At 41.6% G+C, this 72,089-nt stretch overlaps 2 protein-coding genes and 1 non-coding gene across 4 annotated transcripts; 2 read left to right on the top strand and 1 right to left on the bottom strand.

Moving 5' to 3' along the window:
* Positions 1-21,258: 21,258 nt before the first annotated feature.
* On the top strand, positions 21,259-31,060 carry LOC144593606 (transcription factor Sox-7-like). Its single transcript, XM_078399439.1, has 2 exons — positions 21,259-21,552; positions 28,758-31,060. The coding sequence occupies exons 1-2, from the start codon at positions 21,324-21,326 to the stop codon at positions 29,612-29,614; spliced, it is 1,086 nt and encodes a 361-aa protein (XP_078255565.1). The 5' UTR covers positions 21,259-21,323; the 3' UTR covers positions 29,615-31,060.
* A 4,033-nt stretch (positions 31,061-35,093) lies between these two features.
* LOC144593607 (uncharacterized protein C8orf74-like) lies at positions 35,094-57,266 on the bottom strand. Of its 2 annotated transcripts, XM_078399440.1 has the most exons (5): positions 55,853-55,960; positions 52,820-53,012; positions 47,631-48,034; positions 39,741-39,987; positions 35,160-35,320 (listed from the first exon to the last, which is right to left on the bottom strand). In XM_078399440.1, the coding sequence occupies exons 1-5, from the start codon at positions 55,943-55,945 to the stop codon at positions 35,301-35,303; spliced, it is 957 nt and encodes a 318-aa protein (XP_078255566.1). In that variant the 5' UTR covers positions 55,946-55,960; the 3' UTR covers positions 35,160-35,300. The 2 variants fall into 2 exon arrangements, with proteins under 2 accessions (XP_078255567.1, XP_078255566.1); XM_078399441.1 differs by lacking the exons at positions 39,741-39,987; positions 55,853-55,960 and adding an exon at positions 57,187-57,266 and having other exon boundaries at positions 35,094-35,320.
* Positions 57,267-60,158: 2,892 nt separating this feature from the next.
* trnal-cag (transfer RNA leucine (anticodon CAG)) lies at positions 60,159-60,241 on the top strand. Its single transcript has one exon. It is a non-coding gene; the product is annotated as a tRNA-Leu (tRNA).
* The last annotated feature ends 11,848 nt before the right edge of the window (positions 60,242-72,089 follow it).

Genomic DNA, 72,089 nt, shown 5'->3' with positions numbered 1-72,089 from the left:
TTCACCTGTCAGGTGGTTGTAGTTCTACTGGAACAGTTTGGCTGGAAGCAAAGCTGGTTCCAGAGAGCAAGATGCCGGAGTAACTCAGCAGGACAGAGTTTCTCTGGAAAGAAGAATGGGTGACGTTTCGGGTTGAGACCCTTCTTCAGACTGTCTCAGTTGGGATATTGGCTGGGGCACACTTTGGTTCAGCTAGCCCTTTATATCATGTTAACTGATTCAAAGTGGCTGCTTGATGTGATCAGGATTTTAGGAGGAAGCCAAAATACATCAACTATTTCTGGCTGAACAAATTTGCAAATGCTTCATCCTTAATCTGTGATGCACAAACTCTGCCATTGACGGGGAGAGGCATGTTCTTGGAGCCTCTTCTGCTTGTCGACTGTTTCATTGGATACAACTATTCATGATGATATTTGCCAGTCTGTAGATTTTTGATCTGATTTATTTGTGAGATTGCCTATCTCTATGCAAGGCATGCGTTGCAGAATGAGGGCTGATCTTAGTGAAAGATGTACGATTCTTAGGTTCAATAATCATAACTCGTTGACCTGTCTGCATGCACTGCAAAAGTACCCCCATGATATTAGATAGCTGATAGCTAATTACATTCTGTTCTCAGGCTGATACAGGGCAAGCTCTGATGGTGGAGTGAATGGGTAAGAGGTCGGAGTCAACCAAATGATGGTGGGGAGATGGGGAAATAGGAATGTGCATTGTAGGACTGGAAAAAAATTACTGGAGGGTGGGAGCGAAGTCATATGAAGCACCTATTCACCAGACCATTAAGACGAAGGAAGTTATCTCATGCTTTCTGATAGTGCCTTGGAGAGACTGAATTCCCCTAGATGTGACTGAAAAAAAGTGCTGATGCCTTCAGCCCAGTGTAGTACTTAACTCAGGCGGAGAATGGAAATCAGCCAGACCTCAATTCCTTTTCATTATCCAATGACTACGACTAGAAAGTGCATATGCACAGGTGCCAGATTAACCAAAGATATCTTTGAATGTAATACATCAAAAATTATGTCAGCTCCCCATAGAAAAAGTACGACAAGTAGAACCAAAATACTTCATGAATGCTGGTACCAGTGGCTTAATGTACACAAGATGGTGCTTTAATTTAAGATTTTATTAAATAAAAACTTAATATAAGACGTACTATGTCAGTTTAGCTGTTATGAAACTGCTAATCATCACTTGTGGAAAAGATATATTGTTTTTATTGATTTTTTAAAAACTTTAGCAGCTGTTGCCTGTTAACATTAAATGTTCCATAGTCATCTGCCAGTTTTTTTGTTTAACAAGAGGGAGTCATTCAGCTACCTGTCTCCATGCCCTGCTGGTTGTGTGTTCAATGGAGCGCAATTTCCAGTATTCCCATAAATTCAGGTGTATGCTACTGGAGTTAAGGTTTCAAGGATCAAAACAACTACTGTTGCGTAACTAATGCCAGAAGCTCTCTTGCAGAAAGCTTTTTTGGCTTTCTTTCTATTCCTGCATTATGCCAAATATCATAACATGTGGTATAGAAACTGATAATGGAGTTGAATTTCCCTTAGATCTTCAGGTTTTTTTTAAGATACCAGTTATTTTGAAGATATCAATGTCAATGAGGCACAGAAAACTTAAAACAAATAAAGTAACTGTTGTGAAAAATAGTGATACAAGATAAATTGCAGAACAAAGCACAACCTTTTTTAATTCATGGCAATATACTGTAGCACCTCTCCACTCTAATCTTTTTTCCCCATTATGAAAACAGACTTGTCACCTCCCAAGGCCAAAACTGAGCATGGGGCAAAAACTTGGCCTTGCGAGGCCTGTGTGATGGATGAGTTCCTAAGGTCATTTTGTTGTTCATAAAGCAAATTAAAAAGCTTGAAAGCTAATGCCCTCACCTTATAAGAAGTAGAAGGGTTTTTTTTAAAGGTGCATGTTTGACACTGCACAAATTGGCCATTTAATCCAAAATTAAGATAAATTATAACCTATATCAGAGAAAGCATTTTTAATTCTTCACTGGTTCATACACCTTTACACCTTTACCCTTCAAGTTCTGATGGTTTTATACTAAGGTAAAGATTATGTCAGAGAAGATTGAACAATTAATTGTTACTATTAATCTCTTTTACCTAAAAGCCAACAAGAAATCTATTTTTGAAAGATGACTGCGATACTCTGCGGATGCATACTAAAAATGCACAGAAATGGCAGGAAAATCTTGCAGTCAGGGATGAATACAACTGAGCATAAATGTTGAGAAAATTGGTGGTTTGCAAAATGCTATGGACGTTTAGATTTTATGATACATAGTTGTAGAAAAAACTTGACAAGAACAGGAGATTAGTACAAATAACTAGAAAATTCAACACAACTAGTGTGTCAAGAGATTAGTCACATATTTGCAGTTAAATTGTGGAGCATCTGGCCTTCACATTGTGCATCTATCTGGCCTTCACATTGGGCAATGAAAACGCAGCTGCCCCAGGAATGACCAATGCTGGCTTCTTCTAGGACAAAATGAAGTAATTTCCCCTCAATGTGTCAAAAACATTACACAGAGAACAACATCACTTGCTCAGTATGAAGAAAGTTCCCGATCTGAAACATCACCATGTTCTCCAGAGATGCTGCCTGAAAGGGTGAGTTACTCTGCATCATTTTTTGTAAATCAACATTTGCAATTCCTTGTTTCTACACCCTATCACTTGATACCCATCTGATGTTGAATTTGCATCAGATCAGACTGAAACAAAACCATCTAGAAATGGAGACACAAGAGACTGAAGGCCTGTAATCTGGAGCAACAAATTGCTGAGGAACTCATTGGGTCAGGCTACATCTGTGGAGGCAATGGGATAATCAACATTTCAGGTTGAGATCTGCATCAGGACTGTAAGGGTTAGAGAGCCAGTAAAAAGAGCTGTAGGGCCCCGAGACAGGAACTGGCAAGTGATAGGTGGATCCAGGTAAGGAGAGGTTGATGGTCAAGATGGAGCCAGGTGTGAGGAGGGAAAGGTGGAGACAGTGACATAGATTGGTAGGTAATCAATGGAGAAAACAAAGATTATGCAATCTGATAAGAAAGGGTAATGTGAAACCAGATAAGGGAGGGATGGTGGGCAGATTGGAACAGTAGTGGTGGGGAATGGGGCATCAGGTGGGTTGAGTGTGTGGGTAATAGTCAAATGGAGCTACACGGAGGAGGGGAAAGAAACTGGGTAACAGGGGTTTGAGTGGTGAGATGATGAAAAGAGGGGTTTTCATCCTCACAAAAGGTTGAAAAAGGGTTGTGCGAGAGGACCTAGGTGGATCAAAAAGAGAGAGAAAGGGACAGATGGGGTGCAGGTTACCTGCAATAGAGAATGCAATGTTCATGCCATTGTGTTGTAGCCTACCACAGGTCGAAAAAGAGGCACTGTTTCTAAAATATTTTATATCTCTCATCTAATTTTCAACCATGTGACTTTGTTTATTTCAGCACTACACCATCTGGACATATCATTCCTTTAAAAAAAATTAAATTTCTTGGGCAAAGCCTTGTATCTTAATTTATACTGATCCATCATAACTGCATCATGGCCTGGTTTGGAAATTCGAACACTCAAGAATAAAGGAAGCTACAGAAAGCAGTGAACATTGTCCAGTCCGTCACAGATATGGACCTTACCACCATCGAAAGGATCTACAGGCAGTGCCTGAAGAAGATAGCTAATATCATCAAAAGAACCACACCACCCTGGCCAGGGTCTCTTTTTGTCATCAGGAATAAGGCCCGAGTTCCATTACCTCCAGATTAGTTGAAAATTTAGAGATATAGTGTGGAAACGGGGCCTTTGGCCCACCAGGTCCCCACCAACAGAACGATCACCCACACATTAGTTCTAGTGTACACTAGTCCACCACACTAGGGACAATTTACCGAAGCCAATTAACCTACAAACCTGCACGTCTTTGGAATTTGGGGAGAAACCAGAGCACGTGGAGAAAACCCACAGTCACAGCAAGAACATACAAACTCCATACAGACTGCATCTGTAGTCAGGATTGAAATCAGGGCTCAGGCGCTGTAAGGCAGCAACTCTATCGCTGCACCAATAGCTTCTTCCTATCAACCATTAGGTTCTTGAACCATCCTACACAACCCTAATCACAATTCTATACCACCACATTTCTTTGGTTTTTGTATTTTCATGGTCTAGTTTAGTATAGAATAACCGATAATTTATTGTGCATATTTATTATTGTTGTTGTGTCTAATGTGCTTGTAAATCTGCAGCTAGTAAGGGTTTAAGTGTTCCTGTTCATATCTGGTGCCAATGACAACCAAACACCCTTGATTAAACTGGAAACAAGGATTAGGCTTTAATATATTCTGAGATCCTAATAGATATGCTGCTGCCTTACTCACAGGGAGAGTGGAAACCGAAGCATACTTCTCATGCTTCAAGCTGAACTGGCCCGTTTTATTAACATTACCACTGGTAACTCCCTGTTGCAAGGTGCTTTAATTAAAAAAAGGCAGGTAATTACAGATGTCACTGCTTTTAAATTTCTAGCACATGACAAAAGGATTCGTCACATAATGATCAACATTTTTTTCAGAAAGATAATTTTGCAGCTGCAATAAAGTGTGTCAGGTGTGACATATGAGAACTAGAGTACTTAGGACACATTAATTTTTCACAATATCATGGATTTTAAACACAGGAAGAGAGTTTTGCTTAAAACTGTAATTTCTCTCGTTTTAAATGATGCCTGATCAAGCATTTAAAAAAAAAAATTTTTTAGGTTTCCAACATTACAGGTATTTCTCATTATGTAGTTAACTGGGGAAACTGCAGAAAAAAAAGGTTTGGCATCAACTTAGAAGATACATCTTCAATTAGTAACAAATTATTTAGCAAAAATATGGGAGGATGCCAAACCTTTGCATAATTAACAAACTGGTGAAGAAACTAAATTGTACATTTCCTGGATATTACATGTTTGTGAAATATAGAAATTATGGCCAGATAAAGTCCTACTGCTCTATTCATCCTGTCTCACTGATTCAGGTGCCCTATGCATCAAAATGCATGCACACCTGGATCCATGTAATCTCCTGGGAGCAATGAGTTAGTTGTCCTACTTGAGCTGGCAATTCACTAACCTCTGTGAAAAGGATCTGCCTAATATTCAACCCAGTTCTGCATTTATATTATGTATTCTTGTTCTTCCAAAACCCATTTAATTGGCCACAAACATAACATGGTCTCATCATTATTTTATAAACTTCAATTAAACAGTATATTTTTCTCTGATGTATGCAGGACCAAGGGTTGAGCCTATCACCACAACAAAGGTGTTTTGAAATGGAAATGAATCTGTAGACTTCCTCCACAACCTTTACAAAGTCTCCATTTAAATAACAAGATCAAAATGGAGCCTAACCAAAATTTCATGCAAGGACTGAAAAATGCATGTTAATTAAAGTTACAGTTAATCAAATAAAGTGAACTAATTTTTTCATTGTCTTATTTTCAATTTATTTTTCCGGTCCTTCTTTGTTACTGAAACCCAACCATTTAACCTGTCTTGCGGGGATTCCCTTGCATTAACGCATGTTGATTTAAACGGGGATTGTCCACCAAAAAAAATGACTACATCTTAAATTATTTTCTTTCAAATTAATTAATTTAATTAGTTATACCTTTTAAGGGATTATATGTCTTTTCATTTTTTAAGTTTTACTTAAAATGTTTCATTTAATTTTAAATGTTTTTTGAGTGCAGAGATATTAAAAGATATAACCCAGACCCCAGCTTTGAGGCTGTTAAAGCTTTCCAGGGTTATTTTGGGGAGAGGTGAATGGGGGGGGGGGGGGGGGGGGAGGGAAGAAGGGGAAGGGCCTCTTCATTGTGTTACTCACACCACACCTGGGAACACTGGGGTTCAATGGGCTGAGCAAGACTGACCCTCAACAGATTCAGATTAGCTTATTTTCATACCCTCCCAGGCGCAATGACATTCCTAGTTCACAAGGCTCAAGAGTAAACAGTATAATACAGTAACGAAAAATACAATAAATAAAATGACAAATAAAATAGCTTCCTGAGTGGCAACACAAATCAATAGGTAATGAAGGCATTTGGCCTGCTTGCCTTCATCGATCAGGGCACTGAGTATCAGAATCAGAAAGTAACGTTGCAAATTTATAAGACTTTGCTTAAGCTGCATTTGGAGTATTGTGTGCAGTTCTGGTCACCCCAATACATGAAGGATGTGGAGGCTTTGGGGGAGGGTGCAGGGGATTTCTTTTAACCAGAATGCTGCCTGGATTAGAATCTTATTTGCTATAAGAGGTTGGACAAACTGGAATTTTTTTCTCTTTAACATCAGAGGGCAATTTTTTTTACAGCAATTGGTGGGTGTCTGGAATCCACTGCCAGGGACGGTGATGGAAGCAGATGCGATAGCGGCATTTACAAGGCTTTAACATAGGCATGTTGATATGCAATGGAGAGAGGTATATGGATCACATGCTGACAGAGATTAGTTAGTTGGGGGTGGCGGTAGAGATACTGCCTTACAACACCAGAGACCCGGGTTCGATCCTAACTATGGGTGCTTGTCTGTACAGACTTTGTACGTTCTCCCCTTGACCTGCGTGGGGTTTCTACAAGATCTTTGATTTCTTCCCACAGTCCAAAGATGTACAGGTTTCTAGGTTAATTGGTTTGGTATAAATGTTAAATTGTCCCCAGTGTGTGTAGGGTAGTGTTAATGTGCGAGGATTGCCGGGCGGTGCGGACTCGGTGGGCCAAAGGGCCTATTTCCGCATTGTACTTCTGAACTACACTTGACGTTATGTTTGACATGGACATTGTGGGCCAAAAAGCCTGTTCCTGTGTCATATGTTATATGTTCTACGAGTACAAAACAGCAGGATGGTGCAAGACTGTCGTGCAGATCTGAATAGTGAAAGAAAAATAAGTACAATAATGGAATTACTGAATGAGATAGAGCACATTTGAGAATGGGGTGTGAAAGAGCTGACTGATTCAGGAATTGGTTAGAAGTTGTGAAGAAGCTGTTCTTAAGTCTGGATGTCTGAACTATCAAATTTGTGAATCTTTTCTCAGAAGGTAGAATCCAGGAGAGGAATGGGCAGGTTGGCAGGTATCCTTGATGATACTTGCAGCCTTCCTGATGCAACGTATGGTAAAGATGGACTGGATGGAAAGTAGTGACAAGTCTATGATGGACTGCTGTGTTCCCTGCAAGTTCAAATGGGTAAGATATGACCTGAATTGCCATATCAGGCTGTAATGCTTCCTATCAGAAGACTTTCTATAGCACATCTATGAAAGATCAAGAGTTTATTCATGGACATGCTGAATTTTCTCACACACCTAAGAAAGTAAATATGTTAATGCACTTTTTTAATCAGTGCAAAGGGACCAGGTTAGAATGCTGGTAATATTAATGCCTCGGAACTTGAAGCTGGCAGCAATCTATACAGCAGCAATGTGCAGTATCATAAAAGTGCCATTCCAGATCAGAAGAGAGCGGGCAGGCTGTAGGGATTGGGGAAGGTAAAAAAATAAAATAGGCCAAAAAGGTTTGGCACAATAATTGGGCTCAATGATTTCACATACTTCAACTATCCTTGTTTTTGTCCCCAAACTCTGTGTGTGTGTGTGCGTGCGTGCGTGCGTTTTCGTTCTTTCGTTCTCTCGTTCTCTCTCTCTCTCTCTCTCCTTTCCTGGGTTTTTTCCCCTGCATTTAAAATCTTGCCATTGAAATGAAATACTATCCTTTCCATGGATGCTTCCTAATTTCCTGTATTTTATGATTTGCAATAAAAATCTCCCAGTTTGTTACTCCCAGTTTAACATGGCCTAATCCAAAATGATTTGTGGGATGATTTGCTTTTACCGTCAAATGTGCCAAAATCACAGTTTAAAGGCAGAGGGAAGCATGTTTCCTCGCAATTAATCAGAATTACCACAAGGTTCTCTCCTTTAAAATATATAAAGGCATACATTTTAAAAAAAATACAGGGCAGAGTTTAAAAAGTGGAAAGTACAATTTGAAGATGATCACAACTTTGAAGCATTACAACAGAGCAAACATTCTGAAACATCCTCCTATGACAAATGGGCTCATTAACCAATATTCTGCGCTGACTCAGGGTGTTGCTGCACTTTACAAATGTTTGCTTTCTTTATTCTTGGCACAGCTTCTCCATCTGTCCTACATTACTTTCCTGTCGAATTTTACACTTAAATATTTAGATGAATCACATATCAGTGCCTGTGACTACCACTCTACGGAGACCCTATCACTCTTTCTGAACGGGGAGACAGGATACATTTGATGGATGAGCTTCTTTTGCCTCAAATGGCAGTCTTTATTTAGTAATACCATTATAGCAATGTTTCCATGACTTTTCCTCTCTGGTCTGTCCCATATTTCAAATGTAGTGCTCCACACATTTTTTCCACCTTTTCATCTCTCAATAGCTTCGGAAATAATGACAGTCCATTACCTCAAAGCTACAACTCTGTTTCCTCTGCTTCATCTACAGATGATAAAATTATCATTACTTCTTAATTTATTTCACCTTCTCTACTTTTTTCTTCTTATAGTCTTTTAAGATCAAAATCTTTGTTTCAGTTAAATTGTACTTAATCCATTTTTGATGTTAATCAAAATAAGTTCTACTTTCAATATTTCATGTGTAGATTATCTTTGAAAATTAAGACATGGGTAAAGAAAATATAAAAGTATGAATTTAAACAGAAACAAACACTTCTCATCAATTCAAATCTATCAATTGCTACGGTACTAATTATTACAAAACAAACTTTTCAAGCAATTCATTGAACTTTTCAAATTGTAAGATTGTTTTCTAACTGTACCACAATTTCATGATTATCTAGAAATTTGTGGAAAAAAAATCCGAAATTGTTTTCCATCTTTATTGGCATGTACATTCACACAATATATACATATAAAAGGATGTAATCAAGCACTTAGAATTCAGAAAGATTTTAATATTTTCTTGTAAAAGTGGCTCTGGTTCAACAAAAGATAATAAGCTCATATGTCAATGTGTGATGCCATCTATTGGTTACTTCTGTTACATTTATGAAAAAACAGTATGAATGTGCATTAGGTCACTTTTGCAGGTGCCAAGAGTGACCTTGAATCTCCAAGATGGAGTCAGCTGCATGCTTATATTTGTGGGATGGTTCGTGCTAGAAGCCATATTTCTACCCATCCTAAGTATATGGAACGGGCAGATCATGACAATTGATGTGTGAAGATGACTTGATGCCAGTGCTGCTGTTTTGGAATACAATGTTTTCTTCAAATGGCCTTTAAACTTTGACAGCTGAGCTAGCATTCAACAGGAAAGGCAACCCCCAACACAACTACTCACTGCTTGGGTGCTGACTGATTCCTTCGGGCTGTTGGTATGAGTTTGCAAGTGTTTGACGCATTCTGCCATTGTTTTAAGTTGCAAAAGTCTACTGGGATTAATGTGGTATGTGAAGAACATTTTTATGACTTCAATAAAATGAATCGTCATTTGCAGTCATGGGTGTAGTAAGAGGCATTCACCAGGAAAAATAGCACAAGGGTAAAAAGTGAACAGAAGCCACATGAAGCAGGAGGGGTGAAGGGGTCCACAGCCAAAGCCAGAATGCTCAGAAAGCAGTTCACCTACATCACCTTCAGCAAGGAACAATGGATGCTGCAATTTAAAAAATCCTCAATGAAAAATACTAGCTGTTGCTTCCATAACTTCCACCTCAGACAAGGGCAAGGTCCTCACTAACTGTGGAAATTAATATTTGTGTCAGGCTCTTTCTGGGCTGAGGCTGGTGATGTCACCCTTCAGCCTCTTCTTCACTCCAGGATAACAGACCTACCCTATGCAGTCTCCCATTATAACAAGTCTTCCAATCTCAGCAACATCATGGAGGAGCTTTTCTGCATATTCTCCAGCTTAATCACATCTTTCCTGCCATATGTCAACCAGGACTGCCCACAATACTCCAAGTGCAACCAAAACAATATTTTGTCCAACTATAACAGAACGGTGTGTGATTTGGGCGACAACCTCCAGATGATGGTATTCCCAGGTTTGTGTTGCCTTTGTCAAACTTATAAAGGTCATGGGTTTGGAAGATGTTGTCTGAGGAGTGTTGGTGAATTGCTGCAGTGCATCCTGTAGATGGTACAAACCTGCTGCTGTGCATCTATTCACTCACTGCACCACAGATCATAAGACTTATGATCTGTGGAGGAGTGAGTGAATGGTAGTGGATGGGGTGCCCATCAAGTGGACTGCTATGCCTTGTATGGTGTCAAGTTTCTTGAGTGGTATTGAAGCTGCACTTATCTGGAAAATGGAGAGTATTCCATGACACTCCCGACTTGAGCCTTGCAGATAGTGGGCAAGCTTTGTGAAGTGAGGAGATGAGTTGTTCGCCACAGCAATCTTTGTCTGCAACCTGCTCTTGCAGTTACACCACGTCTTTAGCTACTCCAGTTCAGTTAATGGTCAATGGTAACCTCTAGGATATGGCTAGTGGGAGAATTCAGTGATGGTAATACATTTGAATGTCAGGACATGATGGCTGGATTTTTTCTTGTTGTAAATTGTCATTACCTGACACTTGTGTGGCACCAATGCTACTTGACATCTCTCAGCCAAGGTCTGATCTAACTGCGTTTGGTTGTGCACTGCTTCAGTATCTGAGGATCGCAAATGGTGCTGAACATTGTGCAATCATCAACAAACCCCCACTTCTGACCTTTGACAAAGCAACTTAAGATGGTTGGCCTACGACACTATCCTGCTTCGGTTGCAAGCACATTGCCTTGCACGTCAACCAAAAGGCATTCCACTCCTTTCATATCAGGCTGGGGTGTGCCCATGGTTAGCAAACCATACAGGTCAATATCTGGTATCATAGCAACAATCAAGATGCCTTCGGTCTGCAACAGTCCATGATCTCAGCTGCTTTTGAGTTATTTCACATTTTAGAAGTGCAGACTAGCTTTAACTGGAACTACCCTCATTTACTATTGGGTCCCATTAGTGTAAGCAATAAATCAACACTAATATCATTATTATTAACCAATCTACAAGAGTTATTTGATTCAGCCCCCACAGAGCATGGAGATTGCAGTGTCCATAGAAGAACAGCTACAAACAAGGCAGGTATTTCATTGTGATTTAACAAAAACCCTGCCATTTGTTCTCGAATGCATTTATAAAACAGTTTTGCCAAATGTTTAGTGTGCATCTGCTACATTGGCGTTAATCACTGACATGCATCTTATGAGTTTGTCAAATTTCCTACAGAATTACTAATTCATCCTATTTACCTAGAAATTAATTTTCACTTTCTTTTGGCACATTAAACCTGTGCTGCTTATAGTGCTAATGCTCAGATCCCCTGCAAAGGTTTGTGAATCTGGGAATAATATGTCGTCTGTTCGCACACAGAGCTAAGCACTAAAACAGGATTTCCATTGGGATCTCCATGAAGAGTTTGCAACCATTATACTACTGTTGCCCTCTTGTCACCCTGACTGCTGGGAGTAGCATCAAATCTTAAAAGAATACTCTCCATGGCAGCTATATATCAGCTGCATAAAAGTTTCCTTAGGAATTAAAGGGAAACATGAAGGGAGGGGGTTACACAGGGATTTTGTGCTTGTGTGCCACACCCATTTGAGTCCCATGTTGCAGGTGACATGCCCCTGTGAGGTGCAGGCTGATCAGGGGCTAGTGATAGCGGAGTACAGCTCAGAAAAGGTTTATAAAGGGACAATCACTAATGCACACTCTGTAATCCTGTTCACTGAAAACATAGGTTAGTAGATGCAAGGTATCTATATCATAGTGAAGGCACTTCAATTGATGTCCAATTGCCATTCCCACAAAGTTAGTAGATTCCACCCAAAATCTCAAAGTTTTGCAAGACGTGTACAAGGTATCAGCAGTGCATATTCTATAACATCTTTAGATTAGCAAGTGGCGTCAGGAAAATGTCAGCCATGCCTAGGTCAATTTTCAATTCAGTGGGATTTCACCTGGAAATGATTGTGACTGATCTGCCCTGGATAACATAGCTTTTTATGCACAAGTTATGCTGGAGAATCGTGCACACGTGGATCCAATTTTTAGTCACTTAAATGTCTTTAAACAATCAGCATCTTTCCTCAGAAATTTCCAGATGGAAGCAGTCTAAACTGATCTGCAGAAAAATCAAACAATATTTAACCAATATTTGTGTTGGGCAAATCTGAAGAAGGGTTCCGACTCAAAATATTGCCTATCCATGTTCTCCAGAGATGATGCCTGACTGCTGAGTTACTCCACCAGCTCATGGCATTTCCTCACGCTGTAATAATAATGTGCACAAACAAGTCAGCTTGGCAAATGGCACTAGACCACGTAGAAACAGAGTTTTGTATCAGTAATGACTAATGAAGACTACGAGGAGGACAATGACTGGTTTCAAATATTGGCATTGGTGAACTTGAAGCATGAATAGCCGGAGGGAAACATGATGTGGCATATTTGGTATTAATCTAGAAAATAAAAGACATGATAGGATACTTAATACAGATAAAGAAAGAGAAAAAAAGCAAGAGACACTATTGACTGAGGAAAGAAAATAGCATGTCATTGGGGAGTCAAATTGAATACATTTACAGTTAAAATGCTAAAAGAACATCATCACACTGTTGGGGCTCACGATACCATCCTGATGTTTCTTCTCCACTTCAAGCAGTCATAGGTCAAATATTTCATGGAGTCAATGAGGAAATTGCATTTTTTCAAAGCTTTGGGCATATCCTTGAATTTATTCCTCTGTCCACTTGATAATCACTTCCCTAGAGAGCTCAGAAAAGTATTTTTTTGCGAGTGACATGTCATGCTTGATGTGACTTACCTAATGTAACTCACTGAGTGTAACCAGTGCCTCATGCAGGGGTCTTTGATTTGCTTATTCTCACAGGGAATTTGGAGGTTTTGTAAGAGATGGCTGGTTGCTATTTTTCCTGTTCCCTCACATGCCTGCTATACAAGTTCAGATTTCAGTAACACATGTGGGCAGGTATCAGTGCTTCTCAGTAAATGGTAGACTTTATGCTAGTCTGAATTCTTAATATTTCAAAATACACTATTTCTCAATTGACCAAAGACTGCTGGTGCTCTGAAGGCATTGGTGACCTCCACTGTACAACCCACCATATTGCTACATGTTAATTGGATCGCCCTGCATTTCTGACCATCTGTGTTTAATCCTGTAACCTCTGCTTTGTCCTTTTCAGGTTTGGCCGCGGGATCGTGAACTTAATCACGCGCCCGTGTGCGCGCGCGCGAGCGCTTGCCAATGCTATTTTTAAAGTCTAATTACTCATGGACTATGTTTGCTTCAATATTCAACAGAATGCCCCGTAGTGATTGCTTCAAAATTTTACCTCATTGCCTTTTAGAGGGTGATGCCGGTATTGTCTGTTTCAACTTTAGTAACTCTAAATGCCTTTGCAAACTTGTGCTCCGTGCTCCACTTTGTTACAAGTGGACTGGTCCGAATGGACGCATCTGAGCAGAATGGTTGCCCTGACAACGATAACAGGGCTTCTCACATTTATGCGGCCCTGGCCTAATGAAGAAAGCATCCATCAGCTTAAACATAACATGCAGCAACTGCATCCTGGCGTTTTTGACGCCATTTCCCCACCACGAGAGAATGCAAGTTCAAGTGTATTAAAATTTAGCCTGAATGTGTTGAAATACAATGTAAGGTACCAACAATTTTTGCTTGGATGTCTACCAAAAGAATAGGTTTTTTACAATACAATACAATATATCTTTATTGTCATTGTACAGGGGTACAACGAGGTACAGGGGTACAACAAAACTAATGACTTTTGTTCTGTTCACTATCATTACCCACCCCCCATTTCTAGAATATAAATGGCACATGTATATTTTCATTTGTTCCAATATGCAAGCACTAAATGCTCGTGCAGCTCGAGTCTGGTCTGCCTTTTGCGTTCACAATTTCCCACTCATAGGCTTCTTTCTTCACTTAGTATCAGTTTTATGTTTTAAGCCTCTGCAACCTCACATCCTTATCACCAGTAGTTTATTGGTTTACTTGACAAGAGTGCGAAATACTGAACGAACTCACCAAGATTCAGGAGGTCTAACAGTCATACCCGTTGATTGCAACGGCCCAGACTGATTCGTGGCTTCTACAAATGTTGCGCCGCAGATTAGTTAACCACCTGCCATTGCACTTAAAGAAGTAACGATAGTTGCATTTTTACAATGAAAACCAGGTGTGCCACAGTCAAAGGCCTGTTAAAAGGGCATGGGATATGCATTTGAAGGGAAATAATTTGCACAGGGGCGAGGGGCAAATTTTAAAGGATTTGTGCAGGACAGGCACTTTTTTATGGCAGAGGGTGATGGGTGCCTGGAACACACGAGGTTGCGATGGAGGCAGATACGATAGTGGCGTTTAAGTGGCGATGAGATAGATACATGGATGTGCAGGCAGAGTTAACTTCGCATCATATTCGACACGGACATTATGTTCACGTGCTGCACTAGTCCATGTTCTGAATGTTTAGTTGAGAGACACAGCACAGAAACAGACCTTTCGGCCCACGAGTCCACACCGACATTAGGCCAGAATAAATCATTCCTCAACGAGTCAATAGACAATAGGTGCAGGAGTAGGCCATTCGGCCCCTGAGTCGCCGTGGACTCAGTGGGCTGAATGTCCTCCTGTGCTGTGATTATTTTCCGCCCTCGCTATTCAAAATGAATTTACCCTTCCCGTCTCAGCTCCCCAAAGTAAAAAGGTTCAGCCTCAAACGCCAGCTATTATGTAGAATGTCATTGCAGCAGCAGTAATAAAGCAGCAGCCGAAACGGCGTAGTTTCGGACGCCAGCAGTTCCACCCGGAGTCGAAGCAGGAAAGGCGTTCTCTGTAAAACAAGGCGACCCAGAAGTCCTGACCTCTCCTCCCTGGGGCACACAGCTCCTCTCTCTCATCCTCCTTCAGATACCCAGCTCCCTCGGGATCTCCCCTCTCCCTCCCTGGGATCTCCTCTCCCCACATTACACCCCCCCCCCTCCCACACACCACACCACCACCACCAATCACCCACCCATCCCGCGGTCCCATCCCCCGCCGCCCTGTAGCGGGTTCACCAGCCAGGTGCACTCGCCCACCTGAGGCCACGCACTCGGATCACCCCCAGATCCACGCCAACACCATCGTCCACAGTGACAGAGCATCCTCCCGCTTGGATATCTTCCCCATGCACGGCAACCCCGACAATCCAATCCACCCTACGGGCACACAATTGTACTGTCCAGGAACATTGTTAGAAAGAATTGCCTGTTGTGGCAGAAATGTATTGTTTTTAAAATGCTGGAGTTGTACGTACGTTTCTGGCATGTAATGTTGCCCGCCACAATACATTATAACCTCAGAACCCCAATGCCAGTTGGAGAACCGCGATAAAATATAAGAGAATCAACTACTAAATAGTGCTTTTTAGAGCGGGAAACTGTGTTGTTCCCGGACGTAATGTACAACAAGGAATTAAATCCGAAACCATCAACCTTGCAACCTGGGTAGCATTTTATATACGCATGTAGGTTATTCCTACATATCTAAATAGTAGTCGTGTAAAAGCCGGAAATTCCAGGCCATTTTCTCCATTTATCTGGCGGAAGCTTGAGACCAGCGAACGCCGGCAGCTCCAGTGAGTTGTCACTGACGGGACACCTGCACTTTGCATGGATTCCTTGTACCCGGGAAACCTGCCCGCTAAACCTGTGCCAAAGGGACTAACAGCTGTAGAGAGGAACCAATGACAAGTTAACTTTCTTTCTATCCGATTTAATGTAGTTGATCTAAATATAATTAATTACACTAAACCTGTGCACTTTTTGTGTTTTATTGTAAATGATTTTACATTTTTAATGGTATTTTTATTTTTAACAATGCTTGATTCCGCAAACATTCAATCATTAGGTCAAAAACATTCGCATCCATCTCCGTGTAGGCATAGCTAAAGCTTCTAATTGGGTTGTATGACATTTAGTTCCACCAGTTCGCCTGATAAAACGTAATTATCTATCTATTTTAGAAAATCATCGCAAATGTGTACACTTTGGGATTATTTAGCAGCTGAATTCTGGTGCTCGGTGAAAATTGCATGCTGTTGACATCCCTTAAAGTTTCCTTTCTTTATCCATAATGATAACTTTATGGATAGATACTTGAACCAGTTGACTGAAATATGATATCCCTTGTGCTTTCAAGCGTGAAACTAGGAGATGTTTAGTTTATAATTATTGTCACGTGTACCGAGCGAGATACAGTAAAACGCTCTTGTTTGCGTGCCATCTAGTAAAAAAAAAGACCATACATGAATACAATCAAAGCTGTCCACAGTGTACAGATAAAGGATAACTGGCACAACATTTAGTGCAATATATAACATTGAAGTCCGATTAGAGATGGTTCAAAGGTCTCCGGTGAGGTAGATGGGACGTCAGGACCACATTCCAGCTGATGGGAGGACTGTTCAGTTGCCCGATGACAGCTGGGAAGAAACTGTCCCTGAGTCTGGAGGTATACTTTTTCAAACTTCTGTCCCTCTTGCCTGAGAAGGGAGAACAAAGAGTGAGACTAGTCCTTGATTATGCCGGCAGCCTTGCTGAGGCAGCGTGGTGTAGATGGAGTCAATGGAAGGGAGGCTGGTTTGTGTGATGGTCTGGGCTATGTTCACAACTCTCCTCAGTTTTAATAAGCAAATTACAAAAGCATATCTCAGATTATTTATAATCATAGGTTATTTCACTTCTAAGGTTGATCTAAATTTTACTCCATATCTTTTCAAAACCACATTGGCTTACTGTTCCTTTTCTGCACAATTTAAAGTTCTAAATTGTACATTTTAAGTGGCAAACAATTGACACGAGATTGTTTACCAGTTTTATCCATATCAGAAGATTGCTCCCAGAATTACTGATAGTGATAAAGTATAACAAAAATTGAGTCGCCATTAAAACAAATAGGCATAACCGGAGAGTAATTAGCAGTAAAAAAACTCAGTGAGCCAGGCAGCATCTGTGTAGGGAAATGGACAATGAACATTTCAGATAGACATATTTCAGAAAGTCTGAAGAAGTGTTCCGTCCCGAAACGTTGTCTGAAGCAGGGTTCCGACCTGAAATGTGACCTATTCCTTTTCTCCAGAGATGCTGCCTGACCCACTGAGTTACTCCAGCATTTTGTGTCTATTTTCAGTATAAACCATTATCTGCAGTTCCTTCCTACAGTTTCACCACTAAGTGGAAAAGTTAAAACTCACGATGATAAGACTAATACAGTGACACAGCATATTTTGAAGGTTGCACACAGCAACCGTCTGCTATCTTCAAAACCTGTCATGCTGTATTACTTTCAGATCTTATATTATTGTCCCTTTAAGTCTTTACATTTTCTTTTCATTAATGAGGGTGGTAGGGATCTCCTCGAAACCTACCAGATAATGAAAGGCCGTGGAAAGAATGGCTCCAGTAACACGGGAGTCTAGAACCATAAGGCATAGTCTCAGACTAAAAGAACGCACCTTTAGAATGGAGATGAGGAGAAATTTCTTTAGTGTGATGGGTAATCTGTGTGTGGATAATCTGTGGAATTCATTGCCACAGATGCCTGTGGAGCCCAACACATTTGGTATTTTAAAAGCGGGGATTGATAGGTTCTTGATTAGTAAGAACATCAAAGGTTACGAGGAGAATGCAGCAGAATGGGATTGAAGAGGGAAAACTAGCTCAGCCATGATTGAATGGTGGAGTGGACTCTATGTTCTGAATGGCCTAATTCTGTTCCTATGACTTCTGGTAATATTTTACAGGGGAAGGCAAATTTGCCTGGTGGTGATTTGCTGTTTCTTTCATTAAGAAAGTATCTGTTTCACACTTTATTATCTTCATGTGAATCACCCTCATCTATTATTCTGTCCTCATTGCTTCTCCTGTGCTATTCAAGAAGGAATAAAGAAATGTGATCGGAGATTAACTCCATGGTTTCCTTCTGCAAGTGGTGTTCAACAAATCAAGAATGTTATTGCTTCTTCTACTCCATTGTAATTACACACAGTCGCATGCATAGTGAATTCCCATCAGTACTTCTGCCACAAGAGGGGAGTTCAGTGAAGGCCAATCACAAAATCTATGTGCAGCTGAAACAAGATAATTCATGTAACATCCAAAGCAGCAAGACAGTTGAAGCAAGATGTCATGAAACTCATGAAGGTGCAGCCTTGTAGGAAGAGGCATAGAACTCATATTTAAGTCATTGAAATGATTGGGGGGGAAGATATTATAAGGCAGCTTCTTCTATGGTGCAATGGTGAGCAATGCTCAGTTATCAGCACTTCTTTCCAGTTAATGTTATAGATGGAGCATCATGGCCATGGCAATAACACGAACAGCAAGAGGAAATCCACCAGGAACCTGGGTTTTCACCTGTGAGGTGAAGAAGGTGGAAATATTATGTATTTCAGGAAATGCTGTTGGGGAGAGCATTTCGAATAGAAAGTGAAATAATGATTGACCTGTCTGCTCAAATTTTTGTTCATATTCAGCCACTTCCCTGCCTAATTGGTGCCACATAGGGAAATCCAATAGTATGCATACATAAAAACTTTTTATAGCTTGGTAGAACAGTTTTAGATGAATGGGGATCACCTCCATTATTAGGTTAGTTCACTCATGTCATTGCAACGTAAGAGAAACATTGAGAAGACCCAAATGGGAAAGATCAGGGAACTGGGCATATAGAAGCATCAGTCTTTGTAACAAATCCTAACATTAAAACATATGCCATTGGCTCAATCGCATTGGTAATTGTATGTCATGCCATTTTAAGGCAGCCATTATGATCAAGACATACAAAGAGGCATTTTTGATCCTTAGCCTACGATGAGAGACAGGATTCCTTTGAGGCATGATGTATTGTTGAGCTGGAGGCCAGTTGGTACTACTGTGTCAAAGAAATAGGGAGAATATTGAGAGAGTCCCTTCTCATTACACTTAACTCCCAGTGGAAGTTAGAATTTCTGGTTGGTAACCAGGCGTCCATGGAGAAGTAGGACTGGAAATTAAATAAATGATTCATCCCAGGTTATCCTCAATTGTGTTGTCCATGTAGAATTTTATTACCCAGATACCAAAAATACAGAAACTATTGCAGATGTAGAATAAGCTCATGTACCTTGGTTTCTTGCTCATCCACAATAAATCAACCTGGGCTTTTGCTGGTGCTGGATTTCCTAATGTTCTCTGGGCTTCTATCCTGCTAACTGTTGAAGAGAATCTCGACTTATTTCACCATCAAAGTCCAGAATCTTCAGTTTTGATGTCAATTGAGGTCATATGAAGCTCAGAAAAGTAATGACATGAGTTTCCACCAATACAAAGATCAAGAAAATGATATAATGATATTTGAACATGATATTTGAAGTAATGATATTTCTACGTTACAGGAATAAAAGGGCATCATGGCTATTAAATTGCCTGCATTCTCCATCGTATACCAACTCTCCTGCAACATATTAAAGTCAAAGTGCAGAAGTTGCAAATCTGAAATAAGAATTTGCAAATTTGAAATAAGAATTAAAATGTTGCAAATATATAACATAACTTTTATGGATGGAAAAAAAATCATTTATCTGGGTCTTTAGCTGTTCTTCCCTCTCTCCAAATACTGCTTGACCTGAGAAGTATTTCCACCATTTTCTGTTTATATTTTGGATATTTACACTTATTTTTAGCTTGATATGGACTCACATAAGAAAGGATCTAAGAAAAGTTGGCTCAAGTGACTGATAAGGAAATATAGCAATAGATCCTTATAAGGGCTGCAGTTATTGCAACAAAAGTTCTGAATTTCTATTTTATTAGTAAGAATAACTGATACTGAACAGCAAATCACTGTTCTTTACATGGAACAAAACAGAAAGCAGAAATCAGTAAAATTACAGGAAATAATAACTCTTCCAGAAGGGAACTCAAGCTACTTGCCTAAATTTTACTTTTTTACCTCTTTTATTTCATTTTATAATTAAGTATACATTTTCTACAAGAATCAGACAGTTTTCAATATCATCTTGTTCTAACATAATCACCCTATTTATAATATTATTTAAACAATCATTATTTATCTTTACTCTTACTGCAACGCAGTGTGAGTACTGGCCTCCAACTTACTTGCAATGGTCACTCCTATTGAGGGGCTTGTGATGTTGGAACTCCAAGCACTGTGATTGAAGGGGTGGAATTAATTTAATAGAATGGGGCAGAAACTGAACTAATACTGAATGTAATGTCATCTGCACCCTAAACAAATTGTTTCCTTGCAACCAATGTCGCAAATATGTTCTTGGCTCTGCTGTACAAAAATGTTCTTATACATTTGCACATATCTAGGTAACTACTAAAATAAACAGGACAACACAAAGTAAATCAAACAACTACAATGGGAATATTAAAATAGAGAGGGAATTATTCATTTTCACAAAGAGCATACTGGTAGGTTAATTGGCTAGTGTAAACTGCCTCTTTTATAGAGGGGTGGCAGCAAAATTGGTGGGAGTTGATGCGGTATAATTTACAAGGTAATAAATGTGGGAATGAGACTGATGGGAATGTTCTGACAATCCATGTAAACTCAATGGGCCAAATGGACTCTGCTTATGTTATAAAGAAACATGTGCCAATTTTGAATCAGTTAGAAATTATGAGTGGATAATTTTTCATCACAAAAATTCACAACATTTCAGAAATAAATCAGGAATAGAATGACAGAAAAATACTACGACAATATTCAGCAGTGTTTTAATTAGTTGAATTCTGCCAAATTCATTTCAGTTCAACATGTATTGCTGGAAAATAACCTGAATGACTCCAAAGGAAATATGTTTCTTTGCTCTGTTGTTTTAAGTTGCTACAAATCTGAGCTGTTTGGTTGCAGAACCAGTTAAAGGGAGGAGCTTCTATTAAAAACAGGCTTGTGGCCATTGGTTAAAGTTGCCATCAACTGACACAGGGATAAATGAATCTGGGAGACTCTCTTCCTGATTTGGGACTTGGTCTCACCAAGCTTTAGGTATCAGCACTACTGTGATTTAGTCCTACATGCTTTTGTATATATTTCAAAAAGTTGTAGAGATTATTTTTGATTAAAGCAACCCAATCCATTGTGATGGCTACAATAATGAGCCCATACTCATGGACAGAGGGATTGGAATCTCCTGCTGGGGAAGGAAAGCCCAGGGCTGGACTCACAGCTCACGAATCTCCAGCCAGAAGTAAAACTGAGCCACGAATCCGGAGACCCATGAATGCCTTCATGGTCTGGGCAAAGGACGAGAGGAAAAAACTAGCCATCCAAAATCCTGATTTACACAACGCAGAACTTAGCAAAATGCTGGGTAAGTGTGCAGATAAACCTTTTAAAGGTAAACGTTACTTACAATGTTAAAATGTGTCCCTTACATTAAATACAATATGGAAGAATTTGTAAACTATAACATCTCTAGTATGTGTTATTTTAATCCTGAATTGTAAGGGTGACTAAATAAACACTGGAAAACTATCACAATTATTTGAAGTTCCATTAAATAGTAACTGCGATAAGGGACAATTTTTTATAGATTTAACTGACTTGTTTATGCTTGGTTAGCACAGTCAGAAAGTATTTATTCCACTGATACAAACAAAAATAGTTATACACCATCTAAACGTGACGAAACAAAACGCATAACATTTTCTCTAAATTTTCAACACAATTATTTGTAACAAACATGGGATCCAATTATTTCCGTTTTAAAATTCCTTGAAACTTAACTCAACTATTTGTGAAAAGTATTTTCTTTTAAACATTACATTTTATATTAAGGGAAGGTCATATTTATGCATATATTTTACAGCAAAATGTAACATTATTTTGTAAATCAAATATTAAAACAGTTACCAAAGGCTAAATTGCACATTTTCAGGATGGTTATTGACCAGAAAATCCCACCAGATTTTAATTTACTTAGCAGAATTTTAACAGACATGGTCATATAGATTATATGAAAAATCAAAGATTTAAATTAAGGACATGCTGCTTTTTATTCAATAAAGCTATATCATTACATGAAGGTACGTAGGCAGCAGTTTTAACATGTGATAAATCTATGCAATTTGAAAATACCAACGATTAGTCCTTCTGTAATTGAATGAGAGTCACCATCATCCTTTAGGAATTATATTCAGTTTTTCCCCAATCCTAACCCATGAAATAATGCAGCTCATGAACTATATTTGAGTTAAATTCAGTGGATGCACTCAAACTAAAACACAAAACTTTTGTTTTTGTATCATTTTCAAAAATCAATGGCTGATGTGTTATTTACAGAGCAGTCATTATTGACTTCACTTTTAAGTTCCAATGGTTAGTTCGCTTTTAAAACATAATCAATTTTATCATGAAATGTCAGAAATGGATAACACATTCCAATTTCAACATGAATTAGGTAGGATACAGTTTATTTCCAAAAAACTGACTTTTGACGCAAGGAAAGTCTTGCGTGAAAAGCAAAAGCGGAGAGTAAAAGTGGTTCATATAATTAACACAAATTCAAGTAAAAAAATATTTTTTTACAAATGCTTAGAATATGTAAAAAGTAATTTTTCCAGTTAATTATTTTCATGGTTATGATTTCAAAAGATTTAATATTCTATACAACCAGATACCTGTTGTCTCCTGCTGTGTGGATGTTACAGGTTTGTGATCTATTTATTTCACATTCTTAAATGAAGGTGTGCATTTTTGTTAGAGGGCAGTTTTATTAGCAGTGAGCTAGCAGCCCTCGAGTAGAAAGTTATAGTAGAAAAATCTCTTCAACAGTTTGAGCATCACTGGGCAATTCAATATCAGGTAAAGGAAAACTATTTCTGAGGATAGTGAGCTGACTGAAATATCCCTGGTGGTGGCTTGTATTCTGTAAATACTTTTAATCATATTTACAAGTGAGTAGATATCGATATAGAAGCAGAGCACTGGAATTTGCATTTTTTCATGTAGCTATAATGGAAGCTAAAATAAAGTTGATAAAGGCTCATTTAAATTTTTGCAAGTATTATTTCTTGAAGAACAATTTTCTCCTAAATACCGCTTGCTTTCTAAAGAAGGTCACGATCAATAGTACAGATATTGTGGGTCATATTAGTCTATCCTGAGTGGAAAATTAATTAACAAATTGTTACTCTTTCCAGACCACACTCTTCAAAAATAATTATATTAAATTTCACAAACAGCTTTGATTAATAAAGGAAATTGGAGCAGATAAGATTTGCAAGGTTTCTAAATGAAACAGCTTTTAGATTTATAAAAAGAGAAAGAAGTGAAGGAGACAAATTGGAATTAAAATGGAAAAAGAACAGGACAGATATTGAACTTTTTCCTCAATTATCTTGATAGTAAATAAGAATATAAAGATAATAGTAGAAGAGTAAAACTGGTTAAATCTCAGGATGCACATATTGGAAAGGAGGAAAATAAAAAGCAAGGTGGGAAGCCAAATTGATATTTAAAAAACTACAAATAGACAAGATACAAATAGCTAAGATACATGAGTATGCCTTGTGCTTGCATTTCTTTTGCAAGTGTTTATGATATGTCCCAGCAGATTCATTACTTCCATGTTGCCAAAAAAAGATAATCATGGAAATAGTGAGGAAGTTAACAGATCCTATGAAAACATTGTGCCACAACATGATTTTGCATAGAAGATAAACTCAGAATGCTGGAGTAACTCAGGCAATATCTTTGGAGAAAAGGAATGGGTGATGTTTCAGTCGAGGTCTTTCTATTGTTCACAAAATGAATAAAAGGGTTGAATGAGATACTGTACACATTTATAAAGCACTGATCAGTTCATCTTTCTGGCTTTTCCATGCAAAGAGATTTGGGAATTTGGTAAATGCCTTATTCACTATTATCCATATCTTATTAACTATTTTTGAAACTTGCATTCAAGAGATCAGATTAGACTTCTTAAGTAGGAATCACTGGAAATCCTAAAAATGTCAATTGTAATTCTGTATTTCATAAAGACATTATTTTAATCCCATCAGTACTATAGTACATGGCACAAACACACATTTTAGGCAAAGAAAAATTAGCTTAGTCAGAGTACAGAGTGGAGTTACAGAACTCTGTCACAATATAGCCAGAACCACCACATTTAACAAGAAAAATACGATTATGGTTTATGACCACAGAGCAGGAGGGAAATAGAAACAAATCTGAGTGAGTTTAACACATCTCTAGCAAATTTGTCTGAAAACAAAAGCAAAATAAAATCAGCAAATACCAAATACTGTATTTAGAGCATAAAACAAAAAGAACATTTGAAACATTAAACAGAAGTCAGTAACTGTGGGGGATAAACAGATGAGTTAATATTTGATACGACAGGTAACTATTTGGGATTAGACCTTTTATTAGCTCAGGGTCCATACCTGAAATAACTCATTTGTTCTCTCCACAGATGCTGATTGACTTTTTTTTGGTTTGAGCTCATTCTGGAATAGTTACCAGCTGTATGAGACCCTGTCAACAGGAGTCGGTAGTATGAGTATGGCACTTAGCCCAATATCAATCAGACTTAAAATAGGCTAAACTTAATAAACTATAAAGTCTAATAGTGTTACTTGACAAAATCATATTTTATTTAAAACTCCCTAACACATTTAAAACCACATGAACAGGAGAAATATATCTCTATTGATTGTGCTAAAGATCAAGAGTGTTTAATTTTCATTTGAAATTCCCATTGCTGCAGCTTTAGACATATTAACACAACACACCAAATAAATAAACAATAAACAGTATTACAATAAATTATAAGTTATACTGGGTAACCAGATCATAGTGCAAGCGAAAGTACGTAGTGCAATCTATAAAAAGTCCATATAAACAGTCCAGCCTCCTTTGTTCTTCGGCATTTAAGTTAGTGAACTAGGCCATCATGCTACCAGTGAGTATGTTCTCTGCAGTATGTCTGTAGAGGTTCGACAGATTATTCGGCGACAAGTCAACTCTCCACAAGCTTCAGAGGAAGTAGAGGCGTTGATAATATACATGTATAGTTGCTTCTGGGTGTTGTACCCTCCTTCCAAAATATGATTTAATTGAAACCAATGTATTATTTTAGAACAGGTAATCAAGGACTAATTTCCAGCTTTTGTGCAAAAAGTCTTATTTTTGTGTTTGAGATGAGCTCATATTAAAAGCACAAGAAACGAGGAAAGACAGTACCACCTTTTAAGCCTTCTCTGCTATTCAGTAACATTGTGACTGATCTTTTATCTTGCATTTATGTTTCTGTTCAGTTCTTCATCCCCAATTTCCTTAGTGCCCCCAAAATCTACCTTTCCTAGTCTTGATTGAACTGAGCAAACACCACTCTCTGAACAGAGAACCAACTCTTTGACCAGAAAAATTACAGTACCCTTGGGCTGTAATGTGTAATGTTGAAATATAAACAATAACTATTTCTATGAAATTCATCTAATGTTCCATTAACCCCTCTTTAAAAAAATGAATTACCATCCCTTGTTAAAATATTGGAGATAGAATTTTCTTGAACTAAAATCATACAATATAGTTTAGTTCTATTTAACTTCAGCAAAATCTTAAGTTTACTGGCCACGATTTTAAATAGAGCATCTCTATTTCATTTGCTCCAGTAAATGCCCTTAATTTAATAGGTATAAAATCTAATAATTCCTGTACTTATCCATTAGGATCCAATAAATTGATTGGCACATTTTCCTCATGTTAACTATCTAAATCAGTATTTATGCAAATTTGTAATGTTGATCTGCATGTGACTCAGGCTGTATGAATTCAATCAGTACAAAACCAGGTCCCATGCTAACTCACCAGCAAAAGAAGATAAAAGTAAGATTCTGGGCTTTAGTTAGTTCAATATACGGAGAAGCAGGGGAGGAGGAGGTTTGTTCTTTTTGGAACAGAGGAAATTGATTGAGATCTGAAGGATAGTGACAGAGTAAATAGAAAGAAACTGCTCCCATCGGCAAAATGGTCAAGAAGTAGGGGACATAGAATTGTTTCGCGCACGGGTCGGGTCTGAAAGGTACTGCCAGGAAAGGTGTGGAGGCATTCAAAAAGTTGCTGGTTAAGTACCTCAATGGGCTGTGGAAAAAGGATGCTGGATGCACAATCAATTGAACTGCTTCTGCCTTGAGCCGGTACAGACTTAATGGATCAAATGGACGCCTTCCCGGAGGAACCATTGCGCGATTCTCTAATCATAATGAAAGCACATGATAAATTTACAGATATTATTTACTTCTAGTTGTTAACTGAATCTATAGCCTCTTAATTATGTAAGTTACAACTTTTTCTTTAGCAGTACATCCTGTTATTTACTCAAAGAGCTCCACTAATTTTCTCAAACCAAACTGACCCAAATCTGCACTGACTGTCCTGAACCCATGTATCTATGGGAGGATGTTTGTTTTTTAATCGCATATCACTTCCTTCATGAACATTGAATAATTTATATTTGCTTAACTCATCCACTTTTTAGAATTTTTTTTTTTTAGTTGGAAACCTTTCTTCATTGCATGTATTATGATGATTTGTTCTTACAAATGCTCCATAATACAAAAAGCAATAACAAGACTTCTATTTTAGGATACACAGAAATTTAACAAATATGGCTTTAACTATTAAATTGAAAGAACAATGCAGAACATTATCAACTTACAAATGCAATTTTAAAAAGCATTTTTTGGTGATTTGGAGTTCGGCTTAGAAGTACAGATCTTCCTTCAAACGGACCACTAGCAATAGTTTACAAATAACTAGGGTGCAAGTGAGAGTGATTGGAACCAGTGGAGCAATACCTCCTCAGATAGATGAAGTCAGAACGGACATTTGTGGAGACCTTAGCAGCCATTCATTTTATTTTGTGAACTGTCAGCTTGTGTCGGGTCAGGTCAGGAGCACCAACAGGAATTATGATGCCATTGATCAAATTTTAACAATAATATATTAAAGTTTGTACATGATCATATTCAGTTTCGTTTGCGTTATTCTGTCGTTAGCTGTGTAACACATGCACACATTTATTAGTGCATTGAGTCCTCAAACTAATACACTAAAAAATTGTCACAGTTAAAATATCCGTTTGCTCCTTATAGATGAATGCCATCTCCCAATTAGAAACTTCCCAATTAATAAGGATGCAGTACTTGGGAACATGAAGACGAGTCACTACTGATGGACCAAACATGTGCAGGATATTGCTACTGTTTATCCAAATAACATTAGTGTGCCCATCACAAAGTTCAAATACACTCCAGGACTATACATGCATTTGTCTAGGATCTCTAATATAGAAAACATCTCAAGGTACTTAATGTATGGGGAAGGATAAAATAATAAACAGTTGCTGATCTTGATGACAAGATGATAGAGCGAAGAGAAAACATTGGACGCTGAGGAGATTAAAAAATATTCTGCATACAACAGATTTCAAAGTTCTGAATGATACATTTGGTTCACTCCTCTTTCGGGGGAGATATTTAGTGATTTTCCCAGTGACCATTACATGATTTTTCGAGCTCATGAAACATTAAACCATGACAAGATTAAACATTAGACCATATACTCTTACAGGTAATAGCTCCCCCATGTGGACAGTATTAGACTAAATTGTACGCTGAACGGAAATCTTGTTTCCAATTAACAATAATAGCCTCTAACAACTCCTTTTTAAAACGAATCAAGGACAAGAGGGGCCTTGACTAGAAGGAAATATTGATGGAGTTACACAGCACGGAAACAGGCCCTTCGGCCCAATTTTTCCATGCCGCCCATTATCCTCCTCTGCACTAATCCCATTTGCCTACATTTGACCCATATTTATCTTAATCCTTCTTCTCAATGTACCTATCGAAATTACTTTTAAGCATTGTAACAGTACTTTCCTCCACCATTTAATAGAACCTATCTCTACCACTTTGTATTCACTAACTACAGATCGTGCTTGGGTGTAAAATGTAATATACAAAATATAAATACAGAAGTGAGGAAGCCTTTGTTGTTGTTTTAAGCTCTTACCTTTAAAATAAAAATTAAATCATTTTTTGTTAATGCTAACATTTGGCTTCACTACTTAATTAATTTCCCTGCTCTTAGCTTCTGTGGCAATGCTGACAGGGTAGATTTTAGTTTCAAGCTGAACACAAGACTGTATGTGTAAATGGGTATTGGAAAACCATTTGTTAGTGCTGCTCCTGTATATCAGTCATATTAGATTTGGTTTGTTAATCACAAAATGTACTGGTGAACATTGCCACAGAATGTGTTGAAACATCTCATGGTATAATGCTAAACCAATTATAATTCTCATTTTAACACACTGTTTATTTTCAAGGTTTATTACCTTTTATTGATATAACCTGAGCAAATAGTTGTATACTATTTCAACTTTTCATTCAGCCTTTAAAACTATTAACTATGTAATAAGTAAAACTATAAGTGAAATATCTGATGAGGAATCATAAATTGTAAATGTTGTACTTGTGATTTAAACCATGCAATATGTTTTAGGCAAATCATGGAAGGCGCTCACTCCTTCACAGAAGAGATCTTTTGTAGAAGAAGCAGAAAGATTGCGAATCCAGCACATGCAAGATCATCCCAATTACAAATACAGGCCTCGGAGGAAAAAACAGATCAAACGTCTGTGCAAACGTGTGGACCCCAGCTTCCTGCTCAACAACTTCCCCCACGATCAGACTCCTGTTCACAGTGGAAGAATCTGTAGAGGGCCACTGGAGGAGGAAGAGGATAAAGGCTATCTGCCAGCCTCGAGACTTCCTGCAATCAGCAGATTCAGGGATACACAGAACACAAATGGTAGTTTCGACAACTATGGGCTCCCCACACCCGAGATGTCCCCTCTAGACGTAGTGGACGCTGATCACAGTTTCTTCCCACCTCCGTGTACAGAAGATTCTCCTCCTCAGATGAATGGAATGATGTATCATTCAGAATACAGTCAAAGTCCCATTCGATGCGGAAATCTGAATCAGATCTCAATCCATCAAAATAGATCTCCTATGATGCACCCTTCTGCCAATCATCCTGCACCACCTCCTTATTATAACCGAATTCCACACCCAGCATACCATTCCATGAATTCAGGCACATCAGTCCACCTTTCTCCTCCACGTGACCACCATCATCTGGACAACCTTGAGCACATCAGCCAGGCTGAACTTTTGGGGGAAATGGATCGTAATGAGTTTGATCAGTATTTGAACACCTCCAGTCAACTGAATCAAGCAGGAATGGTAATGAACTCACATTTATCTGATGTTAGCCCATCAGGAGGAACAAGTTCGGAGCGGAGCCTAATTTCAGTCTTAGCTGATGCTACTGCAGCATATTATAATGGCTCCTAGTCCATTTATTAATAGACTAGAACTTTACTAGTCAATAATAGTATTATTTACAAAATTTGTTGGACATGGAAATATACTCAGGGTTTTGAAATGAACCGTTAGTGACTTTCATATGTTAAGAACCAAATTATTTATGCCAGTAGATTCTTTTGACATTTTCTAAATGAGAAAGCTTCTCGTGTGGGCTTTTTATTGGTTGTAAATCATTAGGATGCATTTAAGATCCAGTGACTTCATAAAATGTTAGTTTTCAAGTTTCTGCATTATATATAAACATGTACGTCATTACCTGCATTTTTCACGCGATTGTTTCATTACATACAAAATAAATGATCATTTAAAAAAAAAGATAAATGCTTATACTACTTCACATTTAATAATCCATTTATAAAATCACATGCTGATAAATTTCAAAAATGGACATAACGCTCAGTGTCATTAACCGTCGAGGAAAAATAAGCATTCACTCTTTTTCATTATAAATGGAAGTTTACCTCCCTTAGGTGCCAGTCACCAAATAAGAAGTTAATTTATATTTATTTAGTTGTAATTAGTGTTATGTAATATTGCTTGACATTAAATTTATCTTTCGGCAACCTAAAGCAAAATTTAAATGTTTCTAATAAAAATCTATGAATATTAGATACATGCCACAATTGGGAACACTAAAAATGGATTCACTGTATTTAGGTTTGTTTTAATTATTCAGTAATTTTTTACGAGCTATTCTGGTTTCTCAAGAATCACTGCATTAATGTCTGAAGGGAAGAGACAGAATACAATCTGAAAAACAAATATAGCTTTATGCACTTTAGAAATGGTTTTGTTGGTCAAAAATATCTCAAGCTTGTTAATATTTTAGTGTTTTTAGAAATACATTATAGAGGAAAGCTCTTTAAGATAAAGACCCACATTTTCACAGAATTTAGATTCTATTGTATTTCCCAGCAGCTATCAATGCTGAATTACATCATTTTTCAGGTGAGCTTTTTCAATTATTAGAAGGTATTACTTTCATAATAATTTCTTTAAAACATTCTTACATTCAAAGGTCATTTTGTCAGTCATCTTGTTTTTAATACCACTCCATGGTTTGTTTACAGCCTTTTCTGCTTTGTGGAATATGTACAAAAAAATCAAATTAATGTTTTAAATTGATAAAACTTGTTTTAATACTGAAATTCACCTTGAGACATAGTTATGAGATGTCCTAAATTGATGTAGCTGTATATTCCTAAATATGTATATTACTTTCCCAGTTTCAGTTTAATACTTTAAAATGTTTGAAGTGTAGCAATTGAAACAAATTTGTAGCATTTATAATCTATTTGTGTAACTGCCAACTAACCTACAAATTGAGAATGATCTCCTCTTGAATTAGTATACTGTACCTTTGAGTAGTAATGTTCTGCTATAATTTAAAATCTATTCACGGAACTAAGCTGTAATGAATTTCATTTCACTGATTTTTTTAAATAAAGGAATGAGATCTACTAACCATGACTGCTGTCTGTTTTCCTGAGTTTTGGAGCTTTGATTCTGAAGCTGGCGGAAGTGGATACAGCACTGTTTCCTGCCTGATAACACAGCTTCTACCCTATCAGGATGTTTGTAGTTATTTTACCGCAGTCATCAGACTGAAGAACGGACGCTTATTGATATCAATCTGGCGGGGGAGGGTGAGTTGGGGGGGGGTGGTGGTGGGAGGAAAATAAAAGAAATACGCTGATTAACATCATCAGGGACCAGTGCTCCATCAGAAGATTAAGAAAGTTTCATTTTTCCTCCTGAATAACAGCTCAAGTATTAGCAGAACTTACATATTGATGCTTCATAAGGTCCAAAATTATGAAACAAAATCCAGAGAATTTTGAGATACTACGTTTGTAGGTGCACCAATGCTATAAGAAATATGTAGATAATTAGCTTGCTTTTCATAAGATCATAAATGATAGTAGAATTAGGCCATTTGGCCCATCAAGTCTACTCCACCATGGCTGATCTATCTCTCCTAACCCCATTCTCCTGCCTTCTCTCATAACCTCTGACACCTGTACTAATTAAGAATCTATCTATGGCTGCCTTAAATATATCCAATGACTTTGCCTCCACAGCCTTCTGTGGCTTAGAATTCCACAGATTCACCACCCTCTGATTAAAGAAATTCCTCCTCATCTCCTTCATAAAAGAACGCCCTTTAATTCTGAGGCTATGACCTCTAGTCCTGGACTCTCCCACTGGTGGAAACATCCTCTCCGCATCCACTCTATCCAAGCCTTTCACTATTCTGTACGTTTCAATGCGGTCTCCCCTCATTCTTCTAAACTCCAGCGAGAATAGGCTCAGTGCCGTCAAACGCTCATCATATGTTAACCTTCTCATTCCTGGGATCATTCTTGTACACCGCTGGACACTTTCCAGAGCCAGCACATCCTTCCTCAGTTATGGTGCCCAAAATTACTCACAATATTCCAAATGCGGCCTGACCAGCGCCTTATAGAGCCTCTGCATTACATCCCTTTTCAAATAACTAGTTATTTAAGGTTTAAAAATATCCATTAGCCGTGTACAATTAAATGCTCCATCTACACTTGTCCCACTGCCTGTGTTTGGTCCTATCCTATCCAAGTACTTGTCCAAATGTCTTTTAAATGTTGTGATAGTACCTGCCACAATTACCTCCTTTGGCAGCTCGCTGCATATGCCCACCACCCTTTGTATAATAAAGTTGTCCCTCAGATTCCTATTAAATCACGACCCCTCTCACCTTAAACTTGTGTCCTCTGATTCTTGATTCCCCTGCTTTGGATAAAAGACTCTGCACATTTACCCTATCTAATCCCCTCTTGATCTTATACACCTCCATAAGATGACCCCTCATTCTCCTGCACTTCAAGGAATAAAAGCCTAGCTTGCTCAACCTCTTCCTATAGCTCAGGCCCTTGAGTCCTGGCAACATCCTCGTAAATCTTCTCTGTGCCCTTTTTAGCTTAACAACATCTTTCTTATAGCTGGGTGACCAAAACTGAACACAATACTCCAAATGTGGCCTCACCAATGTCTTGTACAATTGTAATATAACCCAACTTCTACACTCAATACTCTGACTGATGGCCAATGTGCCGAAAGCCTTCTTGATCCCACTATCTACCTGTGACGCCAATTTCAAGGAACTATGTACCTGCACTCCTAGATCCCTCTGCTCTATAACACTCGCCAGAGCCCTGCCATTCACACTGAAGGTTCTGCCGCGGTTTGACTTTCCAAAATGCAACACCTCACATTTATCTGTATTAAACTCCATTAACCATTCCTCAGCCCACCTGCCCAATTGATCAAGATCTTGTTGCAATTTTTGATAACCTTCTTCACTATATACAATGCAATCCACTTTCATGTCATCTGCAAATTTGCCAATCATGCCTTGAATATTCTCATCCAAAACATTGATTTGGTATGAGCAATGAACAACATGTGTTTTGATCCCCAGGCTACATTAATGAAAGTTTATTTAGGACTGAAGCTATCATGACTGGTTAAGAGTGTTTTTTTTGTCAAATGTCCTGACATGAAACAATGAAATTCTTACTTGCAGCAGCACAACACGTATGCAAATGTACTCAGGAGATATCATAAGAAACAACTAAAGGAAATTTAATCAATTCAGTTCATAGTTTAGAGTTTAGTTGGAGGTCATGGTGTTAAATAGCCTGTGCATGGTAGATGGTTTTGGGAAGAAACTGTCCCTGAGCTTGGACGTTACAGTTTTCAGGCTCCTATACTTTCTTCCCAATGGCAGAACTTAGGCAGCGTGGTGTGGGTCCTTGATGATGATGGCTGCCTTTTTAAGGCTGCGCCTTCTATACATCCCTTAGGGAGGTCAGTACCTGTGATGGACTGGGAAGTGTTCACCACTTTTTGTAATCTCCTTTGCTCCAAGGCATTTGAGTTGCTAAACCAGGCTGAGATACAACCAGTTAACATGCTCTCTACAGTACACCAGTAGAAGTTCAAGAGAGTATTTGTCGACATACCAAGTCTCCTCAATCATTCAAGGATGTAAAGGCATTGATGGGCTTTTTTTATGATTGCATGAATGTGCTGGATCCAGGAAAGACCTTCAGAAATATGGACTCCCAGGAACTTGAACCCTCTCCACTACCAACCCATCGATAATGACAGGTTTGTGGATCCTCGGCCTTCCTCTTTTAAAGCCATCAATTAATTCCTTGGTTTTATTGATGTTAAGCACAAGGTTGTCGTTCTGGCACTATTCAGTCAAATGATCAATCTCGCTCCTACACTCTGACTCATCATTATCCATAATTCGTCCAACAATGGTGGTGTCATTGGCAAATTTAAAGATTGAGTTGGAACTATATCTAGCTACACAATTATGGATAAAGAGTGAGAACAGGAGGTTGAGCATACAGCCATGAGGTGCCCCTGTGCCGATGGTAATCGATGGTAAGTGTTGTCGCCAATTCGTACTGATTGTGTTATGTTAATGAGGAAATCGAGGATCCAGTTGCAAAGGGATGCAGACAAGTTTGAAGGGGATGATGGTGTTGAACGTCAAGCTGTAGTCTATGAACAACAACCTGATGTATGTATTTGTATTGTCCGAGTGGTCCAGTGGAGAGTGGTGAGCTAGTGAGATTGCATCCTCCGTTGATTTATTGTTGTGGTAGGCAAATTCTACTGGGTCCAGATTCTTGGTGAGGTAGGAATTGATATGTACCAGAACCAACCTGTCAAAGCACTCCACCAACATTGCTGCCACTTACTCTTCTTGGGCACCAGTATTTTTGATGCCCTTTTAAAGCAGATAGGAACAGTAGTAATGAGAGGTTGAAGATGCCTGCAAAATCTCCAGCTGGTTGGTCCGCGCACGTTTTGAAAACACAAACAAATACACCATTAGATCTGTGAACGTTATCAAAAACAAAGAATGTGCTCCCCAGTCCTCCCCTCCCGTGATCATTCCATTGGAGCAGTGGCAAAATAATGCTCTGTTTGAGGATTGTAGAGCATGGATGGCGTTAATGAGAGACGAGTGAGAACATGAACTGGCACTCTGTTTAGCTTGTTTGTGGTCAGGGGTTGGGATGACAGTGGTAGGCACCTGGCATGGGTATCAGGAGAAATGGCCTGATTGGGACCTAGAGTTGGGAGTCATATTGCTTCTGAATCAGGAACAGCTGGGATTCAGGTTGGCATATGGGTGGAGATAAGCACTATGTTTAATGGATCATGGTATCAGATGGAATTCAGATCTGGAGATGAGGCGTGCACTTGAAATTGTTGAAATAAGCATGGGAATTGGTGCAGGATTATGCATTGCAAGCCTCCTTGATTTGTACTGCATAGTAAGTACCCAATAAAGTGTGAAGCATCTAGATTTGATTGACTTACAATCAAACAGAAAAGTCAGACTTTTTTTACATTTATAAAGACTACTTTATTTTCTTGTTAAATAAATCAAATTAATAAATGAAATAAAACTGTCTATTTCTTCTTACTTGATAATTTAGCTTGAGATTTCTTTGTTGAAGATTGCTGAAGTTTGGACGTTTGGAAGGGTGTGGTTATCTTCTGAAGTTTTAAATCTAGAATCTGAAATGTAGTTTCAACCTGTTTTTGCAGTATTTCAGAAGTTGCTGCCATCTGAATCTCGTAAGCAGCTTTAACAATTTCTTCTAAATCCTGAAAATGAAACAGATTACTGTTGTAAAATAACAAGCAGATTTAAAGTCATCAAATAAATGTAATGTTAGTACAGAGGACGAGAGGTGATCTTTTTGGTTACGTCTATTTTGCAGTCAAAATAGTATGTTTTACACACGGAACAAGTTACCATAGGAAATGGTCAAAGCAGGTACATTTACAACCTTTTAAAGACAATTGGACAGGTAAAATTGGTTTATAGATACAAGTGCCATGTTCAGGCAAGTGGGATTAGCTTGGTTAGTATCTCTAAACTAAACTAAACTTGGTTGGCATAGACAAGTTGGACCAAAGAGCCTATTTCCATCTGTACAGTTCTATGTCTCTAAATAAACACGAGCGACCAGTGTACGAAACAAAATATTAAAAGAGAATTGTAGGTCTTATAGAGAGAAAATCTGGTTTTCAAGTAGCTAAAAGTAAAAAGTAATGTATGCCAAGCAGGTTAATTAGCTTGAAGATAGATACAAAAAGCTGGAGTAACTTGGTGAGACGGGCAGCATCTCTGGAGAGAAGGAATGGGCGACGTTTCGGGTCGAGACCCTTCTTCAGTTTACTCATTAACAAATACTGGATTCCTATTGGCATGTTTTAGAAAAGTCATTTCAAAAACACTCAGACGTTGTAGATGAAACTTCACAGAAAACTAAGGAGTGCCAACGGGTATATTGTTCCTTTTTAAAGGATTTGTTTTCATAATGTGTGTGGAGAAGGATAAGAGAAAACATAATTATATCATTATTTGCTAATTACTTGCAAAATGGTAAGTTCAAGAATGATGCAAAGGATATTTTGTGTGGGAATCAAACTTCTTCTTCAAACATCAGAGTCATACAATACCAAAAGATTACAGATATATTTTCATATTATGGTTTTGGATTAAATTACATCACATCTCCATCAATGGACTCAGCTCAGACTTTACTGAAACTGTAAGCTGAGTAAGTAGTGCATCCTCATTCATTTGAATAGGGTTGTCCACCTTGAGTGAAAAATGATTTAAAAAAAAAGTAAAAATGTGTTTCAGTGAACTTTCTTTAAATCGATATACTAAAACTCCCATTTGTTTGTTTGTATGTTCCTGAACCACATCCAAAACGGTACACGATAGCACGACAATTTTAGGCCCACCTTACTAGTGTTTCATTAACATTATCACTGTGTTAAAATAATTGGAGTTTTGCATAGGTCTATAAATTCATGCTTGTATTAAAATGGTGCCAGAGGAGAGATCTGTCCAAGTTTGTTTCAGATTTGCCGGGTAATGTCACCCAGGTATTGTGTGAAGAAGAAATGTGATTCACAATCTTTAGCATTGTTCAGCAAATTAACCATTCTTATTTCCTATTATTAATGAACATGAACTTATGAACATATATGGGATACAATATGAAAGTGATATGAAACATGCCGTGCATAACGGATGATCTCACGGTTGCACGTCTGGCATATTTTGTCTATGCATGTTCATCATAATCATAAGTGATAGGAGCACAATTAGGACATTCGGCCCATTGTCTACTCCGCCATTCAATCATGGCTGATCTATCTCTCCTAACCCCATTCTCCTGCCTTCTCCCCATAACCTCTGACACCCATACTAAACAAGAATCTGTCTGTCTCTGCCTTAAAAATATACACTGACTTGGCATCCACAGCCTTCTGTGGCAGAATTCCACAAATTCAACACTCTCTGACTAAAGAAATTCCTCATCTCCTTCCAAAATGAACGTCCTTTAATTCTGAGGCTATGACCTCTAGTCTTAGACTTTCCCCACTAGTGGAAATGTCCTCTCCACATCTACTCTATCCAAGCCTTAATCCAATCTAATGTTATAAGCATTAGATCCAAAATGTCATTATGCACTCTATAGTTGCAACAATTGATACTCATGTGCCAAACAAATAAATTTGTGGGCTACAGAGCTTTCACCGAGATGATTTCCATTTTTCAAAACTTTAATATTGAGTCACTTGTCAAACAAACAGTAAAGGCTTGTTTCTGATCTCCTCAAGAAGGCACAATCTTGGTGAGGAAAGGAGATTGTAATACAAAATCACAATGAGTTATTTTATTCATTAAATATTTCTGCAAGGAGGTGCGCATGCTAGAGAATCCTGCCCTCTGCTGTTAAATTTGCTAAATACGACAAAAAAGACAAAACTGAAAACTCAACACTGCATTGAATACTTTATAAGACAGTAAAATCAAATATTTTTATGTTGAGCCGTACAATGTTCAAAGACCAAACTGTTCTAAACCCCCCCGGAGGCCATGTAGGGCTGAGGAATTATCTTTCTTTCTATTCACCCTACACAGTCATAAAGTTCCAAATGTGTTCTCAGAACAATTTCCAACAAAATGTAAAGCTGCAAGGTAATGATGCCTTACTCCAGTCTTATCAAACATCACATTGCCTAACACTCTTCAAATAGAATGCAACTGATTCCATTAACAATATTTAAGAGAATCATGATGAAGTTGCAAATTGGTAGCCTGATTTTTTTTTAGTACTGGTATGATTGCAGTATTCTTATATTGTACTATAGTTTGAATCTTGTGCAGTAAATAGTCGAGCTAAAGATTTAAGAATTTATACTGAAAGAAATGAGAAATGAGCTAAACTCCTAAAGATTGACCATAACTGAAAAAATGAAAGGAAGTCACAAAGAGCAGAACAAATTGCTAGAGGTTAAAGGAGGAAGAAGGGGAGAGGACACTCAGCAAGGCAGCAACATCCACACAGTATCCTGGAGGAACCCTATTGTACTTAGCTGCAAATGTCAAATATAGAAACATAGAAAATAGGTGCAGGAGAATGCCATTTGGCCCTTCGAGCCAGCACTGCCATTCATTGTGATCATTGCTGATCATCCACAATCAGTAACCTGTTCCTGCCTTCTCCCCATATCCCTTGATTCCACTAGCCCCTAGAGCTCTATCTAACTCTCTCTTAAATTCATCCAGTGAATTGGCCTCCACTGCCTTCCGTGGCAGAAAATTCCACAGATTCACAACTCTCTGGGGGAAAAGTTTCTTCTCACCTCAGTTTTAAATGGCCTCCCCTTTATTCTTAGACTGTGGTCCCTGGTTCTGGACTCCCCCAACTTTGGGAACATTTTTCCTGCATCTAGCTTGTCCAGTCCTTTTATAATTTTATACATCTCCATAAGATCCCCTCTCATCCTTCTAAACTCCAATGAATACAAGCCCAGTCTTTCTAATCTTTCCTCATATGACAGTCCCTCCATCCTAGGGATTAACCTCGTGAACCTACGCTGCACTACCTCAATAGCAAGGACGTCCTTCCTCAAATTAAAAGACCAAAACAGCACACATTACTCCAGATGCAGTCTCACCAGGGCCCTATACAACTGCAGAAGAACCTCATTGTTCCTATACTCAAATCCTCTCGTTATGAAGGCCAACACGCCATTAGCTTTCTTCACTGCCCGCTGTACCTGCACGCTTACTTTCAATGACTGGTGTACAAGGACACCAAGGTCTCATTGCACTTCCCCTTTACCTAATCTGACACCATTGAGATAATAATCTGCCTCCTTGTTTTTGCCGACAAAGTGGATAACCTCACATTTATCTACATTATACTGCATCTGCCATGCATCTGCCCACTCACTCAACCTGTCCAAGTCACCCTGCAACTTCCTAACATCCTCTTCGCAGTTCACACTGTCACACAGCTTTGTGTCATCTGCAAACTTGCTAGTGTTACTTCTAATTCCATCATCCAAATCATTAATATATATTGTAAATAGTTGCGGCCCCAGCACCGAGCCTTGCGGCACTCCACTCACCACTACCTCAAGTTCGTCCACTTTATTTCTTATACTTCGCGCATTTATATATAGTACTTTTAATCCTTTGTTCATCTCACACTTCACATCGATTCCTATTACACTTGGCTAGTCTCTCCTATTTCTTCATGAGCTTTCTGTCCCGTTATTTCTGAGGGCTTTTTAATTTTTCCCATACTCTCTTTCCCTTTTACTCCATCCTTGACTATCCCATTTGAAACACGCCCCCACTATTTAGTTTAAAACCATCCGTGTAGCAGTGGCAAACCTGCCTGCCAGAATGTTGGTCCGCCGCCTATTGAGGTGCAACCCGTCCCTTTTGTACATTCACCCTTACCCCAAAACAGATCCCAGTGGTCTAAGAATCTAAATCCCTGCCCCCTGCACCAGCTCCTCAGCCACACATTCAGATCCCGTATCTCCCTGTTCCTGCCTTCACCAGCACGAGGAACTGGAAGCAACCACCCTGGAGGTCCTGCTTTTTAGCCTTCTCCGAGCTCTCCAAAGTCATGCTACAGAATATCTTTCCTCTTCTTCCTGACGTCGTTTGTGCCGACATGCACTACCACTTCCGGCTGCTCACCTTCACCCTTGAGGATGCTTTGCACTTGGTCCGTGACGTCCTGGATCCTGGCACCAGGAAGGCAACACACCATCCTTGAATCCCGCTTGTTGCCACGGAAACCCCTGTCCGTACCTCTCACGATGCAGTCCCTTACTACCACGACTCTGCCTGATGTCGGTCTCTTTGGCTTTGGCTCAGCACCACGTTTTGCCTCGCAGACTTGTTCGCCGCTCAGACTGGCAAGATTGTGATACTGCGATACTTGCTGTAAAACATCATCACCAAGGAAGTAGCCCTTACCACCTACCATGTGACAAGCTAAGACGCAAGAACATGAGAAGCAGCAGCATAGGAGTGGAAGAACATTCAGTAAATCTAAAATATGGCCACCACTTTCTTGTTCAAGCTCTAGGTGATCATGTAAGCAATACCAATTTATTCACCCACTCAACACTTTTCCTCTATCTCTGCCATTAGAATTATCCTGTTACCAAAACAAAATAATCCTGTATGAAATCCACACTTAAATTAAGTTTTATAAATTTGTACTATTATAATGTATATGAAATGAAAGAAATAACCCATCTGTACTTCTTTGGTACCAATCTTCCATATGCTTCTCCAAGGTGTTCCAAAGAGTTGCACCATGAGTGGTGGAACACTGTTAACCTTCAATTAGGATTTTTTGGATGATGTTGACTATGATGTTATGGCCATTGCGGTATGTGGTTGCGATAGGGACACAAATGGCAGCCTAATCTTCCGGGGTTTTGATGTTTTATACATGATTGAGAGGGAGGCAAAGGAGGTGGAGTTGTGCTACTAATCAGGGAGATTGTCATGGCGGCACTCAGAGAGGACATACAGGAGCGTTCATCAGCTGAGGCGATATAGATAGAGCTTAGAAATAAGAAAGTTTAGTTTATTGTCACATGTACAGATAGTGCAGTGAAAAGCTTTTTGTATTGTGCTAACAAGTCAGGAGAAAGACTATACATAATTGCAATCTAGCCGTCCACAGTGTACAGATATATGATAAAGGAAATACCATTTAGTGCAAGATAAAGTCCAGTAAAGTCCAATTAAAGATAGTCGGAGGGTCTCCAATGACATTGATAGTAGCTCAGGATTGCTCTCTAGTTATTGGTACAAACACTTTAAAGGAATTGAAATATAGGCCCCCTAATAGCAAGAGGGAGATGGAAGAACAGATATGCAGACACATTACTGAAAGATGCCAAATCAACAGGGTTGGCTTAAAGAGTGACTTTAACTTCCCCAATATTAACTGAGATTTGCTCAGTGCCAAAGGCTTAGATGGCAGAATTTGTGGGGCGTATCGAAGAGGGCTTCTTGAAACAGTATGCGCATATTGAGAAGGCAACACTATGGACCTTGTGTTGGGAAATGAGGATGGTCAGATGACTGGTGTTTCAGTGGAAGAGCATTTTAGAGATAGTGATCACAACTTCATAAGTCAATAGACAATAGACAATAGGTGCAGGAGTAGGCCATTCAGCCCTTCGAGCCAGCACCGCCATTCAATGCGATCATGGCTGATCACTCTCAATCAGTACCCCGTTCCTGCCTTCTCCCCATACCCCCTCACTCCGCTATCCTTAAGAGCTCTATCCAGCTCTCTCTTGAAAGCATCCAACGAACTGGCCTCCACTGCCTTCTGAGGCAGAGAATTCCACACCTTCACCACTCTCTGACTGAAAACGTTCTTCCTCATCTCCGTTCTAAATGGCCTACCCCTTATTCTTAAACTGTGGCCCCTTGTTTTGGACTCCCCCAACATTGGGAACATGTTTCCTGCCTCTAATGTGTCCAATCCCCTAATTATCTTATATGTTTCAATAAGATCCCCCCTCATCCTTCTAAATTCCAGTGTATACAAGCCTAATTGCTCCAGCCTTTCCACATACGACAGTCCCGCCATTCCGGGAATTAACCTAGTGAACCTACGCTGCACTCCCTCAATAGCAAGAATATCCTTCCTCAAATTTGGAGACCAAAACTGCACACAGTACTCCAGGTGCGGTCTCACCAGGGCCCGGTACAACTGTAGAAGGACCTCTTTGCTCCTATACTCAACTCCTCTTGTTACGAAGGCCAACATTCCATTGGCTTTCTTCACTGCCTGCTGTACCTGCATGCTGCCTTTCAGTGACTGATGCACTAGGACACCCAGATCTCGTTGAACATCCCCTCTTCCTAACTTGACACCATTCAGATAATAATCTGCCTTTCTATTCTTACTTCCAAAGTGAATAACCTCACACTTATCTACATTAAACTGCATCTGCCCTGTATCCGCCCATTCACACAACCTGTCCAAGTCACCCTGCAGCCTTATTGCATCTTCCTCACAATTCACACTACCCCCCAGCTTAGTATCATCTGCAAAGTCTTAAGATTGTTTTGAATTGAGAGAAGTCTGGATCTTGCAGGAGGGTATTAAATTGGGTAAGTCTACATTGATATGTGGGAGTTGTTTAAAGACTAGTTGATCAATGTTCAAAACTGGCATGTTCCGGTGAGGAGGAGGGATAAGGATGGCTAAATAAGGGAACCGTGGATGATCAAAGAGGTTATAAATTTGGTCAAATAAAAAAGGAAGCAAGTTTTAAGAGGATAGAATCAAAGAGGGTCATTGAGGAATGTAAAAAAAGGAGAAAATAACTCAAGCAGACAATTAGCAGGGCCAAAAGGGACCACAAAATAGCTTTACAAGTTGGATTATTGAAAATCCCAAAGCTTATTATATCTATAATAATAAAATCAAGGTAACCAGGGAATAGGTAGGTCTGTTCCTGGTTCTAGGATGGAATTTGTGCGTGGAGTTTGGGGATGTAGGCACATCACTAAACAAGTGCTTTGCATCTGTTTTCACCAGGGAGATGGACATGGAAGACAGTGAGATAATTGAGGTAGATAAATTCCCAGGACCTGATGGGATTTATTCCAGATTATTGAGAGGCAAGAGAGATTGCAGGAGCTTTGACGAAGATCTTTGAGTCTTCTCCAGCACAGGCGAGGTCCCGAGGACTTGAGAGTAGCTAATGTTGTTCCTTTATTTGAGAATGGAAGTAGAGAGAATCTAAGGTATTATAGGCCAGTAGCAAGGAACCCAATGGAGAGAATTCTTCAGGATAGGATTTATCCCCATTTCGAAGAGAATTGGTTAATAAGGGACAGTCAGCATGGCTTTGTACACGGCAGGTCATATCTTGATCAAGTTTTTTGAGGAGGTGACAAAGGTGATCGATAGGGGAGGGCGGTGGATATTGTCTACATGGATTTTAGTAAGGCATTTGATAAAGTCCCCCATGGTAGGCTGATCCAGAAGAATAAAATGCACGGGATTAACAGTAACTCAGTCATAGGGATTCAGAACTTATTTACTGATAGATAACAGGATTGTTGTGGAAGGACAATATTCAGGCTAGAGGTATGTGACCAGTGGTTCCGCAAAGATCTGTGCTGGGATCTCTGCTGTTTGTGATGTCTATAAATGACTTGTATGTAAACCCAGTCAGGTTGGCTAGTTTGGAAATTACACCACAATAACCGGAGACACGGACTATGAGGACGGCTGTCAAGGTATACAGCGGGATACAGATCAGCTACAGAAATGGGCGGAGACATGGCAAATGGAGTTTAATCCGAGTAAGTGTGAGGTGTTGCACTTTTGGAGATCAAATGTACGCGGAAAATATACAATTATTGGCTTGACCATAACAGCATTGATGTATAGAGGGATTTTGAGCCCATAACTCCCTGAACGTGGCAGCACATGTAGATAAAGTGGTAAAGAAGGCATATGGTATGCTTGCTTTCATAGGTTGGGATATTGAGGATAAGAGTCAAGACTTTATGCTGCAGTTTTATAAGACTTTGGATAGGCTGCATTTGGAGTATTGCATGCAGTTTTGGTCACCCCATTAAAGGTAGGATGTAGAGGCTGTTTCCTCTGGAATGCCGGAGGCAGCAGGAGATATGATAGAAGTATGAGGTGTAGATAGGGTAGATAGTCAGAACCTATTCCCCCAAGATTGAAAAATCAAATACTAGAGGACATAGATTTATGGTGAGAGGGTATTTGAGAGGATTTGGATATGCAGGAAATGGAGGGTTCTGGATTAGGTGCAAGTCTTGGCATCATTTTTGGCATAGATATTGTAGGCCAAGGGGCCTGTTCTTGTGCTGACCTGTTCTATGATTCAACAGAAGGCCTTGGAAGATAACTGAGCAATCTGGACTAAGAGGGTCTGGCTTCAAACTGCATCACATAGCAATGAGCAGCAACCATTTTGCCTGCAAATCAAAAAAAACAGATGCTAGAAATCTAAAATAAAATACAAAATGCTGGAAAAACTCTTGTCACACAGCATCTGTGGAAAGAAAGGTAGCCAATATTTCAGGATCTGCAATAGTTTGCATTCGCCGACTGACTGGCAGCAGCATGAACATGTCAAAGGGGAGGGACGATGGTTTGCGGGACGAATGGAATGGAGGCAACAGCTGCAATGGGCCTTTGTGGCCAGCTGCAGCTGGGTCTGTAATTATGGCCACAAAATGGCACCTCTTGCATAAGGAACAGTGGGCTGTTCTGTACATTCTATACTAACCGGTAGACGTGCTTATGCACGGGGATAGTCTTGCTGATTTGTATACAAAAAAAGTATTTCACTGTACCTTGGTACACGTGATAATAAAGAAACCATGAAATCATTGAAGAGAAGGGAGATATGATGTGGTCTGCCTGAAAGAAGACAGTAATTTTATATTCCTTGGATTCATTGCCATTTTACCAATAGCTTAGCACATCTGATGGAAAACACATTGATGAACTGCTGTGATGTCCTGAAAACATCGTTAATTAATTGTATCCAAAGAAGCTTGAACTTCCATTGCAATACCTGGATCTTTGATGAACACTGCTGGCAATGCAATGGAAATTGCCTGCATGTAAATGAAGCTGAGGTAGCACTTTTCAGATGCTGAACAATGGTGGGATTTGCAGAAATGCTGATGGAAGTAACTGCCACTCTACCTCTGAATGGACAGACTCCAAGCTGTGAGCAAAGCCATTTATTGGAGCTGGATTCCTCTGTATTTCTTGACATTTGTGTAGGCTTTATGAATGAATCAGATAATGAAAAAGAGAATACTGCCAGGCCATCATCCCATTTTTTATGTACAACTGTCAGTTTTCTGTAGCTTAGTTGGCAGAACCTATGAACTGACTTCTCTGCAGCAGAACTATTGTGCAACCAAGTTCAACAAGCTGGTACCTCTATTAGCTACAATCCTTAACTTGGCTTCCGGGGCATCACAGCAGACCACTCCAATTACACTTTGAAAGTGTGTGAGATGAAACGGGCATTTTGCTTCGTGTTCACAATCTGCTTCCTTCTCCCGGGATGCACCGTGCGGTGGCAGATGATTTATATGCAATGAACAATGCAGCAATCCTTTAAGGAGGTAGCAGCACAAACATACTTCCTGAAGAGCATATGTTAATTAGAAACATAGAAACATAAAAAATAGGTGCAGGAGGAGGCCATTCGGCCCTTCGAGCCAGCACCCATTCATTGTGATCATGGCTGATCGTCCACAATCAATAACCCGTGCCTGCCTTCTCCCCATATCCCTTGATTCCACTAGCCCCTAGAGCTCTATCTAACTCTCTCTTAAATCCATCCAGTGATTTGGCTTCCACTGCCCTCTGTGGCAGAGAATTCCACAGATTTTAAAAATCCCATCAACCTCTGCAAGGCAAGGCAAGGCTATCATTCCCGCCTTTTATCTCGTTTTAAATGATAACTACATTCCTGTCTTTTATCATTTTAAATAACTATGATAACCAAATGATAACCAAAATGATAATTAGGGTATTACAATCTCAATTACCATTTTGTGGAGTTATAAATTTGAAATTGACTCGGATTGGAAAATAATTCAACATTAAAATGACAATTTTTGTTAAGCTATGAAAAATACGGCCTTGCACAAACCTATCAATGAGAAATACTTCAGAAAGTATTTTGTATTAGTGCATCGATCAGACTGCATTGGAGCTACCTCCTGCACCCATGCAGAACTCATCAACTTCACCACCAATTTTCATCCTGCACTCAAATTTACTTGGCCCATCTCCGACACCTTCCTCCCCTTTCTTGATCTCACAGTCTCCATCACAATAGACTATTGACTGATGTCTATTACAAACCCACTGACTCCCACAACTATCTCGACCACACTTCTTCCCACCCTGCTTCCTGCAAAGACTCTATCCTCTACTCCCAATTCCTCTGACTACGCCGCATCTGCACCCAAGATGAGGTGTTCCATACTAGAACATCCGCGATGTCCTCATTCTTTGGGGAACGAGGGTTCCTCTCTCCCATCATAGATGAGGCCCTCAGTCGTGTCTCCTCGGTGCGCCGCAGCTGTGCTCTTGCTCCGCCTCCCCCTTGTCGCAACAGAGACAGAGTTCCCCTAGTCCTTACCTTCCACCCCATCAGCCGTCGCATACAACAAATAATCCTTTGAAATATCCGCCACCTCCAATGGGATCCCACCACTAGCCACATTTTTCCATCTTCACCTCTTTCCGTCTTCCGCAGAGACCGTTCCCTCCGCAACTCCCTGGTTAACTCATTCCTTCACACCCAAACCACCCCCACCCCAGGTTCCTCTCCCTGCAACCGCAGAACGGTGCAACACCTGTCGCTACACCTCCTCCCTTGACTCTGTCCAGTAACCCCGTCAGTCCTTTCAAGTTAGGCAGAGGTTCACTTGCACCTCCTCCAACTTCATCTACTGTGTCCGTTGGACTCATGTACATTGGCGAGACCAAACTGGCAGACTGGGCGATCATTTCTCGGAAGACCTTCGCTCAGCCCGTGTGAACCAACCTGATCTCCCGGTTGGTGGACACTTTAATTCTCCTTCCCATTCCCACACAGACCTTTCTGTCCTCGGTCTCTATTGTCAGAGTGAGGCTAAACACAAATTGGAGGAACAACATCTCATATTTTGCTTGGGCAGCTTACAGCCCAGTGGTATGAATATTGATTTCTCTTACATCAGGTAGCCCTGGCATTCCCTCTCTCTCTATCCCTCCCCCACCCAAGTCACACAGCTTCTCATTTCACCCTACAAACAGCTTACAATGGCCTGTTTCCTTTATCGTTACTTTTTTGCATATCTTTCATTCATTGTTCTTTATCTCTCCACATCACCATCTATATCTCTCGTTTCCTTTACCCCTAACCTAGTCTGACGAAGGGTCTCGACCCGAAACATCACCCATTCCTTCTCTCCAGAGATGCTGCCTGTCCCGCTGAGTTACTCCAGCTTTTTGTGTCTAACTTCAGGAAATAATTCATTGGTTGTGTATTGCGGATACGAATTTTGTTTTCTTATTCGTCTAATATTAAAGTACAGTTGTAGTAATCAATTGAAAAATTGGAATTGTATATTAGTAAGTACAGTACTAATTTACTTGACAGGTGTTAGTCTTTTGGATGTGTAGACAATGAAGATGCACTATGATAGCGAAGGCAGTAATTAAACCTGGATTAACACTATAACCACTGCAATGCTAATAATATAAATGCAGTCTTAATTATCTTCAAATATAACTCCAGAAACAAATCATTTTAGATTAAAATGGAAAACTGGATGACACAATATAAATAAAATACATCTATGGAGGGTATACTCTTAAAATATTGACTATTCTTGTTATGACCTTGAACATATGCCATATATGCTATATCAAGGTTGCCTAATTCCAGCTTTACTAATTGCCTGAAGAAAACTCTGCACCTAAAATTTAATTACAATATATTTTGAAACATGTTAAAATTGTTTGAGAGGAAAGTCCTCACTTACAGTTTTTTCAATCATTTCTTTATTTTGAAATCTGAGGTCCATATAAAACTTGTTCATTTCTCGTTCATTTTTCAGCAGTCTGGCTTCACGAAAGACTGACATATCATTCCGTAACTGAGCTTCAGCTTCACTGAGCTTAGCCAGCTGTTGCTGGTAGTTCCAAAGCTCAACATCTGTTCCATTCTTCAGAGGTGGAATTTCTTGGGGTACGTGGACCTCAAGCTCATGTATGGTTTGATCAACCTCTCTGTCTTTGCACAGTACAAACTGGTAGAGATGATAATGTTTGAAGAAAGTTACGAGTAAATAATTGGCTAAATGTTGTAGGTAATTGGAATTCAGTTTATTTTGGTATTTTTCACATTTATCCCACAATTTTCCAATAGCTTCCTGAATAGTTTTTCCTGAAAATGAAATCAAAACAAAATAATTTATAATAAGATTTTTTTAATATAAACTTACCATTTAATCGCAATTGTATATGAATAATAATTTTAGCTTCAGTTTTCAGTTTTAGAGATACAGCATGGAAACAAGCCCTTCAGCCCACACCAACAAGCAATCACCCTATATACTAGTTCTATCCTACACATTAGGGACACTTTACAGTATGCCAATTAACGTACAAACCTGCACATCTTAGGAAACCGGAGACAATGAAAACATCTTTAAAAATTCTGATATTCTTATTTCAAAGTCCCATTTCAGAAATGCATATCACATATTTTTATTTGATTACGTGATACGGGCATCGTTGGTAAAACCAATATTTATGGACATGGCTAATTGCATTTCAGAAGTTGATACTCAGCCACCATCTTCAATCCATTGCGACAAACGTCATTACAGATTATACTAAATTGGGAGAAAATGTTCAATCTTTCAGGCACAATTAACTGAAATATGGTGGCATAATGATAGAGTTGTTGCTTCACAGTGCCAGAGACCCGGGTTTGATTCTGACTATGTGTGCTGTTTGTGTGGAGTTTGCACATTCTCCCTGTGTTCGTGTGGGTTTTCTCAGGCTGCTTCGGTTTCCTCCCACATTCCAAAACCGTGCAGGTTATAGGTAAATTAACTTTTGTAAATTGTCCCTAATGTGTAGGATGCAAAACTGGTAAAACATAGAACTTGTATGAATGGGTTGGTCGGCGTGAACTCAGTGGGCCGAAAGGCACGTTTCCACTCTATCTCTAAACTATACCCTTAAAATTAAAAGAGTCAAGAGTGTTTCATTGTCATGTGTCCCAGATAGAACAATTAAATTCTTACTTGCTGCAGCACAACAGAATATGTAAACACAGTACACTGTAAACATGATAAACGAGAGAGAAAAAAAGGTCAGTGTGCATACATACACATACCCACAAGTACACACACACACACACACACATATATATATGTATATATCATCATGGTAGACACAAAATGCTGGAGTAACTCAGCGGGTCAGACAGCATCTCAGGAGAGAAGGAATGGGTGACATTTCGGGTCGAGACCCTTCTTCAGACAGTTTGAAGAAGGGTCTCGACCTGAAACATCACCCATTCCTTCTCTCCTGAGATGCTGCCTGATGGTGGTGTCGTCGGCGAACTTGAAGTTGGAGTTCGCACTGTGTCCGACTACACAGTCATGAGTATAGAGTGAGTAGAGCAGGGGGCTGAGCACGCACCCATGAGGTGCTCCCGTACCGATTGTTAAAGAGGAAGAAGTATTTCTGCCAATTCAAACAGACTGTGGTCTGTGGATGAGGAAGTCGAGGATCCAATTGCAGAGGGATGCGCAGAGACCCATTTCAATGAGCTTGGTAACCAGCTTTTTAAAAAACATCACAAATATTTATTCAAATATTAAAATAATATTTACAAGACAATAAAAAACAGAACCCATCACCATAATACAGGACAAACAATAAACTATTATACAACTATCTTATAGTCCTTGTCAAGGATGCATTCAATCCCCCAGGGTGCCCGTGGACAGCGCATAGTCCCTCTCCAAAACCACCCGGGCACAGATGTAACCCCGGAAAAGGGGCAGGCAGTTAGCTCAGGCAGAGCCCTCTTCCTGGTAACCAGCTTGGAAGGGATGATGGTATTGAATGCCGAGCTCTAGTCTATAAACAACAGCCTGACTTAACTGTTTTTATTGTCCACGTGGTCCAGTGCGGAGTGGAAAGCCAGTGAGATTGCATCCTCCGTTGACCTGTTGTGATGGTAGACGAACTGTAATGGGTTGAGATGCTAGTTGAGGTAGGAGTTGATATAGAGTCATAGAGTGATACGGTGTGGAAACAGGCCCTTCGGCCCAACTTGCCCACACCGGCCAACAATGTCCCAGATACACTAGTCCCACTTACCTGCGCGTGGTGCATATCCCTCCAACATGTCCTATTCATGTACCTGTCTAACTGTTTCTTAAACAATGGGACAGTCCTAGCCTCAAATACCTTCCCTGGCAGCTTATTCCATACACCCACCACCCCTGTGTGAAAAAGTTACCCCTCGGATTCCTATTAAATCTTTTCCCTTTCATCGTGAACCTATGTCCTCTGGTCCTCGATTCCCCTACTCTGGGCAAAAGATTCTGTGCATCTACCTGATCTATTCCTCTCATGATCTTATATACCTCTATAAGATCCCCCCTCATCCTCCTGTGCTCCATGGAATAGAGACAGCCTACTCAACCTCTCCCTACAGCTCACACCCTCTCGTCCTGGCAACATCCTCGTAAATCTTTTCTGAACCCTTTCAAGCTTGACAGGGAGGAGTTGGCTGCGCCTAACGGCTGCGGCTCTCTGGCAGTCTGTTTGTCTTTTTTTCTTTTTTTTGTTTGTGTTGGTGTTGGGATGGTTTTTGTTTCTGTTTTTGGCTGTATATGTGTGGTGGGGGGGTGGGGTGTGGGGGTGGGGTGTGGGGTGGGGTGTGGGAAACCTTTCTTTTATTAGGTCTCTTCCCCGGGGCGCAGCTCGCCCGCGGGGCCTTCCATCGCCCGGCGCGGCTCGGCTGCGGGACTTAACATCGCCGGCGCGGCTCGGCCGCGGGACGTTTCAGTGCCTGGTGCGGCTCGGCCGCTGGACTTAACATCGCCCGGTGCGGCCGCGGGACGTTTCAGTGCCCGGCGCGGCTTGGCCGCTGGACTTAACATCGCCAGCGCGGCTCGGCCGCAGGACGTTTCAGTGCCCGGTGTGGCTCGGCCGCGGGACGTTTCAGTGCCCGGTGCGGCTCGGCCGCGGGACGTTTCAGTGCCCGGCGCGACTTGGCCGCCGGACTTAACATCGCCAGCGCGGCTCGGCCGCGGGACGTTTCAGTGCCCGGTGCGGCTCGGCCGCTGGACTTAACATCGCTCGGTGCGGCCGCGGGACGTTTCGGTGCCCGGGGCTGCTCGGCCGCGGGGCCTTCCATCCTCTTGCGGGGGCTGTGCGTGTCGGTTGTCTCGGTAGGGGTCGAGCTGCCTGTCCGTGGGTGCGGGGGGAAGAGAGGGGAAGTTTTGTTGCCTCCATCACAGTGAGGGGGTGTTTGGAGTCACTGTGATGGATGTTTGTGTTGGGGTCGAGTGTCCTGTGTTCTTTTCTTTTTTGCTGTGTCTTGTGACTGCTGAAATTTCGTTCGGTATTTATACCGAATGACAATAAAGTTTTGTTATGTTATGTTATGTTAATATCTTTCCTATAACATGGTGCCCAGAACTGAACACAATATTCTGGATGCGGTCTCACCAACGTCTTATACAACTGCAACATGACCTCCCAACTTCTATACTCAATACTCTGACTGATGAAGGCCAAAGTGCCAAAAGCCTTTTTGACCACCTTATTTACCTGCGACTCGACCTTCAAGGAACTATGCACCTGTACTCCTAGATCCCTCTGCTCTACAACACTACCCAGAGGCCTACCATTTACTGTATAGGCCCTGCCTCGTTCGACGTCCCAAAATGCAACACCTCACACTTCTCTGTATTAAATTCCATCAACCATTCCTCCGCCCACCTGGCCAATCAATCCAGATCCTGCTGCAATCGTTCACAACCATTTTCACTATTTGCAAAACCACTAACTTTTGTATCATCAGCACCATAACCAACCTCTCAAAGCACTTCATCACCACGGACGTTAGTGCCACCGGTCGATGGTCGATGAGGCATGTCATCTTACTCTTCTTGGGCACCGGTATTATTGATGCTCTCTTAAAGCAGGTGGGAATCTCAGTCCTCAATAATGAAGTTGAAAATGTCCACAAAAACCAGCCAGTTGGTCTGCACAGGTTTTGAGAATTCGACCAGGTATACCATCAGATCCAGTCGCTTTCCGAGGATCTTCTGATATCGGCCTCTGTGACTGTGACTGTAATACCATCAGGGCGTATGGGGGCTAGGGAAGGCACATCAGTGTTCTCCCTATCAAAGAAAGCATTGAGCTTGTCAGGGAGTGATGCTTCGCTGTCGCTTGAGCTGCCTCCTGATTTTGCCTTGTAGGAGGTGATGGCATTCAAGCCCTGCCACAGTTGCCACTGATCAATGCTATTGCAATGGCTTTAAGAAAAAAAATGATGAGAGGGAGAAGATAAAAAATAAAGGTATGCATATAAAAGTAAGCAAGGAGACAAAAAAATACCTGCACCTTAAATAATTTATGGAAATGTTCAAAAATGATACTGTAAATAATTATTCGTGAGCTATAGCCCTTAATATTAACATGACAGGTGATGTTTGTGAACTGTGACAATGTATGACATAACATAATTTTACTCTATTATTATATTAACTGGGCAAATCCATTTCTGTCTGCAATCAACAATTGCAGTACACGTTGATTTGTTTGCATTCTGTGATCCAGCAACTCCCATCGTCCAGTATGTTTTAAATCTGGCACCATTAATTAGCAGAACAACCACCAACCTGTTTTCACAGCAGCAACCAGGCTGCATTAATAAATTTATTTGTAAATTAGTAAACAGTATTTCTTCAAACTTTTTATTATAATTAACCCTCATGGAATTCATAAATCACTGCCAAAAAATTTGAGAAACAGAATCACTCTTATGGAATTACCCAAAGACATAACGGAGCATTAAAGACGCAGTTTTTCTTTGTATCTTAATTCATTAATCAACAACAACTATTGAAATAGCGACATCTTTGAACTAATTCAGTTTTAAAAATAATCACAATAAAGTGCATATTATTACCTTTAGTTTCACAAAGTAATTCGTGTGAGAAGCCTGCTGCCGCTGCCACACTGGGCCAGGGAAATCCTTTTTCAGCAGCAAATATAATAGTATTATACAAATAGTCAAGAAGAATGCCCGGTTTTAAATCTCTCTCTTCATCAAAATCATCCCAATTTAGCAATTTTGTTAAAAGCTGACGACCATCTTCTTTCTTAAACCAAACAAAAAAAATATGTTGAGATAAATATAATGAACAGAAATTTGTTTGCAAGCAAAATGCAGAACTCAATAACCCTGAGCATATTTGCCGAAGGTACACAAGTGTCAGTTTTCCACAAGGGAAGGCACAATGGCACATGCAGTAGAGCTGCTGCCTGACAGCTCTAGCAAATGCAGCTTTGATCCTGCCCTCAAGTGCTCCTGTATAGAGGCTGTGTGTTATCCCTGTGATTGCATGGGTTTCATCGGAGTGCTCGAGTTTCCTCCCACGTCCTAGACTTGTTTGGGTTGGTAGGTTAATTGGCCACTGCCAATTGCTCCCATTGTTCACATAGGTGATACAATCATAGCACAGAGGGGAATTTAAGAGAATGCGGGGAAATTATTTTTAAAAATTGAATGGAGAGGTTGCTTGATCGTCGACATGGATTTGGTGGGCCAAAAGTCCTGTTTCTGTGCTGCATGTTTCTAGAGCAAACTGTAACAAGACAGTCAACAATTCCCTTCCAGACGTGTAAATCAAGTCTAATTTACTATTAGAATGTGGAACATGATTTGCAATATTTCTTGGGGATGTGTCCAGAGTCACTCCAAACACTGAACTAACCAGGTGTCATGGCAGAATCTCTAAAAGTAGTAATGATCGACTACAAATACTCCCAGTAAGACGTGGGACTGAGGTGCAATAGCTAGAAGCCCAAAAACCTGACACTAGTGTGGTCACAAGTACAAGGAAGTTGTGACATAGTTGGATACCTGAAGGATGTATTAAGAGTCATAGAGTGATAGAGCATGGAACCAGGCCCACTTCCCCATGCCAATCAACATGCCCCATCTATACTAGTCCCACCTGCCTGTGTATCCATATCCCGCTAAACATATCCTATACATGTATCTGTCCATATGCTTCTTAAACAATGCCTCAACTATCTCCTCTGGCAGTTCATTCCATACAGCCACCACACTTTGTGTAAAAATGTTATCCCCCAGGTTCCTATGAAATCTTTCCCCCCTTCACCTTAAACCTATGTCCTCTAGTTCTTGATTCCAAGCACTGGATTGTGGTGGTGGGTGGATAACGAGAGGACAGGGTGATGCTGTGGAGCCCCCAAAATTATAGTACCAGAGGTTGGAAGCACCGCTGAGAACAAAGGAGGACCCGGCGTGGGGGAACTGCCGAGAGGAAGAACAAAGGAGGTTATCCACTTTGGTGGTAAGAACAGGAAAGCAGATTATTATCTGAATTATGTCAGATTAGGTAAAGGGGAGGTGCAACGAGACCTGGGTGTGCTTGTACATCAGTCACTGAAAGTAAGCATGCAGGTGCAGCAGGCAGTGAAGAAAGCCAATGGCATGTTGGCCTTCATTGCGAGAGGATTTGAGTTTAGGAGCAAGGAGGTCCTACTGCAGTTGTACAGGGCCCTGGTGAGACCGCACCTGGAATTGTCTCCTAATTTGAGGAAGGACATTATTGCTATTGAGGGAGTTCAGCATGAGAGGGGATCTTATAGAAACACATAATATTCTTAAAGGATCGGACAGGCTAGACGCAGGAAAAATGTTCCCGATGTTTGGGTAGTCCAGAACCAGGGGTCACAGTTTAATAATAAGTGGTAGGCCATTTAGGACTGAGATGAAGAAAAACTTCTTCACCCTGAGAGTTGTGAATCTGTGGAATTCTCTGCCACAGAAGGCAGTGGAGGCCAATTCACTGGATGTTTTCAAGAGGGAGTTAGATTTAGCTCTTAGGGCTAAAGGAATCAAGAGTTATGGGGATAAAGCAGAAACAGGGTACTAATTTTAGATGATCAGCCATGATTGTATTGAATGGCGGTGCTGGTTCAAAGTGCCGAATGGCCTACTCCTGCACCTATTTTTCTATGTTTCTAGACCTTTATGTACCCCAGGAGGGAAATTGATCTGCCAACAGTCATAAAAACACAAAACACATGAAACATTAAAGTTACGAGTGGAAAGGATTGGGGACGTGCAAAGATTGGGGAAGGGGGTGGGGGATGACGGGAGTCAGTGTCAGTCTACCCTACAACAGAAGGGGATCGAGTTGTACAGTTTGATTGCCACAGGGAAGAAGGATCTCCTGTGGCATTCTGTCCTGCATCGTGGTGGAACCAGTCTGTTGCTGAAGATACTCCTCAGGTTGACCAGTGTGTCATGGTGGGGGTGAGCTGTATTGTCCAGGGTGCTTCGCAGTTTGAGGAGCATCTTTCCCTCGACGACTACATGCCATGAATCCAACTCCGCCCCCAGGACAAAGCCAGCCTTTCTGATGAGTTTGTTAATCCTATTGGCGTCCGCAGCCTTCGCCCTGCTGCCCCAGCACATGGCAGCGAAGAAGATGGCACTGGCTACCACCGATTGGTAGTACATCTGCATCTTACTGCAGTCATTGAAGGAGTGGAGCCTTCTCAAAAAGTACAGCCGGCTCTGTCCCTTCTTGTACAGGGCCTCAGCTTTCCTGGACAAGTCCAGTTTACTGTCCAGGTACATTCCAAGGTATTTGTACTCCCTGGTAAACTGCACATCCACACCATTGATGGAGACAGGGGATAGGGGTGTTCCTCTCCTCCTAAAGTCCACCATTGACTCGCTGGTCTTGTCGGTGTTGAGCTGCAGGTGATTCAGCCCACACCACTCAACAAAGTGGTTGACTACATTCTGTATTCAGCTTCCCTCCCCTCACTGATGCAGCCCACAATTGCAGAATCATCTGAAAACTTCTGCAGGTGGCAGGAGTTCGAGTTATATCTGAAGTCTGAGGTATAGATGGTGAATAGGAAGGGAGAGAGAACCGTCTCCTGTGTTGCTCACTACCATGTCCGAGACGCAGTTCCGTAGCCTGACATATTGTGGTCGTCCAGCCAGGTAGTTGGTGATCCAGGACACCAATGGAACATCCACCCGCATCTTTGTCAGTTTGCTCCCAAGCAGTGCAGGCCGGATGGTGTTAAAAACGCCGAAGAATTTAAAAAAACATGACTTTCACAATGCTTTCCGGCTTATCCAGGTGAGCATAGGAACGATGGAGCAGGTGGATGATGGCGTCCTCAACCTCCATCTTTGTTTGGTAAGCAAACTGCAGGGGGTCAATAGACAATAGGTGCAGGAGGAGGCCATTTGGTCCTTCGAGCCAGCTCCGCCATTCAATGTGATCATGGCTGATCATCCACAATCAGTACCCCGTTCCTGCCCTCTCCCCATACCCCCTGACTCTGCTATCATTAAGAGCTCTATCTAACTCTCTATTGAAAGCATCCAGAGAATTGGCCTCCACTGCCCTCTGAGGCAGAGAATTCCACAGACGTACAACTCTCAGTGTGAAAAAGTTTTTTCTCATCTCCATTCTAAATGGCCTACCCCTTATTCTTGAACTGTGGCCCCTGGTTCTGGATTCCCCCAACATTGGGAACATGTTTCCTGCCTCTAGCGTGTCCAATCCCTTAATAATCATATATGTTTCAATAAGATCCCCTCTCATCCTTCTAAATTCCAGTGTATACGAGCCCAGTCGCTCCAGTCTTTCAACATATGACAGTCCCGCCATTCCGGGAATTAACCTAGTAAACCTACGCTGCACGCCCTCAATAGCAAGAATATCCTTCCTCAAATTTGGTGATCAAAACTGCACACAGTACTCCAGGTGCGGTCTCACTAGGGCCCTGTACAACTGCAGAAGGACCTCTTGACTTTGCTTCTATACTCAACTCCTCTTGTTATGAAGGCCAACATGCCATTAGCTTTCTTCACTGCCTGCTGTACCTGCATGCTTCCTTTCAGTGACTGAGTTGCTCCAGCATTTTGTGTCTATCTCTAGTTTGGACTAGTTGGGCCGAAGGGCCTGTTTCAGTGCTGAATGATTATGTCTTTTCCCCATCGGCTCGCCATCATCGCTCCATCCTATACACCCACCCCCTACTTTGCTGATACCCCTCAGGATTGCCCAGTGCGGATACAAGCCGTCATTACTGGCTGTGCGGGTCCATGCCGCTCCCCGGCCTGTCCCCCCCCCCCCCCCCCCGTTACCCCCGGCCCGGCCCCGCTACTCCCCCGGCCGTTCACAGACCCCGTTACCCCCCCCCCCCCCCCCCCCGGTCCCCGGCCCCGCTACCCCGGCCCCGCCATCTCCCCCCGGCCCTGCCCGGCGTCACCTGCAGCCTCAGCAGCCGCCACACGTCCTCCGCCGTCAGCGAGCTCATGGTTGCCAGGTGACGGCGTCAGAGCCACTTCCGGGGCACTCGTCGCGCGAGAGGGCAACATCTGGGTCCACGTTCCATCAATCACTCACATCTGCCTCAACCCGTATACCTTTCACAATGCTTTTCCACAGCTTTCTAATCTTAACCGAGATACAGGAAGAGGGTCTTGTGAGAGGTGGTGGATCATCTTGAGTTGATACAAAACGGTTCGATTTTCCCCCCAAAAGTGTTCAGAGTTGTCAAAGTAAGCTGCAAATGTGTTAACTTTGTAACCACAAGGAACTGCAGATGCTTTTTCTAAAAACAAAAAACGACACAAAGAGCTGGAGCAATTCAGCAGGTCGGACAGCATTTCTGCAGAACATGGATATCCGAAGTTTCAGGTCGGGAACCTGCTTCAGACTCATTTTAATAGTGGGGAGAAGCCGGATGATAGGTGAGGGGCAGGACAAAGTCTGGCAAGTGATAGGCGGATACAAGGGGTGTCGATTGTCAGATGGTTGGTCAATGACCAGAGATGAAAAAGCAAAACGTGTGAGATAAGGCTAGAAGAGATGTGAAATGTGGTGAGAGGAAGGGGTATAGGTGGAAGTGGATGGGGAAAGGAAAGGGAGAAATGGATGCACATCCAGATGGGCACAAGGGAGAGAGGCAGAAACAAGGGGGAGGGGGAGTTTTGTGGGTTACTTACTTAAAATTGGGGAATTCAATGTTTATTCCGTTAGGATATAAGCTACCCAAGTTGAATAAGAGGTTCCACCAGTTTGCGTGTGGCCTCACTCTGACAATGGACGAGACCCAGGACAGAAAAGTCAATATGGGAATGGGGAGGGGAGTTAAAATGGTCAGCAATCCATAGATTAAGCCAGCCTTGGCAGACCAAGGGCGAGTGTTTGGTGAAACGGCCGCCTAGTCTACGCTGGGTCTCGCTGATATAAAGGAGACCACATTGGGAACACCGAATACAGCAGATGAATTCAGGGGAGGTTTACATGGACCTCTGTCTTATCATTAAGGACTACTGGGGTCACTGGATGATGTGAGGGAGGAGGTAAAGGGACAGGTGTTACATCTCCTGCAGTTGTTGGATTAAGTTTCTGGGAAGGGGATAGTTTGGATGGGAAGGAATTGTTAACTTTGTTGTGATGCTGTATAGTGTATATGAAAATGGAATGTAAAATAACGTTCCTGGACTGTAAGCAGGAGCATGAAAAGTAAGGAGCGGAGGTAAATGAACATATAAACCTGCTCCCACCACTTGTTGCCCTTTTCTATGTTCTAGAGACTTCTTACTTTTTCTGGTTCTAACAGATGATTATCAACCAGTATGGTAACTCTATGTCCCTCTCCATAACTATCCATCTCTCCCTAATCTTCATGTTTCCACTTATTCTCTTCCAGACCACCTTCCCACCAGCTGAGTATGTATGTATTTCCAGTCCGTCGTATTCTGCTTTTGTAAATCGAAAGAGCTACAAATTAGGCAAGAAATAGAAGAGCACAGAAAAGGGAAATTAATTAGCATATTTCGTGCATTAACTATCACTTAATCTGTGAAATATGAAACATTTCAACTACAAAGAGCGAAGCACTCTGACGTCTTTTGTTGGATGTACAGTACAATTCTTAAGGTGTAGCGAGTACATGATCCAAATAAACTAAAGCAAGGATGGAGACTGTTGATTAAAAAAAAGAGGCAGTTTGACCTGGCCTCGTGTTGGAGTATAGCTAGGGATATTTTATTATTTAAAAGATGTGTTTTGTTAGTAAATCAACATTTGCAGTTCCTTGTGTCTATATAAAAGCACGTTGTGGAGTAGTTCTACATCTCCTCCATTTAGATGAACGCAAACATTGTGCTGCAATTTTCATGCTTCCTGGTGAATATTTTTTCCTCAAAATTTCTAGCTACACCAGTTTTGGGAACTCAGTGGGAATGTATACGCAAATCCTAAATTCCCAGTTACCTGGCTACATCAACGACTGGAATTGAAATAATCAAAATCCCTAATTGTATTCTACGTTCAGTGGGATAGATCCCTGAGAACAAAAATATAAACTGCGCCTCACTCCGCACTCTTCATTTCCGTTCTCTGAGTGCCCGCCCTTCTTTTTAAACCACCGAATTTCCCCCATCTCAGTATCGCCCAATTGCCCTCGCATATCGCTTTGTAATCTGAAGAAGGGTCCCGACTCGAAACGTCGCCGATCCATGTCTGCAGAGATGCTGCCTGACCCACCGAGATACTCCAGCACCCTGTGTTGTCCCTTAAAATCCGGCTTGCCTGAACTCAAATACCATTGTGGAGATACCTCTCCCCAGCGCAATGTAACAAGAGATGCACTATCTGTGGTAAACACAGAATTATATACTGCTTCTAACCTAATTTTGACAGCCAGCTCTGGAATGTTCGTAAAATGAGAAATGTTATAATTACGACAGGTGATCAGAAAACAATTCTAAAACTATAATGGTGCCCCGGGCAATAATTGAGATCTCACTTAGCCAGTCAACATCACTGGTCTGAAGAAGGGTCTCGACCCGAAACGTCACCCATTCCTTCTCTCCAGACATGCTGCCTGTCCCGCTGAGTTACTCCAGCTTTTTATGTCTATCTTCGAGTTATTTTGTGTCTATCTATTTAATTGTCCAATCTGAAGTGAGTGCATGTGAATATAATGGGCGGACCAGTTGCGTGATTGACAGGGTGTCCGGGGATCTGGTGCCCCGGGCTCTGTGTGCGCGCGGTCGGTGCTGCTGTTGCAGCCGAGTACTCGGCAAAGCGAAGCATAAAGATGCAGCAATGTGGCGACTTTACAGAGGTTACTGTATCACAAGGGAAGCAAAATAATCAAAATTGAAAAGCAATTACATAAATATATTTGTTAGTCAGAAGAGAATCTAATGACTAGATTTTTCGTATGTCAGGATGGCCGAGCGGTCTAAGGCGCTGCGTTCAGGTCGCAGTCTCCTCTGGAGGCGTGGGTTCGAATCCCACTTCTGACACACTTTTCTTGAAAAACAAATTAAAAATAACAACCAGGAATGAACGAAAATCTAAATAAAGTAAATAATTTCAATTTCAAGCTTATCTTTTCTAAAAATATTGTTTATCCATAAACAAGCAGGAGAAAGCAGGCACTCTCAACATTTAAGAATAATCCAGCCGAACAACTTGAATTGTCAAGGCAGGAGTTACGGGACTCAAGCCAAGGAATGGGATTAATATAGATAGGTACTTTATGGTAGGCATGGACATTGACTGAAGACCCTGTTGCTGTATTGCACGTCTCTAAGGATTTGGATTGGCTTCGTTATTACATTTGCTTAACAATATTCACAATACAATTCCAAGTCTTTTGCTGCTTCAAAATATATTCATAAAACGTATTCATAAAAAATCTAAAGGATGTAATACAGAATATTTGTCAAAATGTTCATAACAAGTCATGTTATTCCTCTTACTTAACATTAGGACTTTATCAGTTGCCATTCATTTACAAATTTAAATGAATGGTGTGGAGACGGATCCCAAAGTGTCATTTGAAGCTTTTGTATAAGCACATGGATATGGAAGGAATGGAGGGATATAGACAATAGACAATAGGTGCAGGAGGAGGCCATTCGGCCCTTCCAGCCAGCACCGCCATTCAATGTGATCATGGCTGATCATTCTCAATCAGTACCCCGTTCCTGCCTTCTCCCCATACCCCCTGACTCCGCTATCCTTAAGCGCTCTATCTAACTCTCTCTTGAATGCATTCAGAGAATTGGCCTCCACTGCCTTCTGAGGCAGAGAATTCCACAGATTCACAACTCTGACTGAAAAAGTTTTTCCTCATCTCCATTCTAAATGGCCTACCCCTTATTTTTAAATGTGGCCCCTTGTTTTGGACTCCCCCAACATTGGGAACATGTTTCCTGCCTCTAACATGTCCAACCCCTTAATAATCTTATACGTTTCGATAAGATCCCCTCTCATCCTTCTACAAAACTGCATAATTGATCCGCACCACATGATAATATGTTTGATGTGGGCATCAGGTGGTGAAACATGATGCATTTAAAAGTAACATTTCAAAACAGTACGGTAAGATCCATTCTTTGCAACTTGGTAGATGAGAAAGAATCTCAACAACTAGTGCCATTTGTTGGCACACCCTCAGGTTTATACAGCCACACACAAAGTAGGCGATTAGAATGAGGGCCTCTTAGGAGACATTCCTTCCCCTTTTTGTGTAATTTATACATAGAACATATAAGGCAGATGGGTAGGAAGGAACTGCAGATGCTGGTTTACACTGAAGATAGACACAAAATGCTGGAGTAACTCAGCGGGACAGGCAGCATCTCTGTACAGAAGGAATGGGTGATGTTTTGGGTCGAGACCCTTTTTCAGACTGAGTCAGGGGAGAGGGAGATATAGATATATGGAAGGGTAAAGTAAGATAATGAGAGATCAAAGGGGATGAAGCGAAAAATGTAGAATAGATCATTATTAGCTGTTAGTTGTATAATTTTAGGGTAAATATCTGATAAATGAAAAGATTATACTGTAGGGACACAGGGATTGGTCCAGACCATCGAACCCTCTGATTGGTAGAAGAGGTGAGGTGGTGCGCAGGTAAAGGAACTGGGCAGTCTGGTTTAGAACTCCGAGAGAGACAGTAAGATTTATGGTTGTCTGTCGTTTGATGCGTTGGTTGTCACGGTTGTTAATATTACAATAAACGTCTACCTCAACGTACTTCGCCTACGACTCGCCATAGTGGTGACCCCGACGTGATCACAGATCACCAAGATGTCCCATCGGGAGGCATCGACGCCGAACGCAGTCGGCGTTCATCTGCCCCCGTTCTGGGCCCACCAACCACGCCTGTGGTTCGCCCAAGCGGAGGCACAGTTCCACCTCCGGGGAATACAGGAGGACGAGACCAGGTTCTACCATCTACTGAGCGTCCTGCCGTCGGAGACGTCCGCACGGGTCGCACAGTACGTCACCGACCCGCCAGAAACCGACAAGTATGCGGGCCTCAAGTCGCTGCTGCTGAAAACCTTCGGGCGCAGCCAACAACAGCGGGCCAGCACACTCCTGCACTTACCTGAGCTCGGGGACCGACCGCCGTCGGTCCTCATGACGGAGATGATGACTCTAGCGGGAGAGCACACCAAATGCCTCATGTTCGAGGAGGCATTCCGCGAGAAGATGCCAGAGGACGTCCGCGTAGTCCTAGCAGACGTTACTTTCGGGGACCCGATGGATTTCGCAGAAAAGGCGGATGCACTGGTCACGGAAAAGGCGAGGCGCCCCGGCTCAGTAAATCGGGTTTCAACACAGGTGAGCGATCGACCGCGCGGCCAAGATGGCGCCCATCCGCCCGCCACTTTTCAAAAAACCCGCCAAGCTGCTACGTTGACGGCGGCCATTTTGAAACAGGCCCGCGACATAGAAACACACCAGCGCGGCTGGTGTTTCTTTCATAGACGGTGGGGAGCAGCGGCACGCAACTGTAGAAGCCCCTGCACATTCTCGGGAAATGCCTCGGCCGATCAAATGTAGAGGCAATCTCGATCGGCCAGAACCATCGACTCTACCTTGCGGAGCAACATACAGGCACCGTTTTCCTCGTGGACACCGGGGCGATCGTCAGCATTGTGCCTCCATCCTGCCAGGAAGCGCGATCAGGTAAGACCGGCCCCCCACTCATTGCGGTCAACGGCAGCCCTGTCCGTACCTACGGAACACGGGACATGTCCCTGTCCTTTGGTTCCAGGACCTACAACTGGACTTTCATCATCGCAGATGTAGGCCAGGCAATCCTGGGAGCGGATTTCCTTTGGGCTTTTTCATTGATCCCAGACATCCGCGGGAAGAGCCTGCAGCCGTCGTCCAGTAGCGTTGACCCCCCCGCTCCTTCGGTTTCCGTGTCATCCAGCCCGACCGTCCAGGCCGTCACCATGACCCCCGACCCGTTTGCTGCGATACTCGCTGAATTCCCGGAGCTCCTAGTCCAGCGTTTCGACACACCTGCCGCCAAGCATGGAGTCGTGCACTTCATCCCTACGGAGGGACCGCCTGTTTTCGCCCGAGCCCGACGCCTACCCCCTGATAAGCTGGCAGTCGCTCGCGAAGAGTTCCTCACTTTGGAACGGCTGGGGATCATACGCCCGTCAGACAGCCCGTGGGCCTCACCGTTACACATGGTCCCAAAAGCATCTGGGGGGTGGAGACCATGTGGCGATTACCGACGTCTGAACGCCATCACCACGGCTGACCGATACTCGATCCCGCATATTCAGGATTTTTCTGCCAGCCTAGAGGGTGCCACGGTATTCTCAAAACTGGACAGTCCGAGGCTATCACCAGATCCCGGATCGCCCTGCAGACATCCCTAAGACCGACACGATCACCCCGTTCGGGCTTTTTGAGTGGCTGCAGATGCCTTTCGGCCTCAAAAACGCCGCCCAAGCGTTCCAACGCCTCATGGATCATGTGGGTCGGGTATGCCTTTTGTGTTCATATATCTGGACGATATTCTCATGGCAAGTCGGTCGGCTCACGAACACCGGTCCCACCTGCGCTCCATATTTAAAAGGTTGCAGGACCACGGCCTGATCCTACACCCTTCCAAATGTCAATTCGGACTATCCTCAGTAGATTTCCTGGGCCATCGGATCACACAGGCCGGTGCTGTTCCCTTGCCCGAGAAGGTGGCTGCTATCCGCTCCTTCCCCCGCCCCGACACTATCAAAGGGTTACAAGAGTTTGTAGGCATGGTGAATTTTTACCACCGATTCGTCCCGGCGGCAGCCCGGATCATGCGCCCCCTTTTCCAATGCCTCGCGGGTAACCCCACCGAGCTCGTGTGGTCCCCTGCTGCCGACGCGGCTTTCGCGGCAGCCAAGCTGGCCCTCGCGAACGCCACCATGCTCGTCCACCCGCGCTCCTCCGCCCCCACCGCCCTCACCGTCGACGCCTCCGGCGTGGCGGTTTTCAGCCGCCAGCTCACTCGCCCCGAGATAGCTTACAGTGCCTTTGATCGGGAACTCCTGGCCCTCTACCTGGCGATCCGTCATTTTCGCTATTTTTTAGAGGGCCGCTTTTTCGTGGCTTTCACTGACCACAAGCCACTGACGTTTGCTTTTTTGAAGGTTTCCGATCCGTGGTCGGCCCGCCAGCAGAGACACCTCACTTTCGTTTCGGAATTTACCACCGACGTTCGGCACATTGCGGGAAAACTAAACGCCGTGGCGGATGCCCTGTCCAGACCGGCGGTTTCCCCGGTTGCCGAGGTAAGTTCCGGGGTGGATTTCCAGGAGCTCGCGGAGGCTCAGCGCCTGGAAGACACCCCCTCCCTGTACCCCCACACCACCTCGGGGTTGCGGTTGGCACAGGTAGCCTGTGGTCCCACGCGTACCAAACTCTGGTGCGACGTTTCTCTGCCACGCACCCGCCCGGTAGTGCCCACTTCCATGCGGCACCAGGTTTTCGACACTATTCACGGCCTGGCACATCCGTCCATCCGGGCCACTTCGGTTCTGGTTGCGGCTCGATTTGTCTGGCACGGGCTGCGGAGGCAGGTGGCCGCCTGGTCCCGCTCCTGCATTCCGTGCCAAACCTCCAAGGTACACCGGCACACTCGGCCACCCGTCCAGCAGTTCATGGTCCCCGCAGTCCGATTCCTCCACATCCATGTGGATCTCGTCGGCCCGTTACCCCACTCCAGGGGCTACACCCACCTCCTCACGGTAGTCGAGCGGTTCACCCGGTGGCCAGAGGCGCTCCCGTTGTCCGACATCTCAGCAGCCTCCTGCGCGCGGGCTCTGGCACTAAATTGGATTGCCCGTTTCGGCGTCCCGGACGTCATCACTACCGACCGGGGTGCCCAATTCACCTCATCCCTGTGGGTGGCTCTGACTCAGCTGTGCGGGTCCCGATTACAGCAAACCACCGCCTATCACCCCCAGGCCAATGGGATGGTGGAACGGTTCCACAGGCAGCTTAAAGCGTCACTCACTGCCCGCCTGTCCGGCCCCGACTGGGCCGACCAGCTCCCATGGGTTCTCCTGGGTATCCGCACGGCTCCGAAGCACGATCTCGGAGCTTCCTCGGCAGACCTGGTCTATGGCTCGCCCCTGCGGGTACCAGGCGACGTTCTCCCCCAATGTTCCACCCCCCCTCCCTCCATGCCAGCACTCTTAGCTTCACTCCGAGTGCGGGTGGGGTCCCTGGCCCCGGTCCCTGCTTCTCGTCACGGGGATCCCCCTTCACACGTCCCGCCGGCCTTGGGCGACTGCGAGTTCGTTTTCCGGCACATCGATGCCCACCGTCCCCCGTTCCGGCCAGTTTACCAGGGTCCATTCAGGGTAGTGAAGGGAGGCACAGTCACCTTCACGTTAGAAGTGGGTACACGACAAGAGGTCGTCTCAGTGTCCCGCCTCATGCCTGCCTATTTGGACCCAGACCAGCCCGTCACAGCGGCTCAACCTCCTCGCCGGGGCCGACCTCCGGCCGCGGCTCCCGTACAGCAGTTTTCACCCTCGCTGCCCCCGTTCGGGACTCCGCTTCCCCCGGTCGCCTTGCCACTGCCGCCTCCGGCTCCGTCAGTTTCCCCTCCTCCCGCGGTGCCGGTTTCCCCGTCCCCACCCCCGGCAGGGCCCCCCTCTCCTCTCCGCACCCGCTCCGGTCGGGTGGTCCGGGCACCTGCCCGGTACCGCACCGAGGGTTCTGGGGGGGGGGGTTCATGTAGGGACACAGGGATTGGTCCAGACCATCGAACCCTCTGATTGGTAGAAGAGGTGAGGTGGTGCGCAGGTAAAGGAACTGGGCAGTCTGGTTTAGAACTCCGAGAGAGACAGTAAGATTTATGGTTGTCTGTCGTTTGATGCGTAGGTGCTGCCTGTACAGTGTTTGCACTTTCCCCCTGTGACCATGTGAGTTTTCTCCAGGTGCTCTGGTTTCTTCCCACATTCTAAAGACGTACAGATTTTTAGGTTAATTGTCTTTGGTAAAAATTGTAAATTATCCTTTTTGTGCAGGATAGTGCTAGGGTGATCACTGTTCAGTGAGCACTCAGTGGGCCGAAGGGCCTGTTTCTGAGCTATATCTTTAAAGTCTAAAGAAAATGAATGAACAGTTTGGTCTTTAAATGAGCACATATATCTGTGAACTGCAACTCGATAACTAATGTTGGTGAGATTTTATTTCTGAAATGAAACAGAGACAGGTGTAAGAGTTTTCTGCTCATCCTGTAGATTAACTTAACTTCAGAGAGAGATGAAGACCAGGAAGTTACACAATAATGTCTTAATTATAATGGGTTGGTTTCCTATTTTCTACTCTTCACTTAAGGAACAGTGAGAAAGGAAAATAGAAGATTGATATTATTGAGGAATGGAAAAATATTTTGTCATTACAGCAGCACCTTACAATCCTCAAATATTAGACATTGTGGAATTATTAAGGAAAACATCATTTCTAAAGGGCCTTTTAAGACATGCAAATATACAGTAAGCAAAAATATGCATGGAAAACCAGTCATCTTTTTATAGTTTGATAATATTAAGTTGCCTGATCAAGACACACAAAGGATTGCAAGTAATTCTCAAAGTTTCTTGGGCAACATTCTCAATTCACAGCATCAAACCAGATTGACTCTTCATTCATCTTATTGCTCTTTATGGGACTTTACTGTGCACAGATTGTCTTTCCAAAACTGCTGACAAAACAACAGTGTGTTTCAAAATTAATTAATTAGCTGTGTAGCTCTTTGAGATTCTGAGGAAATGAACAGTACTATGAATGCCATTATTCTCACCATAGATATTCCACAGACGGTCAATATCAAATCCCAATATAATAGTCAGTGATCCCATGTCCATGCCCGAAGAAGGGTCTCGACCTGAAACGTCACCCATTCTCCAGAGATGCTGGCCTGTCCCGCTGAGTTACTCCAGCATTTTGAGTCCACCTTTGATTTAAATCAGCATCTACAGTTCTTTCCTACACATCCCATGTCCACTCTGGTTATCAGCTTAATGTTGTCAATGCAACTATTTTCTAACCAAAAGGGAATTGTTGGACACTTACTTGCTTCATTTCTACAGACTGCCATTGCCACTGTAGATTGTTTATATATTCATTTATTGTTTAATAAATCTGTTCAGTCATTTATATCTTAAGCCACCGTCCAACAAAATGTTTGATTTACCAGCTTTCAAAACAATAGAACACTAAATGAAAATGCATACTTAAATTGAAGTACCAGGAAGTGGTACTCAATCAACCCTTCTACTAATTTTAATTTACCTGCATATTGGATAGCTAAAGCTACATAGAGAAGTGTAATAAATGAAGACTTACCTAATAGGTATTGAACCTTTGGAAAAAATGTTAAAAATAGTGAAAATGTAATCCGATCCATATTTTGTTGAAATTTCCATAATCAATAAAAGAAAATCTCAGTCAGTTTGCTTTGGTTTAGTCAGGCAGCATGAATCTATGAAAAGTTTAGGCACAGATGTGACTTTTAAAAAGAGGAAAATTAATGATCTACATTGCCAGGATTTATATTTGAGGTTGTAATAGAGATACTGGTATTGTATGGGTTAATTATGGGTACAGATGTCACGAGCAATAATCTACTTTACTCACAAGATAATCTACTTGGCAGGCAACCAGCAAAGAAGAAGCTGTTATGAATTTGTAAATGAGGAATTTATTAATTTAGATTACTTCACTGTATTGTAAGAAGTAACACATTATCGTAAGCAATTGTAAACTTCTGCAACTTGGAATTGCTAAGACTGTTACAGTGTACAGTTTTTTTGCTACGCTCAAAATAGAAGCTTAGTTTAGCTCTAATTCGGATCAGTAGCCACATGGAATGAAATCTCACCGGAGAAAACACTGCCTTCAAAACTGAACTGAAGCCTTAGTTAAGGTGAGTGGGACCTAAAATTATAGCAATATCGATAAAATGTCAGAATAATTAGCAGGATTAGTGCTATTTTTGATAGAAATGTGGCAGTGCAGTTGGTGCAACTGTCTTCACAATTCCGGCATCTTGTATTCAATACTTGCCCCTCGGGACTGTCTGCGTGCAGTTTGCACATTATTTCTGTGGCCGTAGGTGTTTCCCCTGGTGCACCAGTTTCCTTCCATATCTCAAAGACGTGCTTGAAGGTCATTTTGCCGACTTAATTGCCCATCTCACACCACCTGATTTTCTATTACACTCCCACACATGGGCAATTCAGTTCAAGTGTAGGAGGGTAATAGAAAATCAGGCGGTGTGAGATGGGCAATAAAGTCAAGTCAGGGAATGGGACCAAAGGTATGGGAGCTGGCACAGAATTGATGGGTTGAATGGCTTTCTTCTATGTCTTAAAAAATATGTAGCATGATAATATACTTACTGCATTGCCTTTACTTCATTCAGTCACAGATGATTTAATTTACCTTCACATATATAAACTTAAATACACAAAATGTTTGCTGTAATTTTGATAAACTGGGTTTATGTTCCAATGCTGCTTGTTAATTACAATATTCATGGGTCTAGGTGCTTTTGAAGTCTGTACTGGGAGATTAGATGGTTTATAGGTCTAACCCTGGCATTAGAAAACTGATTAGGTCCACATGATTGTCGGCCATGTTGAAGGACACAGCTGGGTTTGCTGTCACTTGAGATTGCTCATGACAGTGAAGCTCCTCATGGCAGAGTGATGCACGGCAGTTTATTTTTATTGCAAACTTGCATGAATGAAGAATCATGTGTGAAGTAAGTTGGACTGTAATGTGTCATTTTATCAGTATTTTACAATCTTCTGTATATATATATATAACATTTCTGAATTTCTTGCTGTTTGTTTAATTCATGTGAGTATTATACACAAAAAAATGATATGAATTAAATATAATGATCATGATACCACCTACATAACACAATGGAAGTAATTCAATTTTATTTTTGCCGAGTGAGTCTTAAAGCTGTTTTACAATGCAGTTTATACTGAAGATTCTATGCTTCACATTCATGAAGCCAGTTTAGATTAGAAATAAATTGAATTTTGTTTAACTTTCTGTCTCTTGAAATTTAGAACACTATTTCAAAAGCAAACCTTCATTCTTACTGTAAAATATAATAGGTCAAAATGACAAATTAATCTGCATAATATAACCTGTTTCAGAAGTTGTGAACATTCACTCGGTTATATTTATACAATCTTTGTAGACGTCTGCTTTTACTATGTTAACTTAAATGCTTGCCAAGATAATTTGTTGATAAAAATGGTGTCTAAGTACCTCAGGTTGGATTTTATGATGTGGCAAGAATTGTGCTGAGTTGGTGGAGAGGTAGACTCTTTGCTTAGCACATCCAGTAAGTCCTGACCTCAGCTGATGCTAGTTTGGAGGTTTTACATGCACAATTACTGAATTATCTATTTTGTCAAGTAAGCACTCTCAGAAAGAGACTTGGCTCCAGCATCTGTCATGCTACTTCATGGACAACAGGACCACAAGAAAAAAAATAGCATTGCTACTTTGGATCAAATTGCTCTTTACATTGAAATCCCTTCTTCAACACCGTTTGTAATGTTAGATCTTAGTTATAAAACCTAGTTGGCATGGATGTGTTGAGCTGAAGGGCCTATTTCCATATTGTATGACCCAATGATTCTATGACAGGAATAGATAGAAATTGAATAAAATTGCAATAAAAATAATGCACTTTGCACCTTGAATTTGTATTAACCATGGAATCAATGATCCAACTCCATAACTCTCCCTGGTATTTCTTAAAACATTAGAATTTTCCCAATCTTGGATGGAGATTTCATGGGTTTTCAAAGCAGGGAACATAGGAATGAAGAGGCCATTTAGTTCCTCAGGACTGTTTGCTTTGTTATTTGGCATTTTACAATCTTGCATGCTGTCGTGAAGGTACTTCAGAGTGAGTGGCTGGGGTGATGAAGGAGCAGGAGCAAGGGAATGGCTGTGCCGATGGAGGGGCAATTCGGAGGGAACATCTTGGCTGATGGAGGGGCAGCAACTAGGGTGTGGCCCCGCTGCCAGAGGAAATGTCCAGGCTTCAGGAGGGGCAGAACCAAAGGAGTTTTCTGGCGTGCAGGAAGGAACTGCAGATGCTAGTTTAAACTGAAGATAGACACAAAAAGCTGGAGTAACTCAGCGGGACAGGCAACATCTCTGGAGAGAAGGAATGGGTGACGTTTCGGGTTGCGACCCTTCTTCTGGTTTGTTTGATTAACCGCCACTTGTCAAATCTGGGACATGTTGGATAACCGACCTGGTTATCATATATTCAATGTTTATCCCTTAATATCTTTGGTTATCATATATTCAATGTTTATCCCTTAATATCTTTGGTTATCATATATTCAATGTTTATCCCTTAATATCTTTAGTTATCAAATCTATTAAACTCAGATTTTAACTCAATTGCCCAGCATCAATTTCCAGGATTGGAAGGCATTTCCTACCTTCAACCTCCCTCTTATTATAGATGTATTTACTAATTTCATTTGTGAAAAGTCCAATTATAATTTTTGGACTATATTCCTCCCTATTTCCGATGATCAACAGAAATAAATTATTTCAACCAACTAGTTATTTCTCTTAAATATCTTGAAATGTAAATGATAATCCTTAATGTTCTCAGTTCTTAGGAAATCTCAGAATCACAGAATGATTGCAGGATAGAAGGAAGCCTGACAAGGAGTCCATACTGACTCCATGTAAGAGCAAAACACAAAGTGCTAGAGTAACTCTACGGTCAAGGAATGATTGGCAATGCTTCGGGTCGGGACCCTTAGCCTGATGGAGTGCGTGCAAGTGGGACAAAGCCTGGCAAGTGATAGGTGGACAGTTGTCGGGGGCAGGGGATTAATTGGCAGATAGGTGGACAAAGGCTAGAGATGAAATTGAAAAAGATCAGGAGAGAAGGGAAGTGAAATGTAAAGCCATAGGGAGGGATATAGGTGGAAGAGGACAGGACAGGGGATGGGGAAAAAGAGGGTTGGGATAGTGATTGCATCATGATGTGTGGGTGGAGAGGGGTGATATGAGAAAGAGAGAGGGGATTACTTTAAATTGGAAAATTTAATATTCATATAATTGGATTTTAAGGTACCCAAATGGAATATGAGGTGCTAATAGATATTGATCACCCAACAATTGCTGGATTTTGTCCAGCCCCGGCTTCTTTCAAAAAGTTTCTATTCCCCCATTACAATTATTCTGAAGAAGTGTCCCCACCTGAAACGTCGCCTATCCTTTTTTTCCATGGATGCTGCCTGACCTGCTGAGTTACTCCTGCACTTTGTGTTTAGCTCAAGATTCAATTTTCTGCCACGCTATGTGTTTCTATGTAAGAACAATCCAGCTAGTCTGATCCTGCCCTCCAAATTCCTTCCTTTTAGATATTTGTCCAGTACCCCTTTGAAATCCACAATTGAATGTACCTCTACTATGGGTAATATCTGGCAACACATTCCCAACCCTAACAACTAGCTTCATTAAAAACAATGTCCTCATGTTATGTCGGTTCTTTTGTCAATCACTTTCAATCTACGATCTCTAGTTCTTCATTCTCTCCCCCAATTGAAGCAGATTATTTCTCTACTATGATTGTACTTGTGATTTAAATACTTCTATCAAATCTCCTCGCAACCTGTTTGCTTTCAAGGAAACAGTACAAGTTTTGCTATAAATTTACCTTAACTAACTGACCTGAAATTATTTTGGTAAATCTGTAAAGTGTTGTGCCCTGAAACTCTATTGCAATACTCCAGTTGTGGTCAAAATAGTGTTTTAAAGCTTCATCATGACTTC

The sequence above is a fragment of the Rhinoraja longicauda genome, chromosome 5 (genome assembly GCF_053455715.1).
Source record: "Rhinoraja longicauda isolate Sanriku21f chromosome 5, sRhiLon1.1, whole genome shotgun sequence".
Classification (NCBI taxonomy): domain Eukaryota; kingdom Metazoa; phylum Chordata; class Chondrichthyes; order Rajiformes; family Arhynchobatidae; genus Rhinoraja; species Rhinoraja longicauda.
The sequence above is the reverse complement of the archived record's forward strand: the minus strand, read 5'-3'. Positions and strand labels throughout refer to the sequence as shown.

Bases quoted from the DNA above. Each gene is read 5' to 3' on its own strand.
- LOC144593606 (XM_078399439.1), top strand. From the start codon at position 21,324: ATGGCTACAATAATGAGCCCATACTCATGGACAGAGGGATTGGAATCT. The intron at 21,553-28,757 runs GTAAGTGTGCAG...AATATGTTTTAG, and splicing joins AGAACTTAGCAAAATGCTGG to GCAAATCATGGAAGGCGCTC.
- LOC144593607 (XM_078399440.1), bottom strand. From the start codon at position 55,945: ATGCGGGTGGATGTTCCATTGGTGTCCTGGATCACCAACTACCTGGCT. The intron at 53,013-55,852 runs GTAGTGAGCAAC...GTTTGGTTTAAG, and splicing joins GGAACTGCGTCTCGGACATG to AAAGAAGATGGTCGTCAGCT. The intron at 48,035-52,819 runs GTAATAATATGC...TTTCATTTTCAG, and splicing joins ATTACTTTGTGAAACTAAAG to GAAAAACTATTCAGGAAGCT.